Raw genomic sequence first — 72089 nt, forward strand, 5'->3', positions numbered from 1 at the left:
TGCAGTGCATCCTTCTATATCCAACATGTGAAACAGCAGAGGCTGCTGGTGAGTGGTGGGCCATGTGTGCTCACTAGCTTTAATTTTAGACGCTTTGCCTTTTGCCAACTTTTAATTAGGCATGTCAAGCAGGGTGATGGTGCTTTAAAGCACCATATGGGATATTAGAAACATTAATACAGCAGCAAATAACCACCTATTATGTAAAAAATTTAACAGTGTATTGATGTTATTTCCCTCTTTTTTGCCCTTTTTATTACCCTTAAACTTTTGTCTGGATCCAGTTGGCATGTGCAACTCTTTCAGAGGGAGCAAAGTTGTAGTTTTTTCCTCTGCAAACTCACCATCTTAAATTAGAAAAAAAAAAAAAAAAACTTAAAGAGGGGGTATAACTTGAGCCTAAATTGACTAGTTTTATCAGAGATAAAGATATTTATGAGCTGTTTGACATGCTGAACTTTAGATTCAGTTTTCCATTTTGGCTGTTTGCTTTGGTCTGAATTGCTGCTGCCCCGTAGTTTCTTTAGGTCATATTTAACCATTTTAAGTTTTTTATGTCTCCAATATTTTCTTTATCTTTCTATATTGGTGTTAGATATATTAAAATCCAAAACCTTTAGGTCTTTTTATATTAAGAGCATTCATGCTCTAAGCACATTTGCGCAAAAAATGTGCTGCTATGTCTGTAGCTGTGCACATCATGTGAACCATCCTTTAGCCTTTGGAGTGACCAGCAGTGATGAAATACAGAGCACAGATTACACAGATGTCCAGTTGGTTTATACTTGTTGCACAAAACAGATAAGCCTTTTACACAATGCAAAACTAAAAATATACCTTCAGAGGCTATTTATAATATAAAGTACATGCATCCTTCATATTAACATAGATCAATCTGTTTGCTGCTCCAGATTTTACAGACTATCTTTAATCTAAAATCCACTGTGGTTTTGGTCATACCAGGTCAGGTTACATTACTTGGTGGTGGTGACAGCAATAGAAAATTACAGTAGGAGATAAAAGAGGGCAAGTAGCAAACAGCCGAAAAAAAAAAAAAAAAAGAAGAAACATACAGGGGAGAGCATTCCTCATACAGAAAGGCCCTAAGCAGGGGTGTAACGCTAATATGCTCCAAACAAGAGAAATAAATGAGCAATAATACTGCTTATTGCACAGAACAGATGTGAATCAGTGGTTGTGAAACTGTTGACATCTGTAGAGGTATGCTGCTGCAGGCAACCTTTCTTTTCCTGTTGGTTTTATTGAGAGCTGAGAAATATGCTGGCAAATGTATATTTCCAGTTAGCTGACCACCTATGTTTGATTTACTGATGAAAGATACAGAGGTTACGTAAGTCCACCCTAACTGGTCGAGGAAGATGGCCGACCTTCTTCAGTCTGGTTCTGTGGGAGGTTTTTGGTTTCTTGTAATGTAATCAGTGGTTTTGGACTGAGGGGTAACCAGTACTGTTTACTGAAACAAAATAATCCTGGAATGAAAACTTTTTTGCATTTTCAACATTCTAATTAATTAATTAATTAATGTCATAATAAAAGCTGATCCGGCTGAATTAAGGTGCAGAATGAATTAACTTTGCTTTAACAATAATGATTGAGGTTCTTTGGAGGCCCTATCACCCCTCTAAAATTGTGCAAAATGGTTTAGTCCACACCTGCAACTCAGTTCAGCCAGACAGCCAGAGGAAAAAGTCATGTATTTCAGTAAGAAAATGAAGAATGGATAACAAAAGATGAAGTGAGAGGTAGCAGCTTCTTCCTCATTTCTTTTAGAGGAGGTGAGCGGTATCTAAACTAACATAGAGTCTGAGCTGATATCAGCAGCATGCTAGGATTAATTTAGGGACAACACATTAATTACTGTCAGAGATTCATAAGTTATTACTACAAATCATTTGATCATGGATTCCTTTTAATTTCAAGATTGTGAAGATGTCATGTTATCTGGAAAACTGATGCACCAGATCTTCAAAACTGTAATGTTAACAAATGATCCACATCATTTTTAAATGAATCAAATGAAACATGAGGACAATTTTAACTTTAAGGCCACAATGAATGATAAATAAAACAGTCTGATAATTACAATCCCCACTTTTGCATTTGAATCAGATTTGATACCTTCTAAAATATTTGACCTTGACAAAAGTCTGTCTTATAATTATTACTGAATTACTTCATTCATTCATGCATTAACTAGAAAATAAGGGAATGACATGAATCAGAAAAATGTCCAGCCTGCATTCTATAAGAAACAGTAGAATAAAATCACAAATAGGACAGAAGGTAAAATACTAAACATGACTTGTGTGTTTGTGGGTGCAACCTAGCAAATGGTTTATTGCATATATATATATATATAAACTTTCAGTATCACATATAACATTACAATATACCAGAATTAGCTAAGCTTTCATCATGAACCACATGGCCCTCAGTGGACCTGAGGAAATGAGACAAGGTGAGTTCAATGATGCTCTTAAGTTATTTAGTTTACAATCAATTGTAGCTGATTCTATATAGAATTTTACTAACACTTATTCCAAGTAGCTTTTATTATGCTGAATGTTATGATATAAGCAGGTTAAAGTCATCTAGCATCTATTCTGCTTGTATGTTGCCTGTCCTTGTACCATACAAAGAGAGATAGAAGATGTAAGTGAAAAAAGCGAAAGAGAAGGTTGCTCTGAAGGTAGTGAGGAGGTTGAGGATAAATGAATTTATTGATCTATTGATCAAGTAGGGCCCCACCAAGATGATTTGTACATAGGGCCCAGAATTTTGTTCTACGCCCCTGAATGTGATCACAGTGAAATGGATTCAATTGTGTTATGATTGATCAAAAGTACCTTCAAATATAAGTAGTTATAATTGTCCCATAAATATAATGCTGAACTGAATAGCTATGGATCATTGTGAATACTTTGCTGCTCCACTTAGGACAGGGCAAATAGAAGACTTTTGCTGTGTTTGTTGAGGCTAGGTGGTCATAGCGAGAATGACCAGAATAAAGACCCGAAATCAGTACTCGTTGGCAAGCACGCTAACCAGCAGGCAGCAGTGACTCACACCAACAAGGGCATTTAAGCTTCTTCTGAGCTGGATGTAGCCTTCTAGGAGGACAAGTTTAACTAACAGTAGCTAGCTAGCCAGATGTGTTCTTAGCAAGGGAAGAGTGTAAGAACTGAGGAATGATGGTGATGATGGTGGTATATAAGAGTGGGCGAGGACCCACCCACATCATCACATACTCTATCATTTGCCTAAAGGCACGATTAAAGGTGTCTTTGGCCAGGACACACAACAGCATGATATTCCATACTGTATGTGTTGTACTGAGTGAATCAACTTAAAGGGAACTCAGGTGACAGAATATCTCCTGAAACTCCCCCTCAGTCACACATAAAAAGGCTTTTCAAATGTGAGCTGAAACATCTTCAAGACCCAGAAAAGTCCAGTTGCCCATCACTCATCACTTAGGATTACTGTGAACTGAATGCCAACATTTCCTGGTGATGAGCCAACCTCACCAATGTGTGATCAGAGATTTGTGGCACTTGAATTATTGGGTCCATTTTCGCCAAAATGGAAGTTATTCCACATCACATTCTTTCTGACCTAGTTGGCTTCTGTGAGCTTGGTACAAGGTCATGTGCCACCGTTGTGTGCAAACATCAAATTACTATTTATTAAATCAATCTATTGTTGTATTGTGATCAAACTTTTGATTTGACCCCGAGTGTTTGCACAATTGCCTATTAGAGCATGCACCGTGACTCATGTAGCTCAACACAATACAAGCTTACCTCAGTTCACAGTGTCCTTAAATTGCCCAAACAGGCTGTGTAATTAAATATGAGAGTAATTAGGTGACATTTTGTGAGCTTATGGATGACTCCTGTGAAGTGATGTCCACAACCTATACTGAAAGAACTCTCATAGACTCACAGTGTTGCAATACAGCCTGACTCCGCAGCTACCAGGAGACCCACAGGGTTACCGAATGTATCCTCAGCTCACCCCTCTCTTTAAGTTCATTTTTAGATCATTTTTTGTTTAAACAATAAATAAATTTGTGCATGTGTGTATGCCTCTTGATTAATTGTGTTTAACCATAACTCAGAATAAACATGTTCTTATCTCTGTCTGCATCAAGGCTTTTTTTTTTTTTTTTTTATTTTCTTTTTCTCTTTGTTTGCTCTGGACTGATTTGAACTTTGCTGTCCCAGTTTCCCTTTTCTCCCTCCCTTCCTCTTCCCACCACCTCCCTTTTTCCCATCCCACCCTTAGTTCTCCTCATCTTCTCGCTCTGACACTGCTTTCTCTTACCCCGTCGATTTCGTTCATCCACTGGCACTTTTTCACTTCTCTTGCATCAGTCCTTTGCTGCTTCCTCCTTCCTTTCCCCCTTTTCCTCCAGTCTGCACAGACTCCTTGTTGTTTTTATTCCTGCCTTCCTTTATCCTCTCCTCCTCCTTTTCTAGCCTCAAACATCTCCATCTCCTACTCTAACATCAGAGTTGAATTGAAGTTAAAAAGCAGAGCATGAGGTGAACTGAGGTGAGATAAAGGGAGGGAAAAATTGAGAGAGAGGTCTAGAAAAAGAGGGAGGGAAAGAGCAATTGGGGTGAGAGGCACTTAATGAACTGTATATGTGTATGTGAGAGAAAAGAGAGGGAAGAATAGAAATAGTTTCCACGAGCACTTTGCAGAAGCACCGTCTGGATCCACTCAGAGCTACTCCCTGGAGGGTGACCAAGGCTGTTTTCTCACTGCCTCACTCCTCTTCCTGAATGTTTGCTGCTGATAAACCGTCTGCATCCAAAACAAAGAAAAAAAAATAAAAAATGGAGATAAAGCTTCTGCTAAAATCATCAGTGGGCTCTCTGTCTCTCATTTTTACATCAGTGCTCTCTCTCGCTTCATCCTCCTTCTCTGGCCGACGGGGATTAAGTGGCTGGTGAAACTGAACAAATGCACGCAGCCTTATCGCAGCTGGCCCTGCTTTGACTCTGAGAAGACGTACGTGCATGCTGCATGTTTCCAGGAGAGCGTGTGCATATTTGTACATGCCTGACAGCTCTGTACTGTACAAGCACCAGTTCTGTATGAGTCAGAGGCACTGGGTCAAGGTTGCCATACACACTCAGCACATTTATGTTACTGCATATCAGTGACTATTTGTTTAAGTACACCTGTCTGCATATCTTTATATATTACATTATGTAACCCAGCATGTGTTGTTTTTCCTTTATTAGATAAATTTGTTTCCATTTGTGTCAAATTTTTGTATTTTTTTTAGGTTATGTTTATATAGTGTGAGGTTTTGCATCTAACTTAAAGGGGTTCAACAAGTTTAAATAATGATCCAGAGTATAGGGTGTAAAAAATGCAAACTAGCATGTCTAATGAATGAATACCACCTCACCCTAAACCCATGATTATAATAAATTATGTGACTATTGTTTTCTGTCGAAGATTAAGAGAAAAAAACTTTTACTTAGAGCTTCTGTTCATAACACATCAGCTACTACCACCACCTGTTGCCAGTAATACGCGGAACCATTTCCCAACCACACTAAGCAACAAAATAATCCCCACGACTAAAATACCATGCTATAATAATTCTAAAGTTATTTTATGATGTATGTAAAGATGTAAAGTGTCCCCTAGAGTTCATCTTCACAATGTTTTTGATTGTTCTACAACTGCATTAAACAATTGTTTAGGCAGATGAATATTCTATTGATTAATCCATTGATAAATTGCATAATCAGATAAGAAATGCCTTTTTTGTACTAAAGAGCAATAACAGCTTAAAAGATAAAAACAACAGGTTTCTTAAAATTACCTTAAAAATACATCATTTCAAATTAAATTTTCTTATAAGCAAGAAATTGTATGATGAAATAAGTTTTGGTAATATCTTTGTTTTCATTTAGGTTGAACTTCACTGTAAAGTAACTGAGATTATTAGTTCACATTAACATCTATAGATTTACATCTATAGAATTTGTTCTGACATCTAAGCAGAGATGAGGAATAAAGGTGCGTGTGCAATACCTACTGTGGAAATTTAACAAAATTTAGGAACTACTTGTCCATTACTTTATATTTTCTTCTTTGGACGAAATATAGCGTTAGCCTCATAGCATAACTGCCTAAGTCATTTTAATGTTTTCAGAAATAATTATAAACAGTGCATCACCAGTGTAGGACAGCAGAGTTAAGCTTATATCAATTTGGCCTAAATATGACCCAGGTTCAAGGTTCAAGGTTAGCTTTACTATCCTCAGTGGGGCATTTGGTTTTGCAGCCAGCTGCAAATGAAAACCAGACGCCAACAATAAACAGTTAAGATTAACAAAATAAATAAATAAAAAAAGTTACCCAACCTTATTTAAAAGCACAATGGCCACAGAGAGAAAAGAGTTTTTAAATCTGTTTGTCTTTGCCCGTGGAATCACTACGGCCTGAGGAAAGCAACATAAAGTAGCCGTGAAGCGGATGGCTCCAGTCTGCCAGAACGTAATGAGCTTTCTTTAGTGTCCTGGTCATCAAAATGTCCTCCAGGTTGTCCAAGGGCGATCTCACAATCTTGCTGCAAAGTTTGACATACCCTGGAGACATTTTTCCTTTGTTTGGCTCAGAAGCCCACACCAGCTCACATATGAAAGGGTAAGCACAGATTCAATTTAACACAAGTAAAACGTTCTTAAAAATGTACGATCTACATCGAAGTTTTTAAGCATCCTGCGTGACCTAGCCAATTTTGCCATGAGGCTAACAATAGGACATAAATTAAAAAGTCACTACACTGCCTAGCCCAAAATTCAGCTAACATTTGTTTTGCCCAGCCCAAATTTAAGCTAACATTTGTTTTTTACTCACGCCCATCCCAACAAACAATCATGCTGGTTTACATTAAAATGCTAACATGGAACGTTAGCCTGCTTTTGTTCCACTCTGAGGACTGAATGTGTAAACTGGCTGCTTTCTGTTGAGATGCCGTGGCACTGATGTTGTGCTATTGTGGTAAGCGCCTTCATTTTTACATTGGGAACAAGATACAGTGTTTATGCTTTTATTTATAATGGTGTTAAACTTTAGACAGATTTTTTTCTTTTATTTGATTTTGTGTCTTGTTTTCACCATTTTCCTCCATCGCATATCTAAATCAAAGCCATCTACAAACATAACGAAGCACACAATCACATTTCATGACAGTGATGATTTTCTTAACATATTTATGTGGCTAAAATGAATCATCAAAGCAAATCATTTTCTTTGAGAATTCCTTCTACTCATGTTGTTTGAATTACTCAAGGAACTGTTTCAGCCCTAAATTTTTTCTTCTTCTTTTTGTACAAAAATCTGGTTTAGTTTGAATTCTGCCAAGTAGAGGTAACATATAAGTGTGACAAGTCTAAGCAGAGTTCTTTAAGAGTGAAGGCTGTAGGTAGGTAGGAGTTAGTCTATGCAAATTGTTTCAAAATATGTAGCCCAGCACAGTAAAATGCTCAATGAGCAGAATGACCCTATTTAGAATTAAATCATCCATACTACCGAGTAATTACATTGTCAGTAATTATCTTTTTTTATTCATAAACATATGTAATTCATGTTGCTAGCACAGGAAACTTCCATTATGGATATACATATTGAAAGTGCAAGTTCATCAAGTTTGCTGCCATGTGCTAACTTCCCTGTCCTTTTCCTTTTTGCTTTGAGACTGTGAAGATTCACTGGTGAGAATAGTGCTCTTTTCCTTTTATGTTTATCAGTGCTGACATGTCAAACATGTCTGCAAGATACAACTTCACACTTACAGTCTGTACACTATGTTCGAATCGCCTCCTACTTGAGGTCATATCCACTCATTCTGCAACTCTGAAGATTTTTTTCAGGATTTACCTCACATGCTAAAGATAAGCAGCTAAAAGATAAGGAAAACATTCCTAAAAACAACTTCCTTCAACTGCAAATTCTATAATTTGTCTCACTGTCAACTGGGGCTTCATATAGCTGAATATAAGTACACATATTGTGTATGCAGCATGGGAAAAAAAAATTTTGTTTGGTTAAAAATTATGTTTGTATTACCTAAGAGTTAAAAGAAAAAAGTTATATCCATTTAAACAGCAGGTCCCTCTTGACAGGATAATTGTAAAATTACTACCACAAAAGGCAAGTAAAAGTAGCATACTGTTCAGAGGGCCAAAATAAAGAAAGTGGAAGAATCAGTGGTTGTTGAAACTGTTGTGAGAAGTTTAAGGGACATATTTTTAAAAAAATGGAGGACCCTATTTACTGTGTAATGCAAGAATCAACAACAATCCGTCAATCAACCTCTTTCAAAAAGTGACAACTTGAAGAGTCAAAACAAACTAGGATAGGCAATGAAGGGAAACAAGAATAAACAGTAGTGTGGATTTTACCACATGTTTTCACTGATGAAGAGCAATGGTCTTTGGAGAGATGGCAAACTTGCAATTTATTGTTAGATCATCAGTGGACAGCATTTGAGATGGTTGCAGTCACAATCATGATCTGTAAATGTTAGTAATAATTACACACATTTACTTTCCACAGCTCATTTTACTTTGCTGGTGACCTAATTATTAAAAACTTGTATTCATAGATGATCTTTGTGTTTACATACATCTCACTTCTCTATAATAGGGGCTTTGTGTATGTATACCTCTTATGCCATTATTTAAAAGCCATTATTTATTGTCCTAAAGGAGCCATAATAAGCCATTTTTCCAAAAACTGACACAATTTCTTCAGGTCTTAGGTAACTTAAACGTGATATGCTTTAATCAAAGTACCTTAACCACAGTACAACAGCTTTGTTAGCCTTTTCAAACACAGATTTGCAGTCCTTTCATAGCATCTCTTTCAAATGAAAAAGAAAACCTAGTGTCTGAATTTACACATACCCTTATATCAGCTACTTTTCACTCATGTTTTGCCTGTTTATGTAGTTGTAGGATGGCTGTCTCTGCTAATGTTGTATTTAAAAAGAAATGGGAAGAATTTCCAACTCTTGTTAAAATAATAAAAAAAAAAAAACAAATACAAATTGGATTCATACAGTATCAAATACAAATTTAATATGAAATTTTATTTATTAAGCACTTTTCATACAAAAAGTAGCACAAATTATTTAAAATAAAAACCATTTTGGCACATTAAGAACAAGTTTTCACACTCCCAAGTTTAAAACATAACAATTTTAAAGACATATACTTGATCACAATTTCTCTCAAATTCATTCATGGAAACACACACACATACACAACATGCATGCACCCACCCACATCCCAATCCTATTTTGCACTCTAACCTCTAGCTTCTGTCTCTCCTGTAACTTTATATTAACAAGGACATGAAAATCTGTGTGTACAAAGCTCTGGTAGACCATTATTTAATCCTGAGTGAACTGCATAACCCCTGATAAGAATTTGTTACTAACTAAACAACAAGCAAGAATATTAATTTCCCATTTCAAAGGTACAGTTAATGTAACATGATATAAAGTTGAATGAGTGGAATTTGCTCCCAAACCTAGAATATGGGATGTTTTAGGCTTCGTGTTGGTTGTGATTTCAGTATATGCTGTCACAGTGTTTTTTTTTTCTCTTATTGCATGTGCTCTTTAAGAACACTCTAAGTTATTCACTAGACCTAAATATGAATGCTATGGATGGTTTTAGCCTTGATCAACAATTATTTCAAACAAGGAGCAGCTGAGACAATGACCTGCTTTGGCCTTTTGAAAATGAGTTCAACCTGAATACCTCTTGTTTCTCTTCACCCACACATATAAAGCTTTACACTACACTCTTAAGCCTCCTGAGCAGCAATTAACAGCCGCCAGCATGGCTAACAATCCCTTTAACAGAAGCCTAATGAAAGCCCAGCACCTCTTAAGTATCTCTCCAACCGTGTTAACAAGTTCTCTTTATTATCAGACAGCTAGAGCCACATAGCTAATTATATGAGGACAACAGACTGATAACTAGATTTGTCAGTGTGTTAGATTGATGCTGATCAGTTGTAAAAAAGAAAAAAAAAACTTCTTTTCAACATCTTTCCCCACATTTCCTCTTCTGAAGCAAACTAATAAGCTGTAACTTGGAAATAAAATGTTGGCTTTAATCTAAAAATATCTAAAAACAAAAAAAAAAGCCAGCAACAAAAGACCCTCTGTCTAGAAACAGCATGGCATGCAAACAGAAGATGTTGACTGTGTTGTTGATCTGCTTTAATCATGGGCATCGGGAATGTGACCACAAATACTTCAAGCAGTGCAATATGATCTGTTTTCAACACAAACCACAGGTGAAAAAGTCATTCCTTTGCTTGAATTTTGACTGAAGATCAAGTGATCATGTTCCATCAGCAAAACATGATCACATGCTGCAAAAATGTAGGTAATCATTTGCCTCCAATTGTCCTGCTTCCCCGCTCTCTTCCTTGCAAACATTGCGTAACGATGTCTGCTGGGGACACAGGAAAGTCCTGCTGTGAATCTAAATACAGAGAATGAGCTAAAACGCTTGCAGAGTGACAAGACATCAACAGGACATGCCGCACCAACACATCACTTTCTCTCTCTGGATTCTTCATTGTTGTCCTCTTTCTCTGTCTTCCTGTCTTTCTTTCTCTTGCTACCTTGACGTTCTTGTGTCCTTTCACATTCCAGAGCCAGAGATTTATATCTTAAAACAAAATCTGATCTGAAGCATCACGTAACTGTAAAACACCCACCGCAGCTAGCTACCATGCTACTGCTGCTCACTCTAATTTATACAACTGCACTAGGAAATTTCGTTGACATACTAATCTGATGAGCACTAATCAGATTTCCCACTAATGCTACTAAATGACTCTTAAGGGAATACCTTGTTGTTTGCATGTGAGGCAGGTTTAGACCATTATACTGTGTTTGCTTGTGGATTTGTCAAGCTGAGATATCCAGCTTTGATTTGACTAATGGTGGCGTTCAAAAGTATTGTATTGAATGGAAAAAAGTCTATTTTCCCACTTTTAAAATAATCATATCTGACTTGCTTCTCTAGTAAAAGAAAATCCTGTTTTTTATAAAATTGTCCAATGGCTTGTTGTGTCTGTACAGTTGTGTGCTGTACTCCATCAGCAGTAGTCATAACAGGAGGGATTTGTCACGCACTTTTTTCCAAGCCTTGGCCTCCTATGTTCCTCCAAACAAACCAAGTGGGGGAAGTCCCTTCGACTAATGAAAAATAAGGATCAGCATGTTTATTTGTCCACTTGTGGTTGAATGTTCGCTTGGATTTATGTTGTAACTTCATCTCCTGTCCCCTTCTCTTACACGTCAGTCCAGATGCGCACATGCCTGTGCATGAGTGCTTACTGTGTGTGTATAGAGGTGTAATGTAACAAGACAGGTCAATCTGCTCCCTTTAATCGTTGGGATCCTGCAGCCCAGTGAAAAGACACATCCTATTTCCTGTGACACGGCTGTAACTTCCTGTCGGCCAGGTTTCTTGGACGTTGTCCCAGTTGCTCTCTTGATTAGCTGTTCTGAGTGAGTGAGTGTGTGTGTGTGTGGGGGTGGGGGGGTTGGGTGCTGGTAGCTTTGCTCCCTCAGCGCTGACGAGTTGATTGCCAAGTCAGGACTGAGATAGTATCTGCCTCTACTCAGAGAGAAGATTGAGAGCCCTGTGTGTGTTTGTGTGTGTTTGTGTGTGTCTGGTTTTAACCATAATAAAAACCAAATGCTCTGACAAAGTTAGAAGGATGTGGGGAGCATGGGCATTTGTCCAGATATCATAGCTAGTTTATGCTTAAAGGTATTCATACACCAGTGGTGGTGTTTTTTTGTGTCTTTTTTTTTTGTTTGTTTTTTTTCTTTTGTCATGTAATTATTTAGCTCATTAATACACTTTTATTATTTTCATTTCCAAACACAACACAAAGTTAAACATTAAAGAAATTTACCCTACTTTGCTATGTGGACATCACTACTACGGTGGCAAACTGTGTTTTTAGCCATTCTGTATGATAAGGAATAAAAAAAATTCCAAAGACAATGAATTGATGATCATCATTTGGATTGCCATCTTTTTTGGAACCCCCAATGAAAACATGAAATATCTTGAAATCAGTGAAATTACAACAAGAGTTGCCCAAAATATCGTTCTCTACATTTTGTCCTTTCTTTTCTCTTTTGAAAAGTGAGCCACAACGGATGCTCCATTTCATGACTGAAGTTTCATTCTATTTTTCTTTTATTTATTTATTTATTTATTTACTGTCAAAATCACATTAAAACAATTGTGCATAAAACCTTATCACAATCTTTTTGCCAACCTTACCAGTTTTTCTTCTGAAGCCTAATTATGTAGTACTGCCTTCTAAGCCTGACTAATTGTTTTTCTTCCTAATCTTACGTAGTCTCACCTTGTAAATTCTACTGAATATGTTTTGTTTTTAAATGTAACTAAGAAATTATGTTGCCTGAACCAAATGAAGCATGTTTGTTTATGCTCTAAATACATTTGCTTCCTAAACCAAACCAAAAATGATTTATTGTTTTAACATAACTCTATAATGCTGGTAATAAAACTACATTGTTTTGTTTCTTAAACTTAATTGTGCTAATGCAAATTTGCCCCTATATCTAACAGAGTACCTTTCTTCCTAATCATAACCAACTAGTTTTGTTTCCGAAATCTAATCAATATCTTTGATGTCTATAATATGATATGTTGTTGTGTTAACCTAACCAAGTAATTTTCTTCCTAAACCTGAGTCTTAAGTTCCACATTTTAAATGAATTAAAAAAAATACTGTATATAATGTATATATGTAGAAATTGTATTCTAACAAAATATCTTGATCTCCCTAATGCTTCCTAAACTCAGAGTTTATATAGTTCTAGTGTGTAAATGTAACTAGGACATTTTGTTGACTAAACCTAACCAAGTAGTTTCATGCTTAAATTTATCTCAAGTGCAAATAGTGGTTCTCTTTATACACAGTATGCATTACTTTTTCTTTAGAATCAGACAGGTCAGGGGTTATTGCAGAGGAAAGTATCTTGCCTAAAAACACTTTTTCCTGTTGTTGTACTGGGGATCAAATTGGTAATTTCTGGTTGGAAGACATGTAAAACAGAAAATTACGAGCAAAAGAATTAAAACTGAATAGAAAGAAAAAAACAACTTTCATAAGGTGGTAACCAAGTTCATGTTTACAGAATCTGTGACTTTTCTCTAATTCTTACTTAAGAGGCATCCTGAAGAGTTTCTCACCTGGTTAAGTAAGTGCTGCAAATTTAAGGTTGTCTTTGTTTGCTGAAGACTGGAAAACATGCACATCATTTGGACAGAGCGTCAGTATTTCACATTCTGGAAATATAAACATGGCACCGACGTTTACTGAGCAATTGTTACAGGTGAGTATTTTAGACTTTTGCATCCATCATCAATCATCTACCTGTACTCTTAGCTCTCTCCAGTTAATGAAAGGAAGACCGAAGATCACACTTGTATTATCTCTTGCTCTGTCCCTTTCCCTCTTTCCTTTCCTCTCATCCTCTGATTATGTCTTCGTGTTTTTTTTTTTTTGTTTTTTTTTTGTTTTGATGAATGGCTATGATACGTGTTCAAAGCAGCCAGTGTGATGATGTCCAGTTGCTGCCATGCAAAACGGTACACCCATTACTTGATGCAGCATACTGGATGCAAAACTTGTGAGGTTTCTCAGCCACTGGATGCTGCTGGTTAGCAATGACTACAAGAGTGTAATATATAACACATGTTACTGTGCCATCGAATGGGTCAGAAATACAGTTTTAAAGTCAGAAAGTTACATAATGCTACTTTAAGTGGCATTGAATTTAAGTCAAAAGAAAAAAAAACCAACAAAGTAACACACAGCAGTTATATTAGTGATGTGCGATACCACTCATTTTCTTTCCGATCCAATACCAAGTAAAATCCAAGCTAGTATCTGCAATACCAATCCAGTACTGATACTTTGTATAGAAGCCTAATGTGTTTGGAAAATCCCATTCAAAGCAACGTATGCTGAGGGGAAAGGAAGTGGTAGTTACATTTTCATAAAATATTTTGTGACTCAAACTGAAATTACCAGTAAAATGCATAAATAATATATAAATGCCACAATATAGTTCGTCAGCACCTGCGTATTAGAATCATCAGTCAGTTAACCATCAGTCTAAACTAATGAGAGGGATTGATATTTTTGTATTTTTATTCTATTAAATATTTACATAAAAACCCTACAGTAGCTGTTTTACTGAATATTTAATGACACCAGCCACTGCAGAATCATTACTGACTAAATCTAGGCCTGTTGGATGTATATGAGCTAATCTCAGGGACACATACCACTCCAAGCTGAACTCATGCATACACTCAGTGCAGCCTTTTCTTATTTCATAACCATATTTAATACTGTACATAACAAAACAGGACGTAAAAGTTTTTAAACGAGGGGAACTCCTGTTGTTTGAACATCAACACAAAAACCTAAAACCTAGCAGATAGATGAACTTATGCAAAATTTAGCATCAGTGGTACACAGCTCCACAGCCCCCTGAAGATTTGTCTGCAGCATCAAAGAACTTTAAGAGTGACGTGTCTCGCCTTTGCAGCACTTGTCCCACTACTCTCCTTCTCCTCCTCATCATAATTTAATTATATAGGTGTGTTATGGGTGACTCTCAGATGTCTAAAGAGGTTTGTGGTGTTGCTACAACACATCTATGTCTTCCAACACACATCATACATCGCACCGTTGCTTTTCAGCTCCACACATGATGCTACGGCCTGAGTGAGTAAGAGACACGCTGCTGCGTCGTATACATTCAGGCCATTTCACATGTGACTGGCCGGCTGAAGAAAGAGTAGTTCCTGCAAACTGGGTATGATTTAGGGAAGATCCTGATAATATAGTTACTTTCTACTGTATTTCAGTTTGCGATAGACTGCATTTTAGTCCCAAATCAGTAAAATATTGATATTCTAACATGGACTTGATTCTAGAACATAAAAACCTGGTATTGGTAGTATCAATACTTTGGTTTCGATCTGCATATCACTAGTTCACTAGTTTATATATATATATATATATATATATATATATATTGTAGTTGTAAAAAACTTGCCTAATTGATTTGCAGCACAAAACAGAGCCTAGATACTTTTTCTCCAACACAAACCTCAACATTGATAGGATCTAGACATGCTTGTTTGAGAGCAATATGTTAGAGAGTGTTCATGATTGTCCATGAGAAGCATTTTTATTTTGTTCAAACTAATCAAAGAAATTAGGAAAATTTCAAAACTACTATTGTACCAGCTGGTTGCTTTTTTTTTTGCTAATAATAAAAAACAACAAAAATAATACCAAAATGTTAAAAACAAAGCTACAGTAGATTTACTCACACCAGCTAATTCAGCTCGTTCTTGAAAATACTTTCTTGTCTGTCATTGAAATGCCAGTGGAGAGGAGGTAGAAAAGCTTTCCTTTTGCAGACATACAACAATTTAAACACAATGCAGGTATATTATTTAGAACATATGCTGGATAGACTGTATAAAAAACAAAGTATGCAATAAAGTTGTGCATGAATCCTCTATTTATTTCTTCTTTTGTCCATGGAAAAGGGACACAAGGGTTTAAAATACGTCGGGAGCAGAATTTTGGGTTTTTCTCCCTCCCTCCAATCCCACCCATCCCGATCATCACTCAACCCCCCTTCCTTTTTAAACATGTCTCCACCTTGTTATCACCCTGCAAACCCAAAAATCTGGGTTGCCATGGTGACAGCCTACCCATTAGAGACAGAAATGTGTTACTTGAAGGTGCCACAGCCATTTTCACGGCTGGTAGAGATACCAGTGTTCACAAGTCCTGTACTGTGCTGTCATTTTTAACCAGAGGGTCTTCTTTAAGAGCTCTATGTACACATTGTTATGTTATGTGTCTATTCATAAATCAGCATATGCTGTGATGCATTATTATAGACAATCAAAGCATTATGCAGTAACTATTTTTGCCAGAAACATACTACAAAATTGAATCCTAATAAATGCCCTCTACAATGTCCAGGTTTTGGTTTATATATTTTAATGAGCAAAATATTAAATTCCAGTAGTATGTTGATAGATCAAATAAAAAATTATGTAAATAAGAGCAGTCAAGGTTGGTGAATAATGCATGTGGAGTTATCCTGTGGGTAATCAGAGGCCTAACATAAAGCTTCATCCATGTAGAAGGCACATCTGGAAAGCTGGGGAATAGCAAAGATTAAAAAGTGAACGCTGACAGTGAATGCAATGTTTAAAATTTTGCCTCTCAGAGGAAGAATAGACCTCATTCAAATATTTGGTCTTATTTTGGTTTAAATCTTGTTTCTTTCACTGTTTTTTGTTTTTCCCCTATATTCTGTATGTTTTTAGATGCTATAGGAGCCATTTATTTGAAGGTAGCTTCATGTAATTTGCAGCGTGCCATAACATAAGGTCGTTATTGCTTATTGGTTATTTTTTAGAAACTTTAGAAACGTATTATGCCTGTAATGTTTTGTGTCCACGTATATAAGATTTCTTTTTTCCTCTGAGCACCAGCATATTTTTTCTGCCATTCTCATTAATAACAGCATGCGTCCTTTGAAAAGAAGTCCTTCATGAACTGTTGTTCCTTTCTTGCCATGACTGGTCCAGAAATCTTTGGTCTAAAGTTATTTAAACTTTTACTGGTATTATGCATCCCTCTCCTTTTCAGGTTGACCGAACTTGCAACATGACCCTAAAAAAGAGGAAAAACACAGTTTTGTTCATGTCTATTAAGTCCTTGTTTGATATATCAGATTGAAATAATCACAGCAAAGAGAAAAACCTTTTTGTGGGAAAAGATTGGCTGAGCACTGCATCTATGCAGAGTTAAGTCAAGCTCAGAGTTCAGCTTCATCATTCTTATGGACCACTGACATTGATCCAGTATACATGCATGGAGGGAGAATCATTGTATTCACTTAAGTGTGACAAGATATCAAGGCATTGTGAAGCTTACAACTTTGTCTATGAGGGACTACAGCACATGTAAATATCATTCATAATCATAAGGAGGGATTCAACCCCTCAACTGCATTACGTGAGCAGGCCAGTCCACTTTTAAGAAGTTTTCTTTTCTGTTTGCAGACCATTGAAACACTGTGAGTTTTGATCGGACTAACGTGCTTGCATGCATTGCAAAAGTCCTGCTTTGTTCTGTAGGGCTTGAAAGCTTGCTAGCAGCTCGTACTGCATCATAATCTGCAAAGGAGTGCTTTTTATAGGAAGGACAAGGATGAACCATGCCACAGATTTGAATCCATTAGAATAAAGTATTAGCTTTTTTAATCTCTCAATCAGATTTACAGAATTACTCCTGCATCAGATAGTGTGGGAAAACATACACCAACACCACACTTGACCAGCTAATAGATGTTTTTAGTTTGAGTTGTTTGTAATGGTAAAAAAGAATAGGTTCTCTGAATGCTGTCCTTACTAGTTAGTTTACAGCTTAGGTTGTTGAGAAACCTTCAGATTCTTAGAAACTTAGACACTGTCTAATCTGAGTAGAAGTAATGGAACACATTCCTGCTTAAAAAAAAAAAACAAAAAAAAAAAACAGAATATACTTCCTTACAGCTTTCAGAGGCTTTGTTAATTAGCACGGATTATGTCACTTAGCATTTGCATTCTCTGAGCTTCTCTCAAGCTTTTAAGGAATTTCCTGATATCATAGCTACACTCTAACCAAGGAATTTTAAGAGACACAAAAACCAGACATCTTAAAAGTTTAATTTAGGTTTGACATGAAATGAAAAAAAAGGCACTGATATGACCAGATGTTTTCCATTTTTACCTACAAAAAACACAGAGAATTTCTGCCTGAAAGTAGGAGGTGGGAGATGATGGTGGAGTCTCGAGAAACTGGGAAAATGAAAGCTGAATTGAATCTTTGTTTTTTAACACTGAACTCTAGTGAGTGTGTCAGTAGTCACACATTAAAATTTCAGTCCTGCTCATCTTGTGGTGTTCAGAACTGTTTCTGTAACTGGAAATAACCTCACAGGCAGAAAATTACACTAACAGCATTATTCTGTTGGGATGCACACATTTTCTGATAAAATCTCACTGAGGAACAAGACTGAAGCAACATTTCATGCCCTTTTTGACTGCTGGTTTAAATGGGAACTTTCAAACACCATCTGCCCACAGCCCAGCAAACACAAGCTGGATATATGAATAGTCAATATCAATTAACCGGCTTCTCAAATGTTCACACTACCTCTCCCAGGAAGTGTGCATCTGTGTACAGTATGCATGTGGGCAAAAAGGTTCTTAATTAAAGCTATTTAATATGCATATGGATGGGCTTTTTTTTTTTTTTTTAGGAGTGAAAACAAATTTGTAGGGAACATATGGTGCCCCAGACACGACATAAGTAATACACAGACACTAGCAGGCACACATAGACACTTTCAATCTTCAAAGTGACACACACACATATACACACATTGGCACGCCTCCTGCAGAAACCAGAGTGATGGATTCTGGCTGATTGTGTGTAAGTGTTGGAATATCATTAATCCTTTTTTTTCTTTTTTTTTCGGCCTATTTGGGGAGGTGTGTGTTCATGAACATGCACATCTGAGTGTGTTTGTGAGAGATTATTTCTCGCAGATGGAAGTTAGCTGTGGCCCCTTCTGCAGGGTCAAAGGGGCGAAGCTAACCAGCAGAGATTGTTGCCCTCCCTCCTCCTCTTCCTTTTCTCTCCTACCTTCATCCCTCCAAATCAGCCTCAGCAGCCACCTCCAGCTTGTCTTTACATTTTTTTTCTCCATTTACTTCTTTATCCCTTGTGTCTTTATCAAAGGTGAATCAGAAATAATGGGGAAAAAGATAAATGCGAATGTAGGAAATAAAGGGAAGAGGAACACATTTTATTTGACAAGGCTTGATAAATTGTTGAAAAAAAAGGAAAATCAATGAATAGAAATGAAAAGTAGAGTGTCTGTAAGCAGCCTGTTATTGTAAAAAAGACAGTTTCCTGCACTCTGGCATTGACCTGTACAAATATGTAGCTTTCAGTGGATAAATTTTGGGTCCTTTTTTAGGAAATTACAAGTCCTTAGAAGTCTTTAGAAGAGTATAAAACCATTAGTTGCCATTAGTTTTTTTGAAGGCCACTCATCTCCTTGATAGACGTTGAGCTGTTGAATGAAATGGGAAATAGAAACAGACTTATGAAAAGAATTTTGAGATGTTTAGAAATCTTCAGAGCTTGAAAAGCATGCACATGCTGCCAAAGATGTAGTTTAACACTTTCTTAAATGATATCATGAATACTTGTAGAGCTGAGAAGAGAAGTACGGCGGCTAAATGCCTCAGGCTAAATGGTAGCAATCCATACAGTAATGGACTTAAAGCACCCACAAGCCTTATCACTTCAGTCCACACTTCTTAGCATGTGTGTGTTTCCACCTCTCAGCCTACATGTTCAAACCTGAGACATCCAACAGACTGAAGAAGCCATGCAGAGGATTAAGAATCGGTATTTCCAAATCCCAAACATGGGGTTTCTCCTCCAATCTCACAGCAAGCAGTTTCCTAACCTCCTGGTGAGCCGTGCCGGGGAATCCTGGAACAGTCAAGGCAATACCCTGGGGGAAAGGGATCTTGGATCAGAGTCTTTAGCAACCACACCCGCCACCTCCCCCCACCCCACCCCCACCCCCGTCCAATGAAGAATTACAAAAAAAAACCAAACAAAACAGAACAGAACAAAAAAAAAAAAAAAGGTTCCATTCGTCCAGAGCTAAGAAAAGAAGAAATGGGAAAGGTTTGTGTTTGAGTAGCATTGAAATGCATTTCATAAAACTAATATTTACAATGGAATTGTCTTGCTGTCACATCAATTAAAATTGTACACCCACACATGCGGAAAATCCTCCATCCACTTACAAAGGTGAATATGTTTTCTAGCTTAAAGGAACATGCTTCACTTTGTACTGCTGTTGCAAAAACCTGTTATGCCTCTTGAAGGTTTTTTACATCCTCCAGAATCTAGAGGATTTCAGTTCTAGTCCTCAAGGTCTGCTGTTCTGCAGGTTTTTAGATCTTTCCCTTGTCCAACACTCCAGACTCACATTAAATGGATCTCTTCCACAGCTTTTAGTGAAGTTCTGCCCAAGCCAGTTAATGGCCCATTAATCTGAGTCAGGTTTGTTGCAGGAAGCAGGAAACATCTGAACCCCACAGAGCAGTGGCCTTGGGGGCAGGAGTTGGACATCTCTGCTCTATATGATACATTCCTAGCTGGTTAGTCTTTGTGGTGTGTTGCAGTGTTATTCATTTGTCAATTTACTTGTAACAATAAAAGACCCAACAGGGGTCTCTCTCATTGCTGCAATTTCTTGAAATCAGCTTGGTCTAAAATCCCTCACACTGTTGATGGGTAACCTGGTAAAGCAAGCACCCCATGCACTAAAACAGGGTTTGATTCCATTCCCCTTACCAGCACTTTGCTGCATGTCTCCACTTTTTACATCTTCCATTAACTGTTCCAGTAAACAATGAAGACAGAAGCCCCAGAATAAATCACAATCTTAATAAGACAGGTGATAGGTAAGACAGAAGGACCATAGAGACTGACTGATGCTAATACAATGACAACATATAGTACTTCTTCTTGCAGTCGATGCTCCCCAATACCTCACGAAGTGTCCTAGTGGGCCAGATGTAGAACAGTAATGAGGTCACAACCTCATACATATTGGACATAATTTTTTAGAGCCTGTGTTTTTTATATAGTAATTTCTTAGAATTTACTTCCCATGTATCCATGACCCTGCCTGCACTTGATTGCCCTGCAGCTTATCTGCAGCTCCTTGGGGTTAATATGAAATTTGACAGTATTGCTTTTTTATTTATTTTTTTTTCTCTCTGTGCAATGGCCTATGCCAAAGCCTGGATGGTGGCTTATGAGAACCATTGATCGGGAGGCCCACGTTGATGAGCTGAGGCAAGGCAGTGCTGTGAATGAAGCAGGATATAGTGGTGACCCAGGGGGAATCACAGTGCAGTCCTGCCTGATTTCATGCAAAGCCGATAGGAACCCCAATGCTGCCTGTCCTGATGAGTGTACTCCCTCCTTCTGTCTCTCACCTTCTGCCTCGCTTTGACACTCTTCGCTCTCTTGTTCGTTCTGTTTTCTGGGCCTGATGAATGCAGAGTGAATCAATAAATCTATTCCCTTGCTGGATACCTGGTCAAATTTACAAGGACAAGCTTAATAAATTACTAATGTGGTGGCCAATTAGCTTGTGCGCTTGCCAGTGCATGAGTCTGAGTTTGTGTCATGGCTTGAGTTAGCGTTTGAATTGCTTCTGGTACATTTGTATGCATACCTATGTGTTATCATTTTCTCAGTGCTTCTCTGTTTCCTGACTTTTTTTTCTATTAAAACACTGAACTGGAGGCCACCTTCACTCATATATTCACTCCCCACCATTAATCTTACAGCATCTCAGTGTTTATGCTTCATGTCTGGATAAGCACCCTGGTCTATTTTCCATAAAAAGCTGTAACATTGGTCTTTCTAAGATGGACACAGGGATTATCTATATATTGCTTCCAAAACAGCACAGGTTTGAAGTGCACTTGGTTACATTAATGGCTAGGCACAGACAAATAATAGTGGGCGATCTGACAAGTGCAACATCCCCATAAGATCTGAGATAAAGAAATGAGATGCAATCCAGTCATCTTGGCACAGATACAGTGCAGTGCCTTTATCTGGCACAGCTGCAGCTGGCCACTTACTTATTGGGCAGCTTTCCCACTCTCAAATATTAGGATGCACCTGGACTCCATTGAGGCAGAAACTGTGAACTGATCATAAGGTTGTAGTCTGTTCGGTTGCATTATTTCTCCCTAATTTGACCCTTTAAGGCTTTCATCAAACATCAATACTTATTTAAGATGATTATAAGTCTGCAAAGAACTGTCTTTATTTACACTGACAGTGTTGAACAGGAGTTTAGTTGATTGGCCAAGTTGAGCTAACCAGTTAAAAGGGCAAACTTTCTGTTAAAAGTCACCAATCACTCAGGATAGAGGATTAGATTGAACAGAAGATTTGATGCAATCTGTTGGTTTCCTTACCTAGACAATAATTCTTTCATGACTTTGATTATATGAACACAGTTATGATAAACTGGACTATTGTTGATAATACACCTGTATGGCTCGCTACATGCCACTTTTTCAGATATAGGGGCCCTAAAACAAAATGCCATGGTTAGGCTTTTAAGTCCATACTTATTTCCAAACAAACACTTTCAAGCAAAATAAGTCTTTCTTTTAATTCCAAAGAATTCATACTTCACTCTGACCCCAAGTGCACTTTAAGTGTGTTCTTGGGGTCAGACTGGGGAAAATGTAAAGGAAAAACACCCAAGCTACAGTAATCTTTGCATAAATCCTGTTTGGAAGTTGTAAGTCATCTTGGATTTCCTCCAGGTAATGATAAATAAATAAACAACACAGCTTTGTAATTTATGTGTACTGATATTTTTTTTTGTTTCACTTCTACAGTACCACACTGTCTGTCTGCAAGTGTTGTCCGACACCTCTGCCTCCTCCTCCTCCTCGTAGCAAATATCGCAGCCACATCAAGTGTAAAATTTATGACATCGCTTTTAATATCTGAAATTACAATTGTTTTTTGTTTGTTTGTTTACTGTAAACTGTAAGTGAGAAAAATGTGCAAACAGAAAAAAGTGCCTGCACTATTTATTAATTTCAGTTATGGTATTTCTAAAATCTTAAAATTTCGGAACATATACCACACCAAGAACCTTAATGACAATTTGATCACTGAAAATAAATCAGAAAAATTTGAAAGCACATCACACAGTTAAGCTCCAAATGTTAATTTACTTAAATAATCAATATTTTGGCTCTTTGGCTTTATTCAGAGGCAGTATTTTGCAAGACATGAGGTCAGAAAACATTGTTTCCCAAGCTCTCTTTGAGCTAACTGGAAAACACTACAAGGATATGCAAAGGTGGTCAGAAAAGGACTTGAGATAAACTTCAGTCCACTGAGGACCTGAGCTGCAATGATATTCTGAGCAATGAAAACACTGAAACTACAAATGTTCAACCAATATTCTACAGAAAGTTTTAGATGTTTCATCCAAAGCAATCACATAATGTTACACAGAAAATGCTTATGTATCATTCATTTATTAATTTTCTATACCGTTTAATCCAGTCAAGGGTCACGGGGAAACTGGAGCTTATCCCAGCAATTAACAAACAAGAGGCAGGGTACACCCTGGACAGTCCATTACAGGGCTGTATCATATCAGCAAAATAATTTAAATTCAGTTTGAATATATTATATTCAATTCCACTCTGAATGCGCCGCACTGTGGCAGCAAACTGTAGTAGGCCAACCGTGCTGTTTTAATTCAGATACAATCAACTTTAGGCAATCACCATCAAGTTAATTTTTTAAAAAGTTTTTTTTTTTTTTTTTTTTTTTTTTAATGCTGGGGATTTCTGGTGTACTATGGACTCTTGTAAGGGTTGTTATGAGTTTCCATTAAGGTTGGGCAGATCAATCCAAATATCAATATTATCGATACCAAGGCTAGTATTGGTATTGATCAATACCAGCATGATGAAATCTATATTTTTCTTGCTTCTAGGGCGAAAAACCAAAGAATGTGAATGAGAGCCAATCAATAAAAGGTTTTGCATTTGTGTAGGCAATTTGCACAGATGACAAATTTTCCCAAACAATTGATAAAAGAGAATTTGGGGCGGCAGTGGCTCAGGCGGTAGAGCAGGTCGTCCAATGATCGGAAGGTCGGCGGTTCGATTCCCGCTCCCGCAGTCATCTGTCGTTGTGTCCTTGGGCAAGACACTTAACCCTCCTTGCCTCCAGTGTTGGCATCGCTGGTGTATGAATGTGTGGATGAATGTTCGGTGATGGTCGGAGAGGCCGTAGGCGCAGACTGGCAGCCACGTTTCCGTCAGCTTGCCCCAGGGCAGCTGTGGCTACGCACGTAGCTTACTATCACCAGGTATGAGTGAGGAGTGGATGAATAATGGATTCACACAATGTAAAGCGCTTTGGGTGCCTTGAAAAGTGCTATATAAATCTAATCCATTATTATTATTAATAATAACAGATTTTTTTTTATGTTGTTACAATGCTGTTATTTTATATTGTTTACAAATTCAAATAAGCTTTAATGTTTTATTTGACAGTATTCTTTAAATTGTTTTTGATTGTGATAATAATAATGATTGATAATTAAAGGCAAACTCATTAAATTATTGTGAAGTTTTAAGCAAAAAGTATTATAGACATCGATATCGCCTGGATTTACTTGGTCGATACCAAAATACCAAAGTGGTTACTTTGATCGATACCAAAATTTGCAGTATCGCCCAGCCTTAGTTCCACAGTAACTGAGAGTTTGTTCACCAGTGGGATCAACTGATAAAGCTCTCCAAATTTAAGCTAATGTGTGAAATAAAACAGCAAATCACAAACGAGAAGAACATAGAGGATGCAGGGCAGGAACAAGGCAGAAAGAAAAATGGTGGAAATTCAAAACCATTCTTCCAGTTGTTCTGATGGGAATCACTAGCTAGCAAAATAGACAAGCATGAGGTGCTAACAAGGTCTCAAGAAGAACACAGGGAATGCAGTAGTATGTACTATACCGAGACATGGCTGCATGAACACATCCCAGACTCTAATGTGCCTGTGCACTGCTGCGAGACTGTATGAGCAGGTCATAACAAGAAACTCAGTGGAAAGCTAAAATAAGGTAGAATTTAAGTACTTTTTAACCACCATTTGTGGCATTCTGGCTATGTCACTATAAAGGAGAAGATCTGCACAAGGGATGTTGAACTGTTAGTGATGTTTTCGTACATATTTATCCAGAGAGAATTATTTTATGCAAATGTTAAAAATGCAAAGAGCTCCTCTGCCACTTCCTCCTCTGCCTCCTCTAGGAAGATCAGATCATAATCTGGTTCTTCTCACCTCCATCTGCAAGTCCATCGTTCAGCAGCAACCCGTCATCACCGGAACATTAAAACCGGATCTAACAAAGATGTAGATGCTCTCAGAGGGTGCTTTGAGGCCAAAGGAATGTACTCTGTGAACCACATGGAGATGACATCAATGCCATGACTGAGTGTGTGACAGATTATATAGGGTGACCAGATTTGACTTGGTGAAAAAGAGGACGCTTCACAAAGAGTTTAATTCAAAGATTTAAAAATAAATATATAAATAAAGTGTATGCCTGAGAGCGTGAGAAAATACTGTGGCATTCAGTTCACTTTCAGGGTGGTGGAGAAGATCAGTTTTGATCGAGTGTGTTTTTGTTCAGTGTTTGTTGCTTTATAAAGCAATAATATCATAAACACAAACACAAAGAAAACTATGTCTTTACACTGAACTGATGTAAGTTTCCAGCTCTCTCCTGTGCCATGCACTCAGCTTCCCATCACCAAGATGAAAATGGGAATTTTTTCTGTAGTTTGTCTGTGAATTTACAATAACGTTTCTGCATTTGACTTGGCTGGTTACTGGACACTCATGTCCAAAATACCTGAACAGCTTCCTTTTGTAAGTCATCAAAGTTGTCAGTCCAAAATATGAACCTTTTTTCAGTTTGCCTCAAGATTTTTCTGTGAAACTACTGAGGAAGTGAGGAATTTGAAATCTCTCACCAGGAAAATAATGAATGGCTTCCAATTCATCACAGGTGCAGAGCCCATCCGAGCCTATTAGGAAGGAGAGTGACTCGCGATTTGTCTGCAGTTTGGCACAAACACCAAGTTACTCCAGCCTTTCTGTGCTGTTTGCGCTTCAGCTCCCTCCTCCCCCTCCCTTTCTTGATGGAATTAGCTGCATTTCAGATATCAAATCCTAGATGACAGAGATCTTTTTACAGCATGACTGGGACAAAAATGAAGTCATCGGCCCTAAGGCCCTGAGAGAGAAACAAATTTCTAAACTACAGTCATTGTCCCTTAATCCATCTTTGCGAGCGAAAAATCTGTGCAACATTTTTGACTTTGACCTTATTTTTATTTCACATATTAAGAATACCACAAAAATAGTTTTTTATCATCTCAAAAATATAGCCAGAGTCCACCCTATTCTCTCTCAGGGCAACACAGAGACGCTAATGCACACATTTATCAATTGCATAGACTACTGTAACGCCCTACTTTCTGGTCATCCCAAAAAGAGTATTTTGGCTCTTCAATTACTACAAAATTTAGCTGCACGTGTCCTGACAAAGACCAGAAGGTGCGCCCACATTACACCTGTTTTAAGATCACTGCATTGGCTCCTCACATTTTTATGTTCTTTTAATAATCTATAAATGCCTTAATGGTTCTGGGCCTTCTTAGCTTTCAGACCTGCTTTTACCTTATAAACCTTCACGGATCCTGACATCCTGTGGCACTGGTCATGTAACCCTTCCTAAAGTCAGGACACATACCCACAGGGAGGCCTCTGGAACCTCTGGAACAACCTGCCAGAGGACTTCAGGGCTGCAAAGAATGTTCATGTTTTTAAGGACAGGCTTAAAACTTACCTTTTATTTATTGTTTTAATGTGGAGATTTAATTTATATTTTGTGACCTGTATTTTATATTAACACATTTTATATTTTACTAATGACAATACTTTTTTTTTTCTTTATACCTCTTTTTAATTCTTTTTAGCCTTTCCCATGTTTACTATTTTATGTATTTTATTATTTTGTGTATGTTCTGGTGTTCCTCAGAGGGAGCCCTCTGCGCCGGAATCCAACAACTATGTTGGATTCCTCTGCACTTTTTCAACATCAGCCTGAGTCAGAAAAGAGTTCCTGTACTGTGGAAAACATCCTGCCTTGTTCCAGTACCTAGAAAATCCCAACCATCTCAACCAAAAGACAACAGACCTGAGAAGCTTCATAAATTCCAGGTGGATTTATAACTACCTAACAAACAGAGCACAGTTTGTGAGACTGAAAGTGTGTGTCTGAGATGGTGGTCAGCAGCACTGGAGCACCACAAGGGACTGTACTCTCACCATTTCTCTTCACACTGTACACCTCAGACTTCCAATACAACTGTAAGCCCCGTCATCTGCAGAAATACTCTTGATTACGCTGCAGTTGTGGGGTATATAAGTGATTGATAAGAAGCTGTGTACAGAGAACTGGTCAGTCAGTTTGTAAGATGGTGCAGAAACAATCACCTCATCTATAACACAAACAAAAAAACAAAAACGGGATGATGACTTCAGGGGGAACAGGAGTAAACAAAACACTTTACATCCTGGGAGAAGAGGTGGAGGAATACAAGAACCTTGGAGTTAAGCTGGACAACAGACTAGCCTGGAAATGCAACACCTAAGCATCGACAAGCAGGTACAGAGCAGACTCTACTTCTTAATGAAGCTATGATCATTTAATGTTGGCACCAAGATGTTGCATATTCTGTAGTGGAAAGTGTAATCAGGGTTGCAGACATCTGCTGAGCGGCAGCATCAGATCCAGACACTTAAAGACCAATCAAGGACGCTGGTTCTGTGCTGGGATAACTCTGAAGCCGCCGGAGCTGATCGTCCAGGGGGAATGCTGCGCAAACTGCTGAAAATAATAAATGATTCTTCACGCCCTCTAAACAACACAGAGAGGAAACTAAAGTGTCTTCAGTGGGAGGCTTCATCAAGTCAGATGCAGGACAGAAAAGTAGAAGAGATTAATTCTGCCAACAGCCATCACTCTCTGAAACAAGGCAACATCTTCTAATTAATTACTATTGTTTTTACTGATGAAAAAGAAAACCTACTACAACATTGCCATTTCCCTCTCATTGCCATTCCCCTCTGGGATTAGTAAAGTATTTTTCATTAATTTGTGTTACTTAATTAGCAAAGTTTGTAATTAAGGTGAAGACAAGGTACAAAAGTGAAATGTGTCACAGGCTGCTCATACTCCCCACTGTCCTCATATTTATCCACACAAATTACAGTTAGTACAACTGGATTAACATAATTGGGCATTGTGGGAGGGAATTATCTCCTTTCATACCCTCCTTTCTTTCTTTTGAGGATTTTTTGCTAATTGAGATCTTAAAGGAAACACTGGGACTTCTAACTTCCGTTGATCACCTCAGTGGTAAGTTATTGATTGCTATTTACCCCACAGAGTTAGACACTATTCCTGAGAAAATGTTGGCAATATGAGCGATATCATTCAGGGGTGGTCTGGCTGAGTTTTAAGGGTTGTGCATTGTATGAGTGTGTGTTTGAATGGGTGAATGTGACATGTAGTGTTAAAGCACTTTGAGTGGTAAATCTTGAGACTACAGCTACTGGCAAGGGACAAATATCACCGACACTAAATCCCCGTGAGACAGCGCACAGTGATTGAGACGCTGGAGAAGAAGATAAATGGGAGAGGCTTACTACCCCGTCAAGTTGGAAAATCTATTTGTTATTCACAAAAAAATACAGGACCATGCATATGCAGCCGCAGCAGCACGGGAGCCATTTTCACCATTGCCAAGAAAGCAAGAAAGGACTCTTAAAAGTCAGCGTGACCAGACGATACAAACAAGGAGAAACAACATTGTTCTAGCTGGAAGGGCAAGAACAATATTGGAAACAATATTGGTGGAAGGAGCTCAACAAGAAGAAAGATTTTAAAAGAGATGCTGAAGTTAGCAGCTTTCTCCTCGACAAGTAAGTCAGTGATGCTTCTTAAGTTAGCCTAAATGTCAATGTCAACATCAAGTTTATTTATATAGCACATTTATACAGCCTAAGCCCCCAAAGTGCTTTACACAAGCCAATAAAATATGAAAACAAAGTGACAACACACAAAGGTATAACATTAATTGTGAGGACTGTGTTTTTTCTTTAACAACCAAAAAAGGAGTTAAAGTGACGTAATTTAGCCATGTTGTTAAGTAGTATTAAATAGGACGGAAAGATGTGCAAGAACAAGGATTAAAACATCAGAGAGGACACATTCTTACAACCAAGTACAGATCTCAGGGCACCATGTGCTTGGGCGTGATGATTACAGCATCCAAGGAGTGATGAGCCTCATTGTGCACCTGCCAAAGGCCTCTTCAATCTGCACAACAAATGAAAAGAAATGCTGCTGTCCCGAGGAATACCGGATATGTGGATTTTGTGAAGGAAAGAAAAAGACTGAGAGACACCAGTTTGGTTCTATCCTCCATTAACCAGCGTAACATCAATGAATCTTTTGAGGATCGCTATCTTCAAAAGGCATCCCGGCTTTCCTTCCGCAGACAAGACTGTAATTATTCTACATTTGCATGATAAGTGTGTCTGCCTCTGTCCGCGTTTATGTATGTATGTATGAGCGCTTAAACGCACATTAGCCGCGGTTGGGCATGAGTTCTCGTCTTTTATCTCTGCATAGAAGATGGGAAGAGGCCTGTTTAAAGTGGAGTCTGGATGGCTGTCTCTTTGCTCTTCATCTGAGTGTTCATCATTAGCCACTGTCAGCTGGAGAGCTTTGAAGTGGAGTCAGGGGCGCGCTTGCGATGTGGAATAGTTATGACACTAAGGCTCTGTTATTTGTATGTGTTTGCATGTGAGTCCACTCTCATTTCTGCGTTTTCCAGCTAAAAGCTTCATTTCTTGTACACTTGCATGTAAACTCCAGCAAATGTTTTAATCTCCTCATCGTTTAACTTCAGTGCACTTTGGCTGTAATGCTGCGAGTGATAATGTGAGAGGAGTTGTTTTTCTTTTTAAACTCTGACGTGCTACTTTTATATTCTGAAGACAGGAATGTACTAATAACTCCTCACGCTTCACAAACTCTGGTGATGGGAAGATGCAAATATAGTAATTGGAAGTAGCCTGAAAAACAGAGACTGGGTAAGTGGGTGTAGTAAATGAGCTCACAATGCTTCACTTTGTGTGGTGTCTCATACATGCGGTACAGTATCTGAGCTAGCTTCATGCACAGATAAACATATTCAGAGGCAAGCGGACGAGGAAACGTTTTTAGATGTGTACCATCTCCCAAGGCCTCATTAATTCCTAAATAAGTGTGTGCGCAGTAAAGCATAACTGCATACATAGTGTATGGGCATACAGCAGCTCGTTCAGGCGCACACTTGACTGGCCTGAAAGCTCATCTCAATGGGCAGTCAGGTGCACCGTGTAGCAGTACCACATTTGGCTTATTAATTATGGACCATATTTATTCATTCTAAGCCAACAATACACAGCAAATCTTTTTATGTCTACTCTGCTTCCTTAAACGGGCAGTAGATGCTGCATTCACATGCTATTAAGGGGCACAAATGGAAGACAAAGTAGTGAAAGAGTGCAGAGCTCATCTGGCCAGAATCCCTTCTTCATCCTGCTGTTGAGGGAGTCTGCTGTGGCAATAAAAGGTCTGATGCAAGTGCAGTCCTGTTGTTGGACCTTTTATTGGCGCTAGTTCCCGGTCGGCTCGCCTCCTCATTTCCGAAAAGATGATGATTAATCATGTGGTTGAAGGAAGCCAAGTTTATCAGGTTAAGAAAACATGCAGTCTTGTTGATGAAAATCCGTCAGTCTCATGAAATCCATGCTGATGACAGTGTGACATATTATCTGTGGCCAAAAGGCTGTTTGAGGTGACTTAATGTTTAGATTAAACTAAGTCTCTGTTGAATGTTGTTTACAAAAGAATAAAGAGGAAAAATTACAGTGCGCTACAGTTTTGCAGTTCAAGAAGTTTCCAAAGCATCTTTAGGTTTTTAGATTTTTTATTTTTCCTGTCAAACAAATTCAAAGCAGGAATCAAGAGACTTTAATCAAATAGAAAAATTTAGGTTTTATATCAGCTTGCTGACAGACCTGTGTGCTTTGTTATTACCTTAAAATGTAAACACAGTGATATTAAAACAGAAATAATTATAATTTTCCAAGGTTCTTATGCTGTGTTCTTTGATCAGTTGGTCACTGATTCATGTTTTTCAATATCACCTAACTTCACACTCAAAATTCTTCATGACACAGATTCAGCAAAGTGTTGGAAACATTTTGCTCCATTCTGACATGATAACACAAAGTTGCTGCAGAGTTACTGCCTGCACACGAATGATGAGAATGTCCCGTTTCACTAAATATCAAAGATGCTCTATTGAATTGAGATCTGGTGTCTGTGGAGGACACAGAACCAGAGAGGCCAGAGAACTCATTGCATTGTTCAAAAAACCAGTTGCTGATGATCTGAGCTTTGTAATACATGACAGCACCTAGGTCCAACTGGACTCAAAAGTGGTCTGACACTTAATTATGACGTCCCATCTTGTTTGAATTCATGCTTGTGTTGTTCTTGCTCTCAAATGTAAGTCGCTTTGGATAAAAGCGTCTGCTAAATGACTGTAGAATAGAATAAGAATAAGAATATGGTGCATTATCAGGGTGAATTCATGTTCTTTACACCAAATTCTGACACTCTCTGATCGTTGCAGCTGAAATCAAGACTAATCAGACCAGGCAACAGTTTTCCATCTTTATTGTCAAATTTTGGTGCATGTGTGAATTGTAGCCTCAGTTTCATGTTCTTAGCTGACAGGAGTGACACCTGGCCCGGTCCTCTGCAGCTAAAGCCCACCTACATCAAGGTTGTCATGTTATGTGTTCAGAGACGCTCGGTTGGAACTACTGGTTATTTGAGGTTCTGTTGCCTTTCTAGAATCTCTAACAAATCTTCCCATTCTTCTCTAATATCAACATTTTGGTCCAGACAACTGCTGTTCACTGGATGTTTTCTCTTTTTCAGACCAACAACAGATCAACATTTTCTAAAATACTCAGATCATCGTGTCTGGCACCAAGAACCATGCTACATTCAAAGTTGCTTAAATCCCCGTTCCTCGTCATTCTGATGCTTAGTTTTAACTTCTGCAAGTCGTCTTGACCATGTCTACAGGACTAAATGCATTGAGTTGCTGCCGTGTGATTGGACATTTAGCTATTAATAAAAGAACATATGTACCTAATGAAGTGGCCGGTGAGTGTATTCCTTCCTGTAAAACTCATTACACCATATTTCTATGATGCACATAATTTCATCAAATTAAATTAGCTCAGTCTCATTATAAAAGGTAAAATTAGCTCTAGGTATGAATGGCAGGTAGTAATTATTTTTTATTGTCACACTCAGTTATTTTCAAAGTGGTGTTTCAGCTAGAGGTTTGCTTCATGCCAACACTATGTTTTTACCTTTAAGCACATTCAGATGAAAGAGTTCAAGAGATTCTCTAAGGTTTATGGAGACATGGGGAGCTCCTGAAGGGCAACACGCTGTCAGGCTTTTGCTTTGGAAGTATTTGCACCACAAATAGAAATGCTGAGGTGATGTAACATCCACCCCGTGGATAAAAGTCTGACAATCATGCATTCATATTTCTCTGACATAGACTTTAAAAAAAAAAAAAAAAAAACTCTGGGCTTCATGAGCTGAGTTTCCATTCCAAAACAAACCAAATATGAAGTGTGTTTTGGAAAAGTGTGAAATGGGCATGTCCCCATGCTGGCTTAAAGTGAATGAACTAGGCTACTGTTAACAGACAATAATTTTGGAGGCTACTCTGCTAGAAGTTCACCCAACATGAAACTAGAGTTCTCACCTCAAGGGGGAAAAAGACAAAACAGGTAATATTGCGGTGGATATCTAGAATATGAAAATGAAGATGTATTCCTTAATATTTCGGATGTTGTATCTTATTTAGTAATATTCCAGTCAAGTGAGCTTGTTGTTTTCTTGCTCAGACCAGAAACAGCAGGTGAGTCACATCATTTTAATCAATGCCAGGTAAGATTGGGTTTGTACACTTGTCTCCATTCCCACTAATGAGCTTCAGGCCTTCCCTGAATAACACTAAAACCACTTTAGGCTATGTTAAACATTTTTAAACCCATACAAGTTTTTTGTATACAGACAGGTTACAGTTTTGTACTTATATGCAAGTAGACTCTACAAGTAGAATCGGTCTGTAAAGCTGTGTCAAAGACAGTTCCTGTCATGCTTGAATATCTTTATCTTGTCCTAAAGAAATCCTATAAAAACAGTTCTATGAAGGACAATCAGCCACAGTTCCTTCAGCCAAATCATTGAAAAGGTTCTTGCCGTGATTTGACAGCTAATGGATAACAAAATTTCAAATCAGTGGAAGGTGTACGTTACGGAGAGTAGGCATTTTTTTAGGTAAATTGTGATGATCTTTATGGTTTAATATGTAAACCTAGCAAGGCAGCAAAGGTGAAGTTGAAAAGCAGGTAAATATTGCAATGTACTGGGTGTGGGTCAGGATGCAAACTTGGATCTGCTTCATTTCAAAGACTAAAGCTTAGTCGGATATTTTTTAAACCCATTTAAACCACTTTACACTTAATTTTGAGAATATTACAAAATATCGTGAGACTATAATCTCATATCCAATTATTTTTGTGCAAACACTTTGTGTTCCAAGATAAGATTGTGTTCTGTGACTAATTAAATAAATGCCTTGAGACTGTGTTCAATTAAAGGTAATTATTTGGATGAGTAGAAAACATGTCCATCATATAAAACAGCATCATATCATTAACTCGTGGGTTGTACCTGCTAAGAGAGTAGTATTATGGGTCAGAGGTGTGTGTGCTTAAATAACTGTTAGCAAAAACTAACATCATTAGTTTGTCTGGCATTAGATCAGCATCTAATTGTTAAAGGTTATTTAGCATTTGTGTTAAACTGGTGAAGTGTCTCATTAAAAAAGCTGCCAATAAATGACTTAAACTTTCTTGAAACATCTTTTGGTGGTTTAGGTCAGTGTATGGATGTTAACGGCATGCAATTTGCTCATGTGTCATAAGTGTCATAAGCAACTTTATGACCCCATACCCGGTGAAAAACAGGACGTGGAAAATCTAGTTTTACATTTTAAATTCTAACTGGAACGTAGCAGAATATTACCTCAGCCGGGTATCATGTCAGAATGGGTGGATGTCTAAGGATGAAGGGAAAGACGTTGCATCAGATCAGTGGTACTAAATTCAAAATTAGACTGCTCCTTTCACCTCCACCACCATCCCCCAATAAAGACTGACATCCGTAATAACTGTTCTGATAACAGGAGAGCTGATTAATAAAGCATACCATAAATGATTACCTCCATCATTAATCCATTCCACAGCTATTTAAAGCTGCCCATATTAACTATTTGGACAGGAGGTTTCATGTGCTAATGGCCAGACTGAACATGCAGAGTGCAGACGGTGCATTAGAGGAACTAATAATTTAATTAATTCTATTCACAGGAATGGAAACAAATTACACAGGCAGAGCTTTCAGAGCATGCTGTTCACCTGAAGAAATTAAATAAAAAGGTAAAAAAAAAAGAAAAAAAAACACACAAAAAAAAAACCATAAAAACCAAGAGAGCTTAGCCGAGAAATGAAATGTTTGCACTAGACCCTGTGTAATCCCCTTGCAGCAGATTTGAGATGAAACTTGGCCTCTCATTAGTCGCATTTGGACTAGATTGCATCGGGTTCACTGATTCATGTGGGAAATCCTTCTATATATTGCGTATGTCCTCCTTATGGGTATGCTCCAGGCTTGGCCTGTTAAGAGTGGATGATAGCAAGCTGATTCAGACTTAATAAATAATACAGTGTTACTGGAGGTATCACCTGATGAATACTGCATTCTCATTCCTGCTGCCTGCCCTCCTGTCCTCTGGCTGTCTTTCTGCCTAAGAGACTACTATGCCCATTTTTTGTAGTGGTATTCAGTGCAAATATCCAGCTTAGCTACTCCATGCCGACAGCTCGCAGGGTTGGAGGCACTCTGCATAGGAAAGCACCCACAATGTCAGGCTGCAAACACAAGACAATTACTTCTTGTCTCCAGTACTGAAACTTGTTCCAAAACAATATTACGTCCCACCCATCTGACACGCACCACGGCTGGATCTTTGTGCCAGCTGGAGTGCGGAAACTTGGGGGGGGCAGAGGAAAAATGAATTATCACCTTCAACAGATTATGAGAGCGGGAAAGGTGTTTGGGAGCGTGGCAGTGTTTGAGGAGCATGTGTGAGCTTGAAACTTTATATATCTCTTTCACTCACAGACAATGTGGTTTTATTAGCGTGATATATCTGCTGTCAAAGCTAATCTTGGTTATCGGTAAGAGCTTCTGTTAATCTACTCAAGAGAGAACAAGTTCATTCATGTATGAAAACAGCTGTTGATAGTCTAACAGTGTAGAGGTGGAAAACCAGGAACAATTGTGCAATACATAGTGGCTCTTATTGTGCTGATCATATTAGAGGCTCTTTTCAAAACTCTCCTGATTGGGGTGATACATTTCTTATTTTGCATAAAGTGCAGTCGTAATTAAATCCATAATGGCTCCTTCTTATTTGTGGAAGAGGAACTATTTGGGGATCATTAAAGCCATTAAGTTTTTTTTCCCCTCTGGGCATTATGGTTTCTTAATAATCACCATGGCAATCCTTTCAACAGATGTCATGTCACTTCACTAAGACCCAAAACTGTCAGCCTTGTGGTGGAATTAGTTGACAAGTCAGAGGTTCATCAAACTCATTATGATTCACCGCCTGCATACTGTTAAACGCCTCTGCAAAATGTTACTGAAGAGCATCCAACACATAAGATATTAAGGCATTATGATAATTTCAAATCTACAAAGCTTTCTTAGGCTAACTGACTATCTTACTTAGGATATTGTATACCACTTCATCAGGTGAAAATCTTCATTTTCTGTCCAGGTAAAATGCTCATTCATGGTCTGTGACCAATTTGGTTCTGAATGAAGGTGACTTAAATCTTCCATTTCTTGTAACTCTGATGTCAAGATGTGTCCCCCACTGTGATATGAATGGCTGGCACTCCTGAGATCACATCACTTTCAGGGTGATCGGAAGATTTTACTGTGTTTTTAACTCCTAACACTGATTATTTACAATTGAGGGTATATGGGAAAGTGAAGAATACTGTTTAAGAATTGAGTAAAAAAGTGAAAGGAGTGTGAACGTGTAGGATGAGTCTTGAACACACATCTCTATCAAGGAAGCTGGCAAACTCATTGCTCCATCTGGCCCCTTGTAGCTTCTTGTTATCAAATGAATAGGTTGGAAATCTGTATAGAAATACATTAGCAAGAAACTAAACACTGGCCATGTTGACATGGATGCAAGGATTATGGATTGAAAGCCTGATTGGATGCTTCCTGGAAACATAAGTCCCCGTTTCCACTGAGCAGTTTGGTTCAGGCTGGTGCGGTCCGGTACGCTATTTTCTGTGTTTTCATTATTAAAGAGACCTATACAACCAAACCATACCGCACAGTTTATAGACCCCCTTCAGTTGTAGGTCCATAGGAAAATGCTACGGTATGGTTAAGGCAGAGCTACTGGCATCTAACGATAAAACCCATTTATTGGTGGACAGAAAAAAACATCACTGTCCACAACAAAAGCAAACACGAAACAAACAAAATGTTGCTGTTCAGTTCATGGTTCAGTAGGACGTTGGAAAGATAATAGGAAAAGGACGGCTGCAAACTACAGTAAGGACTGGTCATACAAATTGGCATGTTTCATTTCACAAAGAATCAAAAGCCAAGCAGAACAAAAGCAAGCTGCTGATTGGCCTCCACTGTTGTTTGTAGCACCATGTTTGTTGTTGTTGCACTAGTATGATACCACGGTAGACATTTGGTTTAAACCCTGCATGCCCACTGGTGGTCTGACTTGCAGTGGGAACAAAAGGGGTGGGTTATACCGATTGTTGTCCATAAAATACATATTCTGATTGTGGGTGGAAAAGATCCCACACTTCACATTACCATCTTGTATCGCATTTGTGGTGAGAGGCAGGAGTGACAGAGAAAGGACCAGAAGAAAGATATTTATTAACTGAAAGCCCCTTAAATAGTAGTCTGTGAGAACACCAATTTGGGAATGTCACCCAGGAAAATCTTTAATATCCATACACATTTACCAAAGCACTCAGGTTTGTAATGTATATATATATATATATATATATATATATAAAGAGAAATTATTAAGACACTTAAAACCAATTAAAACAACCTTCAAACATGACAAACAAGTTCAGTTTTTCACAAAACCACAAGAATCCTTCGTGAGAAGTTTGAGCCTTTCGGAGAAGTTTGAGCCATACAGAAAGACAGATATCTCGAATGGCAAAAGAAAGGGAAACAGTTGAAATACTCTCAAAATTAAGTGTAACTATTCAGAAGTGACAAATATTTTCAGCAGTCAAGAAGCAGCTTCCTTGAATCAGAGTGGCAATGAGCAGCAATTTGACCATGCTAAACAGAGAGCAACTGGTCTTGCACCCAGTGTCCTTGCAATGCATGGAACAGTCATTGTATTGTACAAAAGTAACTAATTCAAAGACTATATACCAATCAGATCTGAGTCACCAATCAACACCTGAGGAAGAAGCTTGATGCTTATCCCCACTAACTACAGAAGCAAAGAAAAAAAAGAAAGACAAAGAAAGAACAGACAAACATACAAGCCAACATCTTATTCAGGTTGACAGAGCAGGAGGAGATCATCTAAAATACAGTTTCTCATAATCAGCATGTTTCAAGGCAGAGGGAGGAACTGACACTCCTGACGGTTCTGTAAGGCAAGAAATGGGCATGAACTCAGATCAACGTAGAGCAGCCACAACCGCTGCTGCTTTTATAGTCACAGTTCATGATATGATTGGCTGAGAGCCCAATAGTGTATCACCTGATGAGACGATCCCAACGCACAGTTCATTTTACTCAATAAAGTTTATACTGAGGTTATTACGTAAGTAGATATAAACTATTTCTGTATTTCAAAATGAGAATGACATTTTTTTCTTGACTCAATTTTTGTTACATAAATTAGCCACCATCCTGAGAAGATGGCGGTGCTGATGCAGAGAAGCATGAAGACAGGTATGTGACAACTAAATGGAAGTTATCAGAGACACTTCTCATCCTGGCTTTGGACATCTGGCTCCAGTCTTGAAGAAAAAGAATCAATGAAGGTAAATCTAAGATGGGTAAAGGTCTCTTTCTGATGCAGACTGAAAAATAAGTTTACAAAAGATCTTACAAAAGATAAACCACTTTGGCCAAACACGAGAGCAGACAAACTGGCACCAACTGGATTAGAGATCCAGGCCAAAATCCAGTCACAGGTACATCAGCCAGTAGAGAAGCCACGCCTTAGAAGCAATGAAGAAGAGGAAAACAAAATCCCAAAGGAAAACCCACAGATCCCACCAATTTGATGACAAGATTAAGCTTCATGAAGCTTTGAAGCCTTCCAGACAATTTTTTTACAAGAGGTTTTATCTATGCAGGTTTAAATTAATTTGAATATAACTGCATTTTTCTCTTGTGAGCACAACATTGTAAAAGAAGGCTGAACAAAAATTTAAAGACAACACTTTTGTTTTTGCTCCCATTTTTCATGGGCTGAACTCAAAGATCCAAGACTTTCTGTGGACACAAAAGGTCTATTTCTCTCAAATATTCATAACACCCATTAATTACACAAACACCATAATCACCAGTTTTTCCAGTTAACAATGTTAATCTTTAAAATCTGAATGAATTTTTAGTTGTTGGTTAGCACTTAGCATAGAATGCTAGCTGCTGCCAACCATGGCTAATTACTCATTTTTCGGATATATTATAGTTATGTGTGTCGTTATGTTTCTAAGACCATGTTTAAAACCAACGGGAGGTATATAAGAGTTTGCATTCAAGTTATTGAGAGACAGCATTTCAGTTAATCATTCTCAAACATGATTATAATGTGATTTAACTCGTATTTTTTTCACTATGCAATGGGAAAAGCTGAAACCCTTTAAAGTAATTAATACACACCACGTTGTGTGTGTTGGCTTATTTATAGCTGTAAATGATACATTCAGTGTGTTAGAAAACCAGTCAGTATCTAGTGTGACCACCATTTGCCTCATGCAGTGCAACACATCTCCTTTGCATAGAGGTGATCAGGTTGTTGATATGGATTGTTGGTCCGCTCCTCTTCAATGGGTGTTCAAAGTTGCAGGATGTGGAACACACTGTTGTGTATGCTAACCTAGGGTTAAGTTTCTAACAGTGAAAGCCTGGAATCGATCCACCGACATACCGGTTGGAAGACAACTGCTCTTCCTCCTGAGCTACACCCCTTGAACCCCCCTGGTTCACAGTCTTATTTCTTTTCCATTTCAACTTATCTAATTTTATTAGCAGTTTCAGAGCTCTGTGTTTGTTCTCTGTGGGTGTGGGATTATTAGTCCAGTATTTCATCATCTGTGTTTACTTTAGAGACCACATACAGTTATTTAAAGTTTTCCTTTTATTACTGTATTATTGGTTTTGAGTGTATTATTTTAAAATGAAAGAAAATAAAATGTTATAAGTAATTGTTTAACATATACAGTGTGAAGCTTGAGAAACTTGCTATCTGCTTTTTGAATATTTGATTAAAGTAGTTTTATTTCCTGAACACTGCATGAGATTCACACAAATCAAAATATTGTCAGTAAAACTGAACCATGTCAACCTCAAAATGTAATTTAAGAATCAAACTTTGGTAAACATGTAAATTGGACAAATTCACAGACATATTTTGAGCTTTTCGATTTTCCTCCCCCTCACAGCTTTTGAAACGCTTGAGTGTGTGTGTGTGTGTGTGTCTTTGATTGTGCCAGCATGTGTCAACCCAACCTCTGTGTGTATGAATTTTTTTTTTAAAAAAAAAAAGGTAAAGTGAAAGGAAGGAGTAAGCGTGGAGTTTAATCAGCCAATCAGGAAAAAGATTAGTAGGGAGGACTGTGGATGTGTGTTTTCGGGGGATGTAGTAGAGCTGTTACCATACAGAAAAAAAATTAAAAAATCTTTGGCTAGCAACACAGCGACCAATCACATTCCATAAACAGACCAAAACACTTTATACACCAATGACCCTGTCTGGGTGTGTGTTTGTGTGGAAAAACAGGGAAAAATGAGACCAGGCAAAAAAAAAAAAACTGGCAGGATTTTTGGCAGCAGCCCAAATTTCTGGATATGTGGGTGTGCATTTTTTTATATGGGTGCGCGTACGTCTCACTCTAAAGGCAACGGGCAGACACACTTCTCCTCTAATTTGACATGGTTCAGTGTTTTGGCATGCACTCGCTGCCTCTCCAAGTTTGTGTGAGTGCAACTCAATGCATGTGTGTGTGTTTTCATATGTGAATATGTGCCTCATAGACTCTGTTTGTCTGGTTGAGTGACAGCTTTGACCTTTTCAATATGCCCGTTAAACCTGAGCTCTTGTCCCAGCGCAGACATGCTTGTGTCAACTCCTGCACTCCTACATGAAGGTCAGAGTCTTTCCTGTTGGAATATTGGCACATACACGCACACACACACTACCATACATAGTGTTTCCTGTCATGTTGTTTTCTCTCTATAAATAATGCGCTTTCTGCCCCCTCTAGCATGTCCAAGCAATTAACACTTCATACTGATCCATCTACTCTGCTCCCTACTGGGCAATAATTGTAGATTTAGTCATTCCCACCATTTCTGTTTTTCTTCTTTCCACCCTTTTAGTTACCATCCTTGTTACCATGGACACCATGATGGCTGCTGCCATTGGTTTGAACCATGGCAAGGTGTAGTGTTAATTAGTGATATTACTGTGGTTATTTATGTGGAAAATGTGTATTATATCATAAATGAGATGATTGGTATTCTTAGTTTCTGCGTCTGACAATAAATGACACTCCTACAAATGCAGTTGCATCTTTTAAAAAGCCAATGGTAATAGAAAGTGATTTAATTTCCATTAAGTTCCCTTAAAATAGCATTATCTGTATCCATAGCTGCAGGTAAACATCATGAATAGGGGGTGCTCAAAAGCAGTGAATGTATGGGAGACTTCAGTTGGCATTACTGTGCTAGGAAATAATGATATTGTGATTGTGCATGCTGACATTTAACAAACATTAAAAAAAACATAAAATGATGGTTTTCTTATAAAGACTGTGCTGTTAGTGGTACTAAAAACTATAAAAAGGTAAAAAAATTTAGTAAGAGACCCAATGAATAACACAACAAAAAAAAAAAACATACTGTGATGTGGCAATATTGGGAAAAAAGAAAAAAACACTTGTATTTCCATTCTCTCAGAACTCCAGTTGTGGTCTTCTGCTCTGAATAGGAGCTGGTGAAGGTTTTTAATAGGGTATTACACTGCACTATTGACCTTGAGCAGATGCCCACTAAAAAAGGGTAATTCAGCATTTGTCTTGCTTCCTGCCTCTTCTCTGAACTCTATCCAGCCAGTAAAATCAGTCCAATGTTTACTGTCTTTTCGCTCACTGTCTCCTTCTTTTCCTCGCTTCCTCCAATGATGTCCTCTTGTTTTTCATTTTTTGAATCAGTCATGATGCACACAACCATTATGCTGTTAGGCAGATACTGCCATGTGATGTGGCAAAATGTAAAACGCAACTGTTGCATAATGTGCCAGCCTGGGACTGTCTAAAATGTTTCCACAAACATACATGAGCACCAGATCATCCTTTTACACAGTTAAACAGATCCAGCCATCTCCATTTGTTGAGTCAGGTTGCATTGAAAGAATAACAAAACAGTTAATTCCCAAATCATTCAAAGCAAAATTTTACTGAATCATGAAAGTCTTAGTACAGTTTTAGTTTCCTGTCACAGAGTGGGTGAAGAACAGGACCCAAGTGCAGAACCAGGAAGAAGGAGACAACGATCAAGGAGCCAGATGTTTAATGAACATAAAGCTCTGTTACAGCAGGGAACAGGAATGCAAACCAAAACGAGACAATCAAACAGAACTGAAGCAATGATGACCTGGCAGAGAACAAAAGAAACCAATGGCTATTCAAACACTAAGGAGTAAAATTAACTAAATGAGGAGCAGGTGGAGCAATCAGCAAAGTAATACCAGGTGTGTACTGAACATAAAGTAAAGACAACAGAACATACAAGGGTGTAGTGCTACAAAATTAGTCAAACTAGAGCACAAGACTCAAAGACAACAGAAACTAAGGAACAGAAATAAAACCAAAGCAAAGACCCACAAAGCATGACTTTTCCCTTAGAGTTCTCACCTCATTATTTACAGCAAGATAAAATGACAGTTAATCATTTGAGTGTTTACGGAAAATTTGAAATGAATGAGCAAAAAAAGAAAATCCTATTTTTTATTTATCATTACACCTGTAACTTTTCTTAAATTTGCACAAGTTAATTGTTAATTGCAGTCTCAAATTAATGAGTCATTTACTTCTAATTAGTAATGTTAACACAAGAGTTGTGGCATCTTTTGGGGTTTTGTGCACTATACAGCCTTAGCTTTAACACGATCTCATGGAAGCTAATGATGCAGGGCAAACATCTTTTTCTGATTTTATTTACTGGCAAAAAATTCAATACATTTGGTCATAGTTTTAACTCTTGTGCATTTGTTTTTATTTAATTAGCCTCCCGTTTTTGTCAGAAAAAAATAGCAGTTGACGAAAACTGTTAGTTGATAAAATTAGGACAAAAAAATCGTGATTTGTCCCAACACAGGCACTAAATGTGTAGAACACAAGATGTGTATCTATTCCATGGGTGAAAAAAAGTCGTAAAAGCCTGTGTTTGAATTTAGTTTGGTAATAGTTGCCACTTTTTATAGAAATTACACAACATTTTACAACAAAATTAATCAATAAATTGATCAGCAACAACATTCAACCCATTGACTGATAAAGTCGGTAACATTGATCATCTAGTCACAGTTCAATCTTCTGCTGGGAAACCTGGTGACCTGGCATTCTTGTAAATGTCACTTCGACATATTTGACCGTAACATTTTACTTTGCATATCAAAAGCTGATTATTTAAACTTGTGGAACAAGACAAGGAATACAAGCATTGACACCATCTGTAAAACCCCTCAGATCCAGGGTGCAATGCAGGCATTGCAGGATCTAGAGGATCATAGGATATCCCGGAGTTACTGTGTCCATGAAGAGTGAGAGCTGGTTTGGTGACAGAAGGCTGATGTCCATAAATTAAGCAGATGGTTTTAATACTGGCTCTCAACTGAACAGATACGGGCCATTTGGTCCATGTACAATTCCAGTGAGAGCTCAGAGCACATTAAATCTTCTCTCCTGGTTCTCCTCAAATTACAGATTAATTTCTTTCTAATGATCATTATTCCTCCAAAGCTTTATGTTTTTATCTGTGTTTTTGATGTCTTTGCTTAAAATTACACAAATGGTGTGTGTGTGGATTTAAATTTTAATCTCTCCAACACTAAAACAATAAGTTGCAACTTGATTAATCCTCAAAGAGAGAGAGAAAAAAAGAAAAACAAAAAAAACAAAACAAACAAAAAACAAAAAGAGTCAGAGGATCACTGCAATGACACAAATAAATTCTAATCTAATATAAAATAGGATAAATAAAGGAAAAAGTATAGAAATTAACATTAATTAATATATTTAAAATACACTTATGACAAGTTGCAAATAGTAGAAACTAGTTGAATTTACATACAATTATGATCTTGATTATCATGGATAGACACAAATAAAAACACACTGTGATGACACTCTTGCTGAAAAGGAGCAATAGCAATAAATTACAAGAACTGACCGAACAAACATAAGAGATTTATAAGACCAGTGGCTACATTGTGTTGTTGCTGACCGCTGTGGGGATGAATGATTTGTAGTGGTGCTCCTTCTAATACTGTGGGTGGATCATAATGTTGCTGAAGGTGCTGCTCTGAGCTCCGCCAGTCTCATCCAGGAGGTAAGAGATGTTGTCCATGATTGATGTTAGCTCTCACCCACCTCCTCTGTGGAGTCCAAAAAACAATCCAGAACTGAGCTGGCTCCCTGGTCTAGCTTGTGTAATTTTTTTCTGTCCTGCTGTTTAAGCAGCAACCCGGCAGACTACATCACAGGCCCGTCCAGTTTACTGAACAACCAGGTGTTTCTATTCTTTCTACCCTGTAAGGGTTTAGTTCCTGGAGGTGTAATGTAGGATGATTTCTATTTCCTTTGCCTTGCTAGTGTTTATGTGCACGTGGTGGAATGTTTTTCAGTTTGTTAACCTCTGATATTGTTCAACCTGTCAAACCTTGTATGTTGTCCCTCTTGCAACATCACTGTTGAGCTTTATTTTTGTTATTTTCGTTTTTGGGTGAACAAAACTATAATGCAAAGTTTCTCACCAATGAAAATACAAAGACAAATATTTAAAAACGGAGATAATCGTTATTACTTTTGGTCCTCCTGTAGTTTTTATTTTTATTTTTTATTTTATATATTTTTTTTTTTCAAGTCCACAAAAACATTGAAAAAACTGCTTAAAGATGAAAGCCTTTTATAACTGTAATTGTTGTATAAAGGATACTTCATGTGGATGCTGCTCTGTAGACCAGAAGGATGGATATTTAATTACAAGGAATGAACTAGTTTATGCAACTACTTTTTTTTTGTTCTGCGATGGACTGGTGACCTGTCATAGTAGCTGCTAAGCGAGTACAGAAAATGGATGTGTTAATATGCAGCTAGCAAATAGTATTGATGTGTTACTAAAACCACAAAATTACATCAATTTAATAATGTTTGCCAGTCATCAGGAAGAAACAAAAAGCTCTTCACCATTGTTAGGATCCTGTTACAGACTGTGTGATGCTGAGATTTTATACTAATTGGAGTTGTATGAGAAACATGCAGAGCCAAAGACGACAGCTGCCAAAAAGTTCTGTGTGGGATACTTTTAAGGAAATCAACAACAATGAAGTGCAGTTCAGCCTTTAACAAGTAAAGCTAGCATGTCATTTTCATCCAGTGCTTGACATTGACAGCCATTCTTCGCTTTATGCAATGCATCACGTGCTAGCAAATGGATAGAAACACACAGGCCATTTTGAACGTGCACCGTGGCTGATTTAACAAAGAAACACAAGAAAACTTTAAGAGAAGAGAGGAAAAAAAAGAGAAAAAGACACAAAAAATGAGTTAAAACAAGAGTCAGGGTAAGACTGTCTTTTACTGGCTGGAGAGATCTCACAGTACCGGTAGAATGCAAGACAGATGCTGTATTAGCCATTGAAAAGGGGCACATCACTGAAAAAAATTGCAAAAGTTCTGTACTGCACCTTTAAGTGCCATTAGCGAACCTCATTTCAAAGATGATAGCTATAGACATGCTTCCCATCAGTCTTGTTGAAAGTTTCTGAAGTTTGATAGAATTATGTGAGCCTGAGTTTACAGTCCCACAAGACTGGAAAAACTGTCTAATGATACTGTAGGTGAGCTACGCTCTCAGATAGCGAGAGTTGTAAGTAACTGTTTCTTCATTACTTGACAGGGGGGAGTATTCGAAGACTCATCAGTTGAATTCACTGTTTTTAGGCATCAGCGAGTGTGTGACTCTTTGAACTGAACTACATCAGATGCATTTTGAGAGTGCATTGGGGGTGTACATGTGCTTACATCTACTCAGTTACATCTATTTGTTCTTATTGGTGTACATCTCGTTTTTTGGTGTATGTGAAAGCCTCTCCCTTCACAGTGCTTACAGTCCGTTTGTCTGCACACACACTGACCATTAGCTGGACACCATACATAATGTATAGCAGTGACCTTTCTGCACACTGCACCCTTAGGCCTATAAGCCATTGTTTGGTGTTGTATTGATTTTTAGTCCCCCCCACAGATGGAGATGGTGATTTGAAAGAGGAGAGACCGAGTACTGCTGTGTTTGGTGAAAGGAGAAGGGAGGGCTAAAGCAATGGAGTGTAAAGAATTGAAAAGGCTCTGTGTGGAGAAGGACGCAGCACATACCTGTACCCTCCTTTTCAGCAGAGTGACTGCTCATTGGCCGGCAACCCCCCCTTTATGAAAGACAGGGTCACGTCCAATAGTCCTGAATAGAGCATCTCATATAAGTGCCACCTATACACAGCCCATTAGACAGAGTGGTGAGAACAAGGCTTCAAAGTAAACAATTTAAGCAGAGACATTGAAAGATTCTGAACATTCATCAAGCTCCACTTGGTGGAAAAAGAGGCGCTCGGTGGGGGGAAAGGTGGTGACTGTCAAGGTTTCCATCTACACTCCTTCCCTGTAATCTGTCAGAATGTTTTTTATATTCCTCCCTCTCCAGCTGACAACTAAAGTGGAGATACACAGAGGAGGAAAATGGGCTGAGAAAAATGTTTTGGTCTCCTACAGTGATGGCGCTTTAGGTCGTCTGACAGATGACAGAGGAGGGGATGAAGAGGCTGAACTGAATTCACCATGACTTTACTGTCACCCAGAAGGCCAGGACATGAGCTGTAGGAGGACTTGGATAGCAGCAATCAGGCATACTGCTCTGACACCTGCCCACAGTGCTAAGAATACCTCATTTATTCGTCAGATAACAGAAAGTGGGGGATAGTTTAGGATTATTGACAGTACTGTCATGCTCTGTCTCCACATGGTGATGCAGTAATATTTGCTTAATTGTGTTAAAGAAGATTAACCCTGCTTCGGTAGGCTTTATTTAAAACTTTGAAAACTGTACAGTGTCATTGTAGTGAGAAAGCTGGCTTCTCATTAGATATGCTCATGTCATGTAAACCATAGTTCTTCTTGCTGTTCAAGTTCTCAGTGTTCTAGTGTATTCAGCATCATCAAGCCAGCTCCACTGGGTGAGAGGATGACAGGAATGCAGGTGGTCTCCCCCTTGTGTCTTGGCTAGTTGACAACCTGACTGGCAGACCACAGTATGTGTGCCTGCAGCACTGTGTGTCAGACAGAGAGGTCAGCGACACCAGAGCTTCACAGGTGGCGGTCCTTCCTCTCTCGCTTCCTTTTCGTCCTCTACATCAGTGACTTCAGCTACTGCTCACAGACCTGCCACCTTCAGAAGGTTTCTGATGACACTGCAAGTGGGTGGATACATCACTGAGGATGATGAGGAGGAATAAAGAACTATGGCGGGTATCTTTGTTATGCAGTGCAAGTAGAAACATTTGCAACTTAACATGTCAAAAACCAAAGAACTGGTTGTGGACATTAGGAGGTCAAGACAACCAGTGATGCCTGTTTCCATCATTGGAGTGAATGTGGACACTATGGAGGACTACAAATACATGGTCATTGATAATAAACTGGACTTAATCAAAAACACTGATAGCCATCTACAATGGGGGCCAAAGCTGTCTGTATTCTCTGAGGTAAAGCCGTAAAGCCAGTCATGTTGTAGGTGTAGACCTGGACTCTCCCCAACATGTTGCTCAGCCTTAGGAGCATGTTAAGCAATAGACTGATTCTACCTTGCTGCAATACAGAACACCACAGGAAATCCTTCCTTCATGCGACATAACTCTGTAAATTTGGTTTTGATAAAAAATAAAGTTGATGGAACGTGATAAAAAGTATTATTTTAGTCAAATAAAAAAGTACTCTGGACACGTATCAACCTTGTTGCATCGTAAAAATGAAAAATTTGAACTAGCAAGAGAGAAGAAGCTTGTACAAGGTTGCAAGCGACATCTGGAGGGTGTCACTAGCTGAGTCCTTATTGCTGTTTTTGACTTGAAAGCCCTGCGATGGACTGGTAACCTGTCCAGAGTGTACCCTGCCTCACCTGCTAAATGCTGGGTTAGGTTCCAGCTTCGCCGCGACCCTTCATTGGATGAAGCGGTATAGATAATGGATGGATTGACTTATATTTAGAGGAGGAGAATGAGATAAGGTAAATAGGATTAACTGAACAAACATCAGAGAATGTAACAAAAAGATTAATTGTTCACATGAAGTGTTTTGAACAAGAGTTGATGCATATTAAGATATTTAATGCATTTTTTAGACCTGGTAAAGTATAAATATGACATGACTTAGCAGCTCTTTCTGGTCTATACAGATCAAAAATACATTTAGGTGACTGAAGATGAGCTCTGTATATTTTTTAACTTCTAGATGTCCACCACAGTTGATGTTTAGTTTCTCCTTTGTTTAAGAAGTCTCTTCTTAAACAACACTATTTCTCATTCAGCCTGAGTTGCCGGCTCTACCTCTAAATGTTTTTATTTATTTATTTTTATGGTGATATAATGAGGTTGTTTTTTTTTTACTTTTTTGTATTTATTTGCTGTCTTTTAACCTTGCTGTGTACAGCAATTTGGATGAGAGTGCTGTACAAATAAAATTGGATTGGATTGTTTCTATTCGATTCAGTTCAGTTTTATTTGTGTGTTCACACCATCATCTCAAGGCACTTTACACCATAGGATGACTACTTATATTACTGAAATACAGCTATTAGTAAATTAGCCATATTGCCACCATCTGGCAACATTACCCAGCATAGTTTATTCACTTTAAACCAGTCTATGGAAGCATGTTTTATTCACATTAATTTTCCAGAAATTCCCTTCATATTTGCTTCACATACTGAATAAAGACCCAGGTTTTGTTGTGATAATAATTGTGCCCAGAAGACTTTGGTATTGTTTTTACAGAATGGCAGGCATGAAACAGCAGGTGGCATGGATGAGATGGAAGAGTGCACTGGAGTAGAAACTCACCTGGGCTGACATCTGGCATGCAGAGTCCCAGTGCATAATATTCCTCATCCATCCCAACCCTGCAAGCCTTCAGCTACGGGGTAAAGCCAAAACACCTTGCTGTCCACTCTGCTTTGGGAGAAGGATGCCCGAGCACATCTAGAGCAGCTGCCCAAAGGCCCTGATTGAAGGTCGTTATCGTTGCCGACATGACTAAGTGCTGAGGGCAGTTGCCGGCAGCTTGCCCTCAGCTGTAGCACATAAAACCCAGAAGACACATGTCATTCATCAAGGCAGGAGAGTGGCACAAACAACCACTACAACCCTGTGGAGGCCTGCTTACCACTGTTGGTCGATGTGGGCCTGCAGCTCAAGTTCCCAGCACAGATTGCAGTGACATTTTTGCAACCAGACACTGTCATTTTGTCAGAGGCCACTAAACAACTTGCCCTGATAGCACTGACCAAGCCATGGACGAGGCATTTAAAAGAAAGGATGCCAAGTGTCAGGGTCCTCTGGAACAGTGGTTGGCAAACCTCTGTTCCAGCACTGTTCCAGAGGTCCAGTGTCATCCAGTGGAAGTACGCTTTGTGGCAAAAGAGCCAACAGGGCTGCAGTTGAAGAAGCAGAAAAAGCCCCCAGGTGGATAAAGAATAGTGATCCACAGGCTAATGTCTTCTGGGACACAAGTTGGGGCCTAATCAACCCTGACTGAGTCAAAAAGGCAAGCAAGTAACACCCAACACACCCAATGACACCAGGAAACATCACTGATGATGGATCCCATTTCATTCATTCATCTGCTGATGAATAACTTGATAGTTCTACTGAAATACTATCATAAATCTGTTTCAGTTGCATTTGTTTCTGAAAATATTATGTTGTAGAAACACTGAGCTGCCTGTACTGTTTCTCTGGGCTGTTGGCTTTCTGCTGTTAATTTCAAAATAAGTGTAAGAGCAGCTTTAAGGGCAAATATCTATGAGTTGACACTTAGCTTTTCAAAGCTAAACATAGAATTATTTTTAAAAAGAAGTTGACAGGAAAATATAAACAGTACCGAAGTAACCCCACATCTATTCCTGTTTCGCTGCACATACTCACCAACTGACCGCTGTGCCTGCAGGGTAAACTGAGAGGTGTGTACTTTATTATATTATAGTTTGATTTTAAATACATTCGTTGGAAGTGCAATGGCAGGTAAAGCCATTTTGATTGATTCAGAGGGAGAAATCTGTGGCTGTAATACAGACACTAATGCAGCGCTGATCACTCGGTTAACCGAGGGAGGGGGTGAGGGAGGAAGAGCGTGGCAGAGGGTAGAAAATAAGTGGCATCCCGCAGAGCTTTCTAATTCCTCCAGGAGATTGACACCTGAATGTGCTTTCATGCAGCAAACCGCTGGGTGGCAACGCCTCGCCGCCCCCAGCTCCAGCTTTTTCCTTTCACCAACCCTCCTTCCTCCCTCTCCATCCTTTTTCCAACAGCAGACCTCTGCTCTCTCTGCAATCTGACGCTGCATAAAATATCCATCACAACGAGACATTTACCCCCAAGATTGAGTTTTAAAATGTTTATTTGTTAAACAGGATTCACACACATTTGATTTAAGTGTGTCTGGGTGCAAAACAAATAATTTGCAGGCCTATTAAGAGCAAGGAGAATCTTCCAGAGCGCATCTGAAAATTACATTTGAGTTAATGGTATGTCGTTAATTATTCAGTTTGCCCCATAAAGTATTCAAGCCTCAGAATTTTTTGCACATTATGTTTATTAGATCATGATGTGATTATGATAATTATAGGGCAACCACTATGTGATTCTAATGCACTTTTGATGCCTTTTTGAGGAGAATGCTGCAGAGGGAAGTGTCATTATTTTTGAAAGGAGCAGCAGATCACTCTAATATTTATTCAGAAAATTTTTGACAAGTTGATTTGCATTGAGACTCAGTGGAACCACCTTCTTCTCCAGGTGCCTGTGATACTTTCTTTACCTGTCGGCATGTTTTCGTTGTTTGATCACTTTCCTCCCTTGTGATATATTTAATCACTGCTCTTGTCTGTCCTTCTGCTGTTTTCCCAGTTTGTCCTCATTCATCTTGTGTCTCCACTGAAGGTAGATGATGAGGGACGGGTTGGGGAGGGGCTGAGAGGACAGAAGAGCTTCACAGCAGGACCCCGTTCCATTTATCAACATAATAATTTCAAGCGCGGCATCTTAAAAGCCAACTCGGAGACCTGCGCAGTCTCTGCGAACAAAAGCAAACTATACTCAACTTAAATGTGAAATCCTGCCTTTTCTTCTCATGCTGAGTTCACCTTTTCACCAAAAGGTACTTTTACAGCATGCAATGATAGTTTCTTTTCAGTTGAGATGGCAGATAAAAATAAATGACAAACATTTACAGAGCCTCCCTGCGCAGCCTGGAGGCCTTACTATTTATATGAAAAGGATTTTTTTTTTACTGCTTTCCACTCCCTTTTCTTTCTCCAGTTTTCTGTTTTATTTCAGTCATGGTGAGCTGGTGCAGACATGTAAAACTGAGGCTACAGTGCTAAAAGTCTCTCTACCCTTTAAGAAGCAGTTTGTGCCTCTTATTCTTCATCTGAGTGAATAGTTTGCACATAAAGACAGGAAAGGACTTAGACTGATCTTGCATGATAGATACAGCAGAACTGTATGTGTCCGTCATGCATGTGTGTTGCCTTTGCTGGGTCCCCTCCACATTTAGCCCACCATATGGCTTATGTAGATAGCTTTCTTTTGGGTCATGTCTTGGCTGGGCTTTAATTAGTGGATTTGCAGCTAATAGATGGAGCTAATTAACTAGGATTGAGGCTCTTGCACATATACCATCACTCTCATTTTTCTTTGTGCGTACATGTGTGTGTGTGCGCATATGTGTGAAAGCTGACATGTTTCTGACTGTGCGACAATGGAGACAACAGATGCTGTAACCTTGGTAACCATGCAAAATGAATTCCAGGGGTGGAATCAGTCCGGGCCAATTAGACATAGACATGGAATGGAGATGGCAGGGTGCACGCAGATGCACACTCTGCGTTTGTGTTGCTCCTGTGCACATATGCACACACAAAGACACACGTGTAGGAACTCAGACAGCGACTTGCCCCAGGCAGTGTGGATATGACCATCATAATCACATCACCCCCCCCCCACACACACACACACACACACATATCCCAGTAACAATAACTCTGCTCAGGGATGCAAATAATCTGTGCGTCCACATATCTTATTATTACAATCAATAATAACGAAGCACCCCCAATACACATGCACTCACACAAATGGAGCTCCTGTCACCTTAATGAGAAAGTATAGCCTATTACCATGCTGTGTGTTGTGTGTGTTTCAGCAGCTGTGTACACCCCTCTTTCTTTAAAAAGCTGGGAGATCAAAACAGAGCAAAGGGCTCACGGGGCGTAAAAACTAATTTACTTTAAAAAAAATGAAAAAAGTAATTCTGCTGGTGGAGTTTCTCTATTTTCCTTCCACCGTTAAGTACCCCCACTCTTCATCAAAAGCACAGTGATTGAGAAATGGGCCAAATGTCGTCGCTAGCTAGCTTTTCATTCAACGTACACTGTTTCTCCCGAAAGGAAACCAGTGACCCATGTGTGTTTTGTTGTTCCTTTCTGATAAAATAGCCACAGTATTACTGCTGACTTTGTGATAACACGGGTTGCCTGATGTCACATGTTAGCCCTTAGCATGAATGTGGGTGAGGTGACTGACACACTTGCAAGTGTCTTTTCCCGTGTAAGTGTCGATAAGTGAGCGTGTGTAGATGATTGCTGATTTGTGGCAGGGTGTCTTTTGTTAATGAAATCTTTTGTGCAGCTCTGATTGGCTCATCAATCAAACAGCAGTTCGCATATTACCCACAACCCCTCTGTGCTCTCTCCAGGTGGTGGATTACAATGTGACACATGTTCATGTGTACACATATACACAAAATGAAAGGACTGAATGAAGTCAAAGAAAAAATACCTCATAAGACCTGTATACACTACAAGTACACACACACACACACACACACACACACACACACACACACACACACACACACACACACACACACACACACACACACACACACACACACACACACACACAATTTGGATTTACACACAGACTACAGACTTGCTAAAAGCTTTACATCAGTAGTTTCCCCCAATGTCGCTGTCGTCTTGATATCCATCAGAGGACAAAAGGGACAACGAGATAGTGAATGCATCATCTGCATTAATTTCTGCTTGATTCAAAGTGTCATGGCTAAAGAGGGCAAAAGGAGGGGTGATGGGGGGAGTGGTTGAGGTGGAAATGAAAGGGTGGAGAAGGGGGAAATTAGGAAGAGAGGAGGAGGGAAGTTTGGGGGGGTTAGGAGGAAGAGGCCTTTGGGGACGTTTCACTGAGGCTGGCCCCGGGGCTTCAGGAGAAACACACACACTCGCATATCCACTGAGATTAGTAACAGCAGACACATAGTGCACATGATCAAAATCCCACACATGCACACTCATGCAGAAAAGTCGCAGACATAACGAGGTGAGTGTTGCAAACAGTGTGGACACACACAGGCACAGTAGTTGTATCATCATTAAAGGCAGATTTAGGCAAAGGGGAAAAAACTGAAGTCAGTGCTTAAATTTAGTTTGTTTTGGAAACATTTCAAAAACATTATTATAAGTTGAATTTATTTGATCTGTTTTAGATTTGCAGTTTAGGTAGTTCACACATTTTCTTGTGTTCTGTGTGAACACCCATCTGACCTCATTCCCTGCATCTCTTCCTCTAAAGCACTTTAAGATTCAACAAGGTGTTGGAAACATTCCTCAGAGCTTTTGCTCCATATTGACATGACAGCATCACACAGTTGCTGGAGATTTGTCAGCTGCACATCCACAATGAGAATCTCCTGTTCCACCACATCCCAAAGCTGCTCTACTGGATTGAAGTCTGGTGACTGTGGAGGCCATAGGAGTACAGTGAACTCATTGTCATGTTCAAGAAACCAGTTGGACATGATTTAATCTTTGTGACATGGTGCATTATCCTGCTGAAGTAGCAATCAGGAGATGCTACACTGTGGTCATGCTGTTTCCACCAAACTCCAATCCTACCATGTTGCAGCTGTAATGAAGACGCATCAGACCAGGCAACATTTTTCCATCCTCCATTGTCCAATTTGGTGAGTCTGTGTGAATTGTAGCCTCCGTTTTCTGTTCTTACCTGGCAGGATTGGTACTCGATGTGGTCTTCTGCTGCTATAACCCATCTACTTTAAGGGTGCACTGCGTGGTGTGTGTTCAGAGATGGTATTCTGCATACCTTGGTTGGAAACAGTGGCTATTTGATTTACTGTTGCCTTTCTAACATATCTAACCATTCTGCCCATTCTCCTCTGACCTCTGACATCAACAAGACATTTTGGCCCAGACAGCCCCTGCCCTCTGGATATTTTCTTCTTTTCAGACCAGTAAACCCAAGAAATGGTTGTGTGTGAAAATCCCAGTAGATCAGCAGCTTCTGAAGTACCACCCTGTCTGATACCAACAATTATGCCACATTCAAAGTCTCATAAATCCATTTTCTTCCCTGTTCTAATGCTCAGCTGGAACTTCAGCAAGTTGTCTTTACTGTACAGTGCACGTTTATTGGAGTGTCAAGCAGTAAGATAAGGATGTTTAAAATATTTGAACTTTTATGCCTGTTCTAAAAAATGTGTTGAGAATCAGATTTTTCTAATGTATGACTCAGTTCTGAATCTTTAAAAATTGAGAAATTTGATCTTGGTACCTCCCAACATTTCTAAAAGTTGACTCCACCTTGACTTGCTTGACTAACTGAAAGCTACTTGAAATCATTTAGCAATCATTCTAGACTGATTACAGCCAGCACAATAACAGTGCATATGTGTCTTCATTTTTGGCACATGCATAGAATATCAGTAAATATTTGATTCACTGAGTATGCTGTCTGATTAAGCTTATAAGTTATGCAATTATTTTTGAACAGCTATTTACAAACATTTTGGCATGAGGTAAAATAACAAAAACTGGAAAGAGTCATTAATTAAATGATAATGTAGTAGCTTATAAATTATAGCTTAAAATGAAGGATAATGGCTTAAAGTAGACTCATTACTATTGGTAAGAATGCCAAAGATGTCATTCAGCAGTAGACCGCTGATAAACTTTCTGATGCTTGAAATCTTGTTTTAGCAACCATAATCTCCTCTAGCAAACAGTGGGGACTGAAGGTAAAGATAACAATACCTACAAAGAGGCAAATGCTGTAAAAAGATGTGGAGGCACTACCTGCTTTTTATTCTCACTGTCTGCAGTAAGAACTGGCAGGTAAGGACACAATGTGAGGGAGTGAGAAAACTGTCAGATACAACTGGATGTCTGCAGGGCAGAAAGGCAGAATGACTGCAAAGGAGCTGACACAGGAGTTGTGGTGCACTGGTCCTGTGTGCAGCACTGATGCATGGTCTACTGTAAATGGAACAGTCATCAGAAAAGCAACTTATCTGCTACCTCATTAGAAAAAAGAAAAAAAAACGTTAGGGTTGGAAGAGTGGGTTTGAAAACGAGTGCTGCTGAAAGATGAAGTTGAGGCCTGCTGTAAAAAAAGCCAAGGTTTGGTTGGAAGGAGAAGAAATAAATGTCTTTCCAACTGTTATGTGGACATGTTCTGCTTCAGGGTTGTGTGGCAGGCAGTACAGGAAACATCTCAAGGTTGGATCCGAATGTCCTGCAAGTGAAACTATTAAAGCTAATTTTTATGAAAACAATGACAATTTATAAAATTTAAACCTTCTGCATTTAGCAAAAGCCTAAAAGAAAGCTCAGAACTTGACTTATTCTGCAGGGTGTGTGAATAAATTAGGGACTTAGTCAGAGACAGTTTTCTCTTAGAAAATTGGCACCATGGGTGCCTAGACATTTGAGTATAGCTGTATGTTTGGTATTGAGGCAGTCAGCAGATATTAAAGCTCGGCCAATAATGTCTGATTTAACAACTGTTTCCTTAAAGAACATAATGGGAATATAAATACACCCGAGGTGTGAAATGTTCTGTTTAAATAAGATTAAAAAAATAAATAAATCACTTCATTTTCTCTATGACCCATCAGTCTCAAGAAGCAGACAGCCCCCCCTTTTCCAACCTCTTGTTCTATGTCTCCACTCTTTCGTCTCAACAGCCTGTCAGCATCGGGACACAGTTATGACTCATCTGTCTGTCACATTGAGGATGCCAGACAAACAGACAGAGACTCCATCTTTATCTCTGGAGAGTGAATTATAATTTGTTGCTGGAGGCTTCGTCCAAAAATCAGGCAATCTGTGCTGTCTGCAACCCTCCTCCTTCTGTAGTTGGCAATTTATTTTATTACATATATATATATATATATATATATATCAAGGGAGGATTGCCAGACAGAAGTCTTCTCTTCTTTTACCTAAATTATACACCGGTGCTGCTTTGACTTTTGACTTTTTTTTTTTCTTTTCATAAAATGTTAGTGCTTTAATATTAGAGGTTTGAGTGAAAGGTTTGTTTTCCACAAACCAACCTGACAAAATAACAATAAGGCAGACAGAAGTCTGTGGTGAAATCTTTACGGTTTCCAACAGGAACAACTTCGGAAATATGTTTGGCTGAAATTACTGTTAGCATTACAATTGCTAGTTATGTAGTTTTATCTAAACTTTTGGGACTTCCTTCATTTTACCACAAGTTGAAGGCACGTCATTTAATGATTTGTAGTTTGTTTATGTGTTTGAATTTTATGCATTTTGATAGTAAATAGTAGAACTCGACCTGATTTGGTGGATGCGTGGCAAGGGGGCGGATAACATATCCACCACTTTTTGATTATACTGGGCTGCTTTTGAAACCTACTATATTTGCACTGCAGACTGCAAACTACTTTGCTGCTAGCAGGTAGCATAAAGTCTTATAATCTATTCATTTTAAAGCATGCAACAGCATTTTTAGACTGTTTCCAGTTTATAAAAGTAGTAAGATGATGATGGTATAGCTGCATTTGACTGCATGCTCATAGAAGAAATTGTAAATATGTGCATATAACTGTTCCTGGACATGTAGATGAAGAAGAGTTGGTGGTCAACCACAAAAAACAAAAAGAAGCAATGTTGTGTTGGGTGTAGATGTGTTGTCTGTTATTAAGGAGTAATAAACAGAGTCCCTTTGGTGATGACAGAATAAAAAATTTACTTGTGGCCAACCGTTGCTCATGCATGGCCAGCAGATTTTATCCTATGGCCATGCAAAAATGAAAGGATTACTAATGTCTGAGAAAATGATATTTAAGTCATGACCACAGATTACAAACGTGAGAGAATAAGATAATTAACTTGTGGCCATGCATTACTTATGTATTGGAAGTTTTAGCTATAGCACGCTTGTTTATGGGTAATTATTATTTAAATTTATTACAGTGTTAGGATGGGTTATAATATTGTGATCAAGCTTGGTGATTTCACCTGGCTGAATAATTTAATCACAAAACAATAAATTCAAAAGGTGCACCAGGTAAACCATTCAGCAGTGACTTTACTGTGGTATTGTTTCCTTATAAACTACAATTCTCACAAAGTGTGCCTACACTATGGGAAAAAAAAAAGTTTTTTATCCAAATTTTCTCAAATTTACTGACAATAATTACCACAAGAGTATGAACCTTATTGTTTTGGTGATGATAAAACTTTTCCTGCAGCGCATATTCAGTGGGGACTGGAATTTGATAGTATCAGAAGAATATGAGTCTACCCTGCTGTTGAAGTGGGGAAATAAATAAGTCATCTTTCCATTTTTGGAAGGGATGGTGTCTGCTGGTGGTTGAGTGACAATAGGAGGGTCAACACTCATTCTCATCAGATGAGAGTGCCTCAAAATCAGAGTCCTCCTCAACACAATGCTCCATCTCAGACACATTCTCCTTTATGTCACTTTCACTGTTAGTAAACTTTTTCCCAGAGGACATTTTCGAGATAGAGAGAAAGACAGAGAGTGCAGACTGCAGTATACACAGAGCACAATGGGGAATGATTTGGATAGAGGGCTGACCCCTTTTGCCAACTCCTAAGTAATAAAAGTAGCTATTGGCTGTCCTAAAAGTCACCAGAAATCGCTAAATGACGACATCATCTAATTTGTCCAACCAGTCTCGTGCAGATAGTTGTAATGGATACTGCCGTGGAGAGGGATGTCGTGAGAAAGGCAAAAATCAATGGTAAGACAGCCTAAAATTGTTTAGAACAGATAGAAATAATAAAAGAAAGAAATTCTTTTCTTTTATTTATTTTCTTTATTTAGTTTAATTTTATTCAGTGTGGTATGTTTTTTAATTAGGAGTCTGCAACATGTCACAACATTTAACTTTTTAAATGTTTTCCTCCACACTCTTCATTAATAGACATGACTATCTAATGGTAAGCCAGTGCGGGATCATCCAACAACAGCTTTGTACGTTTCATTTTCAACCTGGTCATGAAATGGAGGCGATCATTACCTGCTCTGAATGCAGCTGGGAGCTACTGCTGATGCTGCTGAGGAACAAGTCTCTTCTGATTGCTTTTGGACAGGGGAGGGGGTCTGCGCAGCAGCCACTCCTGATGAATAACTACATTCATTAACGTCAGTCTCCAGAAGTCTCCAATAATAACAGAAAATGTCAGTAGATTTGTCGCTAGTTGCTTTTTTTTTTTTTTTTTTTTTTAAGTTGCTACAGGGGTCTGAAAACTCATTAAATATAGTGACCAAGTCGCTAAGTTGGAAACATTGAGGCTGAAGTACAAACTTTTCTACGTTTGCTCCTCCTTTTTTTTTTTTTTTTTTCATGAACTACCAATGTCCTTGCAGAAAAACTCTCCAGCATAGGTCACACATGGGTCACACACAAGCAGACAAGTTTTACAAGCCAAAAAAGTTTGGGTCAAATGAACCCAGAGGGACAGCAATGTTGCAATATGTGTTCAACACATTGGAAAAAAATCATCATGATAATTGTATGCTAAATGAATTGTACCCATCAAATTAGGAAGAGTCATGAAATATAAAAAATATAAATCAAAAGCCAACAAAAAGTTACTTTGTAGCTATGTGTTATTTGTGACCATGGCTTAATAATGGAATAGCATCTTGTGGCCACAAGTTATTTATTTATTTATTTTTTTTCTTTCAATGTCGCTAAATGGGCTCAGGGGCGGAGCTAGATGAGTAGGCACTGTGATACTAACCAGCTCTAACTGGACACCCCAGGTGTCGCCTCAAGTGGTTAACAGAGAAGGAGCACAGAAACATATTTCCAGACCTGCATGGATAACCAGTATCACTACACCTGTTTGAAGTAGTTTCCTAATTAGTCATCCTTTAAAATTTGGAAAAAGACATTTTGTCCCTGTTAAAGTACAACTACTAATGTTATTTAAGGCTCTTAACCTGATGTTAGCATGAAGTTAAGTAGCATTGCTTATCTAGCTGTCTGGGTAGAGTTAGATTAGTTTTAGAATAATTTAGAGGAATGTGGAGAAACCATGTCATATTTAGTTTTTAGCAAGTGTATTAAGGGACTACGTCACACATCAAGTTAGTTAATCAAGATTTTCACATTGGCGCTGAAAGCAAACTATAAAGATGCTCAAAGAATGCCTTTGTCTCCCTGTTATTTAGCACTGAATAAGCTAGAGCTCAATCATACAGTTTAATCTAAGCAGGTAGCTAGCAAGGTTGCTCATTGAGTTTAAAATAATAATTCCCTTTTCTAGGGTATGGCTTCCATGATAAAGTCTTAGAAACCCTCTGGCCACCCCATGTTTAAAAGGCTAGGGCCGCCACTGGATGGGGCTTTATAATAAAACAGTAATAATAAGTAAATAAAAATTTTCAGTGTTGAGGCCATTGTCACAGACTGCATTATGGAATACAGTATGCAAAGTAGACTGGTTCGATGCACACTGATACACTATCCAGTCACTTTCATATAGACCTACTGCAGATTTTGCAACTGTTTGCATATTGCATGCTGCATCCATCCTTTGGCTATATCAGCTTATTCCAGTGTAGGGTTTCAGGAGAAAGCATATCCCAGCTACTATAAAGTCAGAGGCAGTGTACACCCCATGCATCACAGGGCCAACACAGAGAGATAAACAGCCACCAGGGCTCCTATGGAGGTTTTAGAAACACCAATTAACTTAATATACAGGTGTTTAGATAGAGGACGCTAAGGTTTCTAAGGAGAACCCATGCATGCAACGGAAGAACATGCAAATACCACACAGAAAGGCCCCAGTGGAGTGAACCAGGAGCATTCTTGCAGTTAGGTTGACATTGTTAACCACTACACAACTTTTCTGTCCTGTTTACCACAATTTAGAAAAATCTGTTTGCTGTTTTAAAAACAGCTCTAGTCACTGATTCTTTGAATGGAAATTCATCTTACACACACAAAAAAAGCAGTAAAAGATGATCATGTTAAAATTTCTCAATGTTTAAAAAAAATGCTTCATTTAAATGTACAACACAACCAGAATTTTCCACAACTCACAACCATGACATTCATGCATGTGAAAATGCCATCAATTATATTTAATAAAAGAACATTTAGTCTGTTGTTTCAGTAATGCAGTAAAATGCTGACACCCATGTCTCCATAGCAATGTCATCTTCTAGCTGTCAGTCAACTGCTGGTGTGGGAGACGCCCGACCAGACATCTGCCCTCAAAGCTGCATCCTCAAATCCAATGAAAAATGGATTAATCCCTTTTTAAAGGATGAAAAAATGCCCACAACTGAAGCTTCTCCTAACACAAAAGTTGACTAAACTAAAACATTTGTAATATAAACATGTACATAAAAGTACATGTTGCAAGTTTCTCAAATAGTCAAACTGCATTTAAACTGTATTTTTCAATCTCCACCACAGAATGAGGTTTATACTCTTGGAATGAAAGGCCAGTGCTGGTCTTGACATTGGCTATAGCTCACAGCTGTTCAGGTTGAAGTATTTAACATAAATCACCTCTTTCCCTCCCAGGGATACGACTCGGAGTGTGGTTTAATATGGCATCTCTGGAAAAACCCTATGTTCCATGATCCATTGCCAAAGTAGCACAGTGACGAATGACAGCTCACAGAGGTCGGTCTAGAGACATTTAGGTGAAACCATGTTGAGAAAATAAGAAGTTTGTGGATCTGTGTGTCAGTGCTTAAGACTATGACTGTGCCTGCTCTGTGTGTGTGTTTGTGTGTGTGAGAGATGGCCTACAGCTAGCTCTCTGAGCTTTTCCAGCCAGTCCTAAACTGACTCTTGTTGGAGCAGTGAGGCTCTGTGTGACCTGCCAAAACACACAGCAGCCTCACCAGCAGTGAACTCTGTTTGGTTGGGGATGGAGGGATTAGTGTAGGAGAAGGGAGGGAGAGGTGAAGGGAAATAAGGTATGAAAGGAAAAAGCAGAGGAAGAAAAAGGGGAAGTCAAGAGGAAATTCATCATGGTCACAAAATGTGCACCATCCTCAGCTGTGACGTGCATGTGTGCTCAGTAATGACAGAGTGACTGATGTAGCTCTGGTCTTAGATACCCTGTACTTAAAAACCCATTTAAGCAAGTAAAGCCACCCAGCCGTAAAACGTCAGACTCTAAATGTGTGTGTGCAACTATTTGTCTGCTGATTGTGTGAATCTTTGCTCATTAACTTTGATTGCAAGGGTGAACAGAGGGCATTTGTCGAACAAAAACAACAGGTCAGTTGCACTGTGAACTTTGCAATTCTTTGGAGGTGAAAGGGAGGGATGTGAAATTGAGGAAAAAAAGACAAGAGAAGACTAAAATAGGGAGGGTGCAGTAAATAAGTGCTTGTCAGTCTTGTGGAGCAGAAGATGAGTGGGGACTCTCACAGCTTTGGAAGCCTAACAACTAAATGGCTTACTTAAGACAGAAGAAGCAACAGAAGAATAGAAGGAAGAAAGAAATACAAAAACATGTAAACGTCCATATACATTAGCCTATTTACAAGATCTCACTGACAATAAAGTTTTGCCTGTTTTGTCAGTCATAGCATCTCAATTGAGTTTTGAAGTAAGAAGAAAAAAAAAAGGAAAGAAAAAGCTAGCTTAAGATTTTAAACAGGTTTTGTCACAGTGTTTCTGTAATTTATTATATAGGTTATGTCAAAATAATATATTGGAAATGGTAGAGTTCATCAGCAACTAGCCTGCTACTAAGCTAAGCTAGCATTGGTTTGGCTAACTTAGCTGGGGAAAAAAAAGAGAAAAAATAATGTTAGCTACATATGTGTGTGAGATGTTATTTGTATAATATCTGTGTTCCATACATTAGTATTTTGTACTTTGTGATATATTTTATATTCTCTGTGCTTTAGAAACCATGCTGTCTGGTCTGTTGCCTCCATTATTGGGGGAAACTCCAAATGAAACAGCTGTTAAATTTTCCAGGTTCCACCTCCAGTTTAGGAGTTAGCTCCTTTCACTTTACCCAGCAGAGGTGAAGCAGACACAGGACTGCTGTAACTAAGAGAGCTGTGTGGTGTTTATTGCTTATGCTTGGAGCGAAAACAGTCACGGCTGAACAGGCAGTTTCTCTCTGGACTTCTTCTACCCTTACAATCCCGTTCTCATTCAACCTTAAAGGGGCCATGCTGATCTTTTAACACAGTGATGTAAACAAAACCACGTCTCTGTGTTTTTGAGGTATCTAAGCATAGCATTTGTATGGTACACACTTAAGTCTTTACTATATAAGGTTCTCTGTCCCACAGACTGGATTGACACAAGAACATGCATTCCATGCAAATGAGTATCCTATAGGCAAACTCTATGATTGGAGGACACAGGACTGAGGAATTTTCTTTGTTTAAACCCTATATAAGACAGAATGACACATCAGGTCTTTAGGTCTTCGTTCTGGCTTTGGGACCTCCAGATTTTGCTGCAGAAATCTGTTTTGATGTTTGAACTTTTGTAATAAACTTCTTTTTATTATTCAAGTCAGCGTCCAGAGACGTTTTTGCCTGAAAGACAATTTTTCCACATCTCTTGATCAAGATACATCACTTTCACACATCACTCTTGCAATCAATTTTCTTTTTTTTTATGTTTTTATAAATGTAATCTGGTGGGCCAGGTTTTGTTGGCAAATTTTGACCTGCAGACTGCCAGTTGCAGACCACTGCTATGCAAAATTATCTATATAATATTGTATAGCATATTATTATATTAGTGAGGATTTTTTTTCTTTCTTTCTTTTAAAGGTGCTGGAGTACGGAAACAATATTTGCATTCACAGCCAATAGATAGACTTACACAAGTCTCCACAAACATTTGCCACTCAGGCATAGTTAATGTTTTTTTAAATACTTCCAGCCACCAGTGGTTAAATATTTCCAGTATTTTTATTGTAGGGTCATGTAGCTAACAGACCTGGATTTTCATAAAGTGCAATGAAAAGTGATGGCATTTTGCCCTCATTTCATGCCTGACAGTGGAGTGTATTAGACAACATAGGGAACCACGTGATAAGTCCACCAGGACACACCATTAACATTCTCACTAAACAAAAGTAGGTTAGTCTATTCAGTTTGATTCTGTTATATAAACCATCTTGATTTCACTGTCTCATAAATTCCACTTATAAATAGGATCTGAGGGTTCATGTGTATGACTGTGTGCCTTTTGAAAGGTACTTGCAGCAAAGCTACAGAGAATTTTTTTCTGCTCCCTCACAGACAATCTTTTCAAATCATTTAAAGTCAAGATAACATATGTGGAGGTCATCCAGCAATTTCTGCAGTCAGAGCTCTTCATGTATTTGTCAACGTAACCTCTCAATTTAGATAGAGCAAGAATACTTGTTAAATGTAGTAAGAAACTTTTAATATGTTGTAAAGCATGATGGAGATGTAACTCCCATTTCAAGAATGTGATAAAAAGATTCAGGCTGTGGCCTTAACTCTGAACTTAGCCAGACTTGTAACCTTGTGACAGAAGAGGCATGTGTGTGAGTGTCAGCGTTGGCTGGGTTATATGTGTGCACGTTCACTTCACACCCTCAGCCACATCCATAACTTTTTATTTCCAGCAGTCTGCACCTCTGCTCATTGGCATAATTTATTGCTGTTTTATGCAGCGTGTCCGTTAGGTCGTCCAAAGTTTAACACCTCTGTTAGATTTTAATATCTCTGTTTTATGCTGCTGGCTGGGCTCAGAAAACTTTTCTCTATATCTGTCTGATACTTTGTTTCATGAATTGTATCACATAAAGCTGCTTATATGGATGAGTTTCACAGATTACAAAGTTCTTCTTTGCCTACATGATTCACGTTATTTATCACTTCATCTTGGTAATTAAGACCTACACATAACTGGAGCCATTAGAGCTGATAACATCCCTACCTGGGTTGACCTCCATGTCCTTTATGATAAATTGAATCAGACAGCTGCAATATGGAGTTCAAGAAACCTTCAACCACAACAAGATGTGTATGTGAATATGGTGTAGCATTCAACTTTTTCACTGCTGCTTTCCCACAGTGCTTGTGCATATTCATATTTTAATATTTATTTGCCAAACATTGCATGACACCAAAGATTAATGAGAACTCTCCTAATCTTAGGAGAGCTTTTCATCAGTAGATATGTCTTCTTATAAGCTTGTAAAGTAATAGATCATAAGCAGTGCTGCAGGTTTCTATCAATTTTACCACATTTTTCTCACATTCAATGGTTAAGGGAAAAGCAAATCATTTACATCATTGACCCAGATCGGTAAAGTTATGAGACATAATACAACAATGAGCAGCATATCTACAGTTTGGTTTAGTCATCCATAGATTCAGCAGTCTGTGTGATACAGTATGTACATAACCATGTAGCTATTGTTACTTACTCTCCACACCCTCTAACACCTTTAAAGGCTTTGAACAGCAGTAGCAGTTTTCAGGCCCATTTTAGCTTTATGTTAAATATGCATGCAGATGGAACATCGTCTCTGTCATTTGTGTTCATTTTGTGCAAATTTTTCATCTTTCAGAGAGTTTGTGTGGCTTGTGGACGTGTAGCCAAATGGAACAGTGGCACCGACAATTGTGAGGGCACTATAGTGCAATATACTTAGCTCACATGCCATCAGCAAACAATAAAGAAGAAAAGGCCAGACCAACAGTGTCTACGGCAGTGGTTCCCAACCTATTTTCCTTGAGGACCTCCATAATGACACACCAAAAAGCCATGCACCCACATTGCCCCTTGCTGAAACCATGTTTGGCATCACACTTTCCTTAGCTAGCTAGCTCATTACAAATGATGCATTCTGGTTGAATCATTTCTGTTTTTTGATAAAACCACAGTTTAAATAGCTATCAACATATAGCCTTACACTTTTTATTTTTATTTTAATTGATAAAAAATGTTCTGCACTGTAGGGTTTCTCAGACATGTTTGATTAGTGATATGATGCAGGAAAAGATCAAGAATGACTCCACTACTGTAGCTCCACTAGCTCACTGACCTCACTAAACCCGGACAAAAATGGATTGGACCCACAAAGTGTGACCTATGGCCATGTCATGTACACCTGTGCACAACTACGTCAGGAGGGCAAAAGAGGCTTTTAGTATGCTGTTCCTTACCCAGTCAGTGCAAGTTATCTTTAAAACTTGTGTAAAATTGTCCTGCAAAGAGGTAGATCTGAAGAAAAGTGCATTAGAGATTGCCAAAAATGATTCTGATCTGCCTAAAAAAGCAACTCTAGCTGCGATTTTGAAGGCTAAACCAGTCGACCTTGCTGGCAGAAAAAACAAAGATGCCATGAAGCAGGGGAACAGAACTGGCCATCCACACGTGGATGTCAAAGATCCTTCTTTTGTATTTTGGACACTGAATGAAGACATTCTTACATTATGATCTTATTAAATCTTTCCATTATGATAACACACAACAGATCGGATCAATTTATCCAACATCCATGGTAACATGTCAGGTGGAATATCTGATCAAATGGATTTCAATCAGATAAAAGGTAGGGTAGAAGATGTTTTCCAGGAGCATTTTTTATTATATTACTTACAAACTTCTTCACACCCAAATCCAATAATTTTAACCATCCCATTCTTAAAGATTGATTGATTTAATTTGGAATTAATTATTCAGAATAAAAAAAAATAGGAATTAAATCATTTGCCTTCGTGTTTACATAGAAATAGTAATTCCAAATTGTAGTTTACACGGAAAACACATTGAAGACTGAATAATTAAGACTTTTTCCTTAAAAATAATTTAAAATGTTCTCATTTGCTGTGAGGGACAAAAGGAAGCTTCCCTATAAATAATCTGTCTCCTACATCAACAATGTCTTTGTCAAGTTTTTCTCCTTCAAAATAAGAGTTCTGTGCCGGAATAACTTGGGTGCAATGTGTAGCTCTTTCCAACTTTCTGGTTCCTTAACCAATCATATGCGACTCCCCACGGTTGCCTAACAACAACAAGGCAGAGCAAAATTAAGGCATGGCCTTAATTTTAACAGTCACACAGGCTCTGTATAGTCAAAACCTCATGAACCCCTTGTGCTTTTTTAGGACCCCCCTTGGAGATTAGGGACCCCAGGTTGGGAACCACCACTTTAGTGGATGTATTGGTTTAGTTCCAATTTCCACAGGCACCTTTTTTGCCTTTGAGGATTGAGGTGTAATGGTCAGCTACCCGTTCATCCGCGGCCATATGGTGTCCCTTGGACAGTTAAATGATCCCTACTCCTTGATATCCAAAAGAAAAGAGGAACCTATCTCTTTAGAATAAAGAGACAGGACCAAGAGGAAGAACTGGGTTATTGTTTCATCTGTATATATGTAATGCACTTTTCAGATTATGGAGGATATTGTAGGTCAGACATAGTTTATGGAAGTGACACACAATCCCTGTTTGTATGTTTTTACCAATGTTATCCGGCCTGGATATCAAGTTTGAATTAACATGAACAATTTTATGTCAGAGAAAACTTGCATCTGGATTGTTTCCATGAACCAGACTGCTTAGAGTCACCAGTGATTGCCAGTAAAGGCGTAAATGAGCATTACTGTAATAAACAAAGAAGCAAGCCCAGTCATTTACTGGAAACAGAACTTGAAGGAACAATTAACATTAATTTAGCCATACACAAGAGAAGAATGGAGAGATTGCTTATATATAAATTCTTTATAACTATAGTATGCTTATTGTGTTTTTCTGCTGGTATTAGTAGAAAAAAATATGCTTCATGAAAGATTCAGTATGCTGGAACTTATCTTTTCAAAAATGCAAAACCAACCTCAGATAAAGGTAAAACTTTGCCAAGTATCTTTGAGTTTTTCTTTTTGTCAGCTTTTTGTCAAACGTAAATTAAAGATGTGCTCATGAAGTGCCTTCTTTTGACGCTTTCTAACTCCAATTTGTCCGCCTATTACATGTGATGCAACAATCATTTCTTGACTATTTCATCAAATGCAGAGACTGTGTTCCACAGAGTAGTTATATGTCCATTAGTGAAAATAAACCTAAAATTACATCTGCAGGCTTTATTCAACTAAGTTTTTGAGACTTTTTCACATTTTGCTGTTAGACTAAACAGTTTTTTCAGGCTCTATTAAAAACTTGAGGGCTAATTTGACCATATTGCCATGTTTAAGTGCTTTAAAATAACTGTTTAAAATAACAAATCTTAGATTTACGCAAAATCTGTCATGAGGTGTGGATGAGAGGTGACAAGAAGTTAGAACCCAAATGCAGGATAAGGCAGATCAATTAGGAAGCAGAATTGATTAAATTAACTTAAAGTTGCTGCAACGGAATGACTTAAGCCAAACTTGAAGGAAAAAACTCTCAACTGGCTTAAAGACTGATAGACAGAGGAAAGCTGATCAGTCAGGGGAGAAGCATTTGGCAATGACCAAAAGAAACCAGAGTACTTGTGCTCTTCTCTTTCAGCAGGTATCCCTGGCAAAAAGTTGTGGTACTTGTTAATCCCACCTTTCTATTCTCTCCACCTCCAACCAGTGAAGGCAGACAGTTGCCCTCACTGAATCCGGATCTGCCAGAGGTTTTTCCTTCCTGTTAAAAGGAACTGTTTTCCTTTTCACTGTCACCCACCGCCCAGTGCATGGCCAGGATCGAGGACTGAATCGAGAGAATTTAGTGCAATCCATTGGTTTTCCTTAGCTCGGCATTTTTTTTAATCGTTCGGCTTCTATAAACACAGCTATTCAAAACTGGAATAATATTGGCTTGTCCGTAAATTGACTTGTTGTGATTTGGCACTATACAAATAAAGCTGAATTGAATACAGGGGGCGTTAATTTCAAACAAGGATCAAATGTGAATATTAGTAATTGTAGACCAGGTGTAACATCAACAGGAAGCAAATTGACACAAGTGGAAAACCTCTATAAAATACTAGAAAGAAGATAGACAAAACAGAAACTTAACAAGAACTAAACTAAAACCCATAGAGTATTAAAAAAGGTTTAAATGTTTCACCATAATGCATTTTAACAATTAAAAACCTTGCAGATAAAAACCAAAAAGAGGAACTTTAATGTAATATAAAGGAAGAGATACCAGTATTGGAGTTGATTGGCCCTATTGGGCGCAATGCAGTAGACCTGTGTTGGCACTTTTTCTTCTATTCTCTCTTTTTATCCTCCCTTCAGTGACAACTGAATACATAGAAAAGTGTGTCACCATAATAACAGGGAGCATGTATGCCATCCTGTGTTGTGCTATATACAAAAGGCTCTAACAAGAGGTTTATTTACTGCTCGTTGCTGAGAGCCGCATGTGCCAATTTTGTTCTCCACAGCAATGCAGCAGCTGCCTAGCGCACACGTCAGGCAGACTTGACATAACTTTACTCTGTTCTGCCTTTCATTCTTTCACTCTCTGCCTCTCCTTAAGACCCCAAGGCAGAGCAAGGCGGTGCGGGATCCCAGTAAAAGCAATGATCAAAAGTAGCACTCGGATGCCTACAGGTTCCCCTGACATGAGAGGAGACTGTGTGGTGGGGAGATAGCTGGCAGAGCGAGGTTCGTAGGAGTCGAGGGAGGAGGCAAGAAAGAAGGAGAGACACACCCATTACTTGTCAAATCCAAGTAGAGACGGGTACCTCAAGACTGGGAAGAGATGTAAAGAGGGAGGGATGGTGGTGGGTGAGGGGTGGTGATGCTGATGGTGGCGGGGAGGCGCAGGAGAGGATGAAAGGTTTGAGGCATGAAAGCGAGGCAGACGTGGGGTGAAAAGAAGCGGAAAAGAGAAGTAAAGGAGAGGGAAAAAAAGGACAAGAGAGAAAGTTGGGCATGAGCAGAGCGCGACATGAGCAGGGGAGAGAGAGCCCAAGTTGAAAAGCCGTCGCAGGTGAATAATTGAAGACGAGCTCAGCTGCCTTCACTCGCATACAGTAAAGTCAAAGGAAGAGGTGGAGATGTCTACGTGTGTGTGTGTGGGGGGGGCAAAGCAAGACCAAAACAGGAAAATCTGTGGAAATTCTTGACTCAGTATAAAAGTATTTTCCCAATTTGAGGAAAATGTCATTGCTCAGCTTAACTGCTCATCTCTGACTTTTCTTAGACTTCATCATTGGGCACCACAAAGCAGCAACCTGTAAAAACTAGGAACAGGCCAATAACTGCAGGTCTCTGTAAGTTGCACAGCAAGATGAGGGTGACAAGAATAAGTGAGAGCAGCTTTCTGTTTAGATATTGTATCCTAGGTTTCATCTGGGCCTCATATAAATGATTTTACACTTTTTCTCTGGGGCAGTGTTAGGTAAATGATTTACCTCCTTGCCACTGTTGTATTCCTGAAGTCTACGTGTGTGTATGTGTGTGTGTGTGTGTGTGTGCGTGTTAGGCTTTATATTTTCTACCCCTGTGCGTTAACGCGTTGTGTTCCAGTCTGACATGATTTCTTGCTCACACAGCATGTATAATGCATATCCCAAATTATATTTTACTCTTTTTTCCTGCTTCCCATCCTTCCACTCTGTAAGCTTGAGCAGACACTCTAATGCACAGGCTTTGGCACTGGAATGCTTTATTTGGCCACATATATGACCAATTTCAGCCAGATTTATGACTTCTGGAGTCAGGTTATTTCACCGAATCCCTAGACAGGATGCAATTCATGGCTGCTGTGTGTGATACCTGCTCTGATTTCAAATATAAGAGGCACAACAGTGCAGGGGTGCCAGGGGAGTTATAAGCAGAAACCCTCCCGTATATTTCCAACAGTCCACCTCTTATTTAGTCCTTTCTGCATTCTCCAGCTGGGAAAGAAAACAACACCCTGGGCAACTTTTATTACACCCTCCTTCAATTACACCATCGTCATAAAACAACATGCATTTAATCACAGCCTCAGCCTAACATGATGAATTAGTCCATTGCAAAGAAATGCCAGGTCTTAACAATAGACGTGTACATTTTTTAGAGCAGACAGATATTAGATATATGCCAATAATAAAAAGATATAGGTGATTCTTGTGACAACACAACCCACGAATCACTACTGAGGAAGAGGATCACATGCTTCATAACTTATCCAACTCCAAAGGACATTAAACTCCCCATTGGGAGAGCAGTAGGGGTGGTGGCTAGGGGAGGTGGGTGAGATGCTCTCTCTCACAGGGGGATGCATGTGCTTTAAGGAAATAGTTACAATCCACATTGGGAACAGAGCATTAAAGAAATCCCTGGGGTATGGAGTCTCCCCTGACAAAGAGAAGAGCCTGTTGAAGGTGCAGGGAGATTCATGCTGACTTCTTTTCCCAGAGAGGATAGATGTGTCACCATCATGACTCTGACACTATTGTAACTAAACTTATAGGCTAAAGAAAGCAGCCAAATTGCATTAATTCCAATGTTCGTCTCAGCAAAGGATAAATGCACTGCTTGCTTTAAACACAGATGTATTAAAGGCTCTCTGGGCTCCCTACAGACACATGTCTGGGGCCTCCTCCTTGTTTTTTTTTTTTTTTCAATACTGTCAGTGGTTGGGAGATGTCTGTGATTTTGTACATGATATCTCAATATTTGCAAAATTATGGCACTAAATTGGTCCATTGTGTTGGTGTATGTGATTGCTTTGGATTTACTAGTCTATTTCAGGGCCGGTTCTAGGAATGCATACATGAGGGGGCAGGCATAAATTTGAAGGGGGCATTATGAGTACATACTTCAGCATTTTCTTGTTGTTGTTTTTTAAGTGTTTCTTTAACGGAACTGTGCTGTTAGTGGAGTCCAACTTCAAAGAAATGGATTGCACTTTGTCAGGCCTCTACTCTAAGACCTGTCCAGCTTGGGTGTCCCACCTGAAACCAAAGCTCCTGCTGGTATAGCTCTTAGAGTCACTGAGGCACGCAAACCCCCTGACCACAATAAGGTGGCAATCCCTCAGGGGGGGAACAGAAAATATCAATAACAAAATGAAGTAAGAAAAAAGAAAAGAATGATCCATTATCAAAGCTTTAACAACCAACAAAATAACAATTGCCCTATTGGACAGCCATTAGATGTCTAAGCATTTTGAATAAATTTGAAACTAATAACAATAAACTCAACTATCTGTGTGTTTGTTTCTGTCTGTATATAGACCATAATGATTAAAGAATCATAACTATCAAGCACAACAATAACAGAGCAAAAAATTAAACCCCCTACCAAAATAAGGCAGTGAACCTTCAGGGGGAAATAATGATAATAATAAATGAAAATGAGTAAAAACTAAATGATCCTTCATCAAAATTTTAAGAACCAACAACATAACAATTTTCTTACCGTACAGCCATTAATGCATCTAAAATAACTTTGTTACAATAACCTCATATATGTATACAAATGTAAATAACCTACAGTATAAAAGAGGTATCCCAAACGAACAAACCCATCAAACAACCAAAACAGAGCAGAACATTAGATATCTTTATTTTTATCTATATTTTTATTTTATTTTATTTCTTATTTTTATCTTCTCTCAATGTGGGGGGAGGGAGTGTGGGTCCTTTTTTCAAATCATTATTTTGTTTAGAAACTTTTCCTCACTCTACAACAGCAGTCTCCTATTTTTCTGCCCAAAAACTCTTACAAATTTGTCCTAGCATGCTGAACTAAAGGCTGGGCGGAGCTTGAGGGGTGTCATATGCGCAGCTCGTTTTCCCTCAGTCTGTATTGTACCGAGGAGGCAGTCACATCTATGGC

This window comes from Melanotaenia boesemani, chromosome 17 (assembly GCF_017639745.1).
Source record: "Melanotaenia boesemani isolate fMelBoe1 chromosome 17, fMelBoe1.pri, whole genome shotgun sequence".
NCBI classification, from domain to species: domain Eukaryota; kingdom Metazoa; phylum Chordata; class Actinopteri; order Atheriniformes; family Melanotaeniidae; genus Melanotaenia; species Melanotaenia boesemani.